The following is a 72,089-nucleotide window of genomic DNA, read 5'->3' on the forward strand; positions in this document are numbered from 1 at the left end:
AATAGTACATTTGAAAAGCACTTGTGCGAAATGAGGCTTCAGCTTTATTGTATCAACTCAGCGGACTAGAAACAGTATTCATGATGGAAGAACATACTGCAGAGACTTAATACTGTAAATCTGAAATTGCAAAGTGTAAATATTGATACTAAAATAGTGCATGAATTATATGAATCACTTGGGGGATTTATTGCATCTGTTCGACTATTATGAAAATAAATCCGTGGAGACTGATATAGACTATGAATGCACCTATAAAATATCACTAAAACTCAAACTTCATGATGACGAAGAAACGGACTCTGAAGAAGATTTTCTGACACGAAGGGAAAAATTTAGAGTCGAAACATTTCTCCCAGTACTCGAAAACTTGTATACCGAATTAGGGAGGAGGAACGAAAGCTATAGAACACTGTTGGAGTCATTCACAGTATTCAGTAACCTCACGAACAGTTCACCTGACGATATTGCTAAACGTGCAGCAAAACTTCAAGCGTCATATGACACAGAGATTAGTGGTATACCAGTCGAAATGAGTAATCTTTACGAAAAGACATTCTACATTCCGTGTTTCCGAACGTTGACATTGCTCTTAGAATATTTCTATGTATGGCACATACAAATTGCTCAGCAGAACGCTCGTTTTCGGCTCTCAAATGACTGAAATCGTACCTACGTTATACGTTGTCTGAGGAGAGACAGAACGCCTTGTTCATTCTTCACACCGAAGCCGTCCTGCATTTTAACTTATAACAGTCTGAATTATGAAGATATGATCAACGAGTTTTCTGCCATCAAAGCCAAACGCAAGCTTTATTTATTCATATTAGTTTTAAAAATTTAAGATTATAATGTGATTTTATTACAACTTATAGCACATTCATTGGATGTACAAGCAATGTGTTAACTGGTTATTTTGCAATTGCCGATGGCAGAACGGAACTAAACCTCGTTTCATGCAGACCTGACCGAAGGCACCCGGCAGTACTAAACAATACCCGAATAACCTAGGTCGCTCGGCGCTGTACAGTCAAGTCATACTGATACTGTAGTATTGTACAACTGATGCGTATTCTTGCCGTCTCCTGAAATGTATAGTCATCGCGGATATATGCGTTATCGGAGAGTACGTTCAGATGAAAAATTGTTAATAAACAACGTAGTTCAGTTCTGTCGACAAATACGTAAAAGCTTTGCTAATACCGTTAGAAAGAGCTACGATGAGAGCCGTAGGTGCGGTACAAAACTGTTCAGCCTCTATATGGATTAATGGTATTGTGTACACTTATTATGCGGCGTCTAGCTACACAGACCATAATGTTTACACGTTAACTATAAGATTACAAAAGAAATTGGACTTTTCCACTGTAGCCTGTAAAATTATACAACAGCAAATCCCGTTATGTGTTTGTTCGTCTGTATTTAGTTATTAGCTCGTGCACCGAAATCTCTATTTCATTTTCATTTCTTACGTTTTCCTGTAGATTCACGTATTAATACCGAACGTGTTTTTTTGTTTGCTACATATTCAAGTTATTAGATCGTGAAAAGACAGTCTAACCTTAATTTTGAACGCTTCTCTGTAAAACTACTTATTAATTTCTAATGTATGACGCGTTCGCTTCAATTTTTAGATCGTAACAAAACTTTTTGTTTTCAATTTCAACGGTTTCGTGTAAAATAACATCTAAAAAGTGAATATATAACAAAATCTATTGTCTCCTACACACTCTGATAAATTTTTAAGGCCATAAAAGAAAAGTTATTTTCTTTGTTTTCGTTTCTGTTGTCTTTCGACGGAAGAATGAGTTAACATAATGTAGTTTTAAGTTTGTTTTTCCCGCTGCCATACACCAAGTACAGTTCAGGAATCATGTTACATTTTGATTGAGCGCGACTAGACCGCTGACGCAGACCAAACCAACCGTACAGTTCAGTATATATAACTGAACCAACGCAGCAATCTTCTGCCACCAATCAGCCCACTAATAATGCATGACTAGAAACTACCGACTCTGTTCAATCGGACAATGTACAATGCCATTCTGCTACTCATCATACCGTTCAGCAAAACGTCATAGCTTTTGACGCCATTAGCGACTCACTATTAAAAGAGAGACACCAAACTTAAAAGAATACTTCTCATCCTATAGTTGAAATTAAAATTGGCTTGTACTTATTTTCTGTAGTGATCGACACCGGTTCACCTGTAACAGTGATAAATGAAACATCATTTGAAAAAGGTAACGCCGATAATATCTGTCCTACCTTTGCACTTGGTAAAACGGAAGTTTGAGGTGCAGTCTCCAACAAGGGAGTAGATGTGAAACTGAAAACCACCTATCTTTTATACTTGCTCATCACACTTTTCATGCTAATGTCTGGATCGTCCCTCTCTTAACAACTGACGTCATCTTTGACATGGATTTCCTTGTCGAACATGACGCTGTTATCAACTTTAAGAAGTCATTGCTTATAATGAAATCCAATACTAGTTGTCACTTTCCACAATACTCCCTCAGCTGACGAAAAAGACATTAACAGAATAGACGTCATTTCAGGATCTAAGAATACTAATTGGCATAAGACATTCTTTACAAATACGTATTTCCATAGTAACTATCTCCCTGATGAATCTGACTACGACGTTGTGCAGGTAAATTAATGTAAAGCCTCGACCGGCAAAGAGCGCCATCCGTTAATGAATATTCTTTTACAGCACTTTGAAGTATTTAACAATGTACCACGAACATTGTCCAGTTTTGTTTACGAGTTCCAAGTAAAACTGCGTGATACAGTTAATGCAAAACATTATTGCATTCCGTTCATCTACAGAGATCAAGTCAAGCGAGAACTTCAGGCTATGTTAGATCAAGGTATCATTGAAGCAGCTGTTAGTCAATATATTAACCCTCTTCACAATGTTAACAAGAAAGATGGCTCACTTCGACCTGTGTTGGATACACGTCAGATCAAAGAAATGATGGTTACTGAATCTGATCGTCTGCAAACGCTGGAAGAGTTCTTGAAAAAATTTCACGGAACGTCAATCCCTCCTACTTTGGACCTAAAATATTGATTCTGGCAAATACAACTGCATCCTAATTGCAAAAAATACACTGTTTTCCTTCATGTCGGTAAGTGCTGCCAATTTTGCAAATTGCCTTTTGGTTTAACAATTAGCTCGTCTGTATTCATCCGTGCGATGAATACTATTCTTCCAAATGAATTAAAAGACAGAATCAGCACGTACATTGACGACGTTCTAATTGTAGAATCTTCTTGGTCAGAACATCATAATTCTGTTCTTCGCACGCTATTACAAACCTTTCTTACAGAAGGTGTTACCGTGAACCTCAGTAAATCTCATTTTCACAAGGCTTCCATTAAATTTGTAGGTCACGTAATTTCGGCTGACGGTATTACGCCTGATCCCGACAAACTACAAGCCATCCGTGAAATTTCAATTCCGTTTACCAAAAAACAACTTCGCACATTCCTCGGTTTGATCTGTTTTTTTCGCCAGTTCATACACCACTTAGCAATCAATACCCCTAGATTGTTTCATTTTACTGGTAAAAATAATATCTGGTCGCGGGACGACCAAGCGCAGTCCGAGTTCCTCAGTCTAAAAAAAGCTTTACTTAAGACTCCACATGTATCACATAATTACCCGACAAAGAAATTTTCGATTGCTGCGGACAGCTCCAGGGCTGCTCTTGGTGTCCACGTATTTCAGGAAATAGAGGAAAATGGTACAACCGTTAAGAAAAACATCGCCTTTGCTCCTCGCATCCTCACATCGGCTGAAAGAAATTATTCCGTCACCGAACTCGAAATATTATATGTTTATCTACAGCAGACACACAACAGTTTACACAGATCACAGAGCTATTCACTTTCTTTTATCAGTCAAATTCACACATGACAGACTTAGTCGTTGGAAACTTTATTTGCAGGAATTTGAGTTTATCATTGTCCACATTCCAGGAACCAAGAATAACAGTAGCTGATGCACTTTCATGCTCACTGTGCAGTAACCAGCAAGAGATTGCCGCTAATTTCTGTCAAACTAATTTCAGTCTTTTCTACATTAAACAGGCATCTTTTAAAAATTTTATTTCAGCGTCATTAAAAGACATCCCCTGAGAGCAAAGACGACGTCTGTACAGAGATCAAACTTCTGTGGCGTGACACGAGCCAGACAATAATCAGAACTTACTACACCGTGCACAATAATATTCTGTTTTGCTGCGCTCGCCCTGGCAGCGATAATTTGACTCTCTGCATATCTGAAGAACTTCTCAATAAATTAATCTGGTATACACACTTCAGTTACGTCCATTATGGTGCTCGTAAACGCTTTTTGATACTACGACAGAACTTCTGTTTCACAAATATGGAAAAGCGTATTCGACGCGTCTTGGTGACCTGCAAAATTTGTCAAAAAGTTAAATCTCCTGTAGTATCTCTCATTGCCCCTCTGAACCCCATTGTAGTCATAAAATTAGGACATATGGCAGCTGTTGATCTATTTGGATCCATTCCAAGAACTAAAAACGGTTTCTGTTGCATATTCGCTGCTGTGGAACTAACTTCGAAATTTGTATATCTCACTCCGTTACAAAAAGCCACTGCTACAACTGTTTCTACAGCTTCTACTAACATTTTTTGCCTCATGTTGGACATGTTCAGAAGGTAATCTCCCAAAATGGACCTCAATTTCGATCTGTGTTACGGAAAAGCATATTGCAGGCTAGATATATTACACCAATTTTTATCTCCAAATACCATGCTTCTTTCCAATCCATCAGAGCGCATCATGAAAGAGATTAGAAAACTTTCTCGTATTTGCTGTCTCAAAAAACATACTGACTGGGCAAACACATTTCAGGTTTTCAGGACGTCATCAGTTCCATACCAAACGACTCCACCATACTTTCGCAGTATCTTGTGTTGAAATTTATAGATCCACCTAACGGAATTCGTGGAATTGTTTCTTTTCCTACTGCAGCATGACTACGTCACCGTGAGATTGTAGAAATCGCACTGAACAATATAAAGTGTGCAGAACAGTGCCGCAAACGTGAACAAAAACAGGTAAGTAACCTCCAGGATTTTCCCATGGGACGCACTCACTACCTATTGAACAGAGGAAAACGTCGTCGCAATAAACTTGAACTTTTATATTATTGATCTTTTAGGATACGTAATCTTCCCCATCCCAATGTGGTTCATATTGAAACTTTGTGGACGAGAAAATCTCAAGGCAATCGTCACATCAGCAACGTCAAGCACTTTATGGAGTAACTTGTGCTTTGGTTCATTTCACGTATCTAGATGAATTTGATGATCGCATACCACAACTATTTATGTTTCCACCTTTCAGCTTTATATAAAATGTTTTTGGTAGTTTCTGGGAACTATGCTAACTGCCAATTTTTTTTTAGAATTGTGCCTGTTTATGTTGTCTGCTTCTATATATGCTTATTCTAATTTACATATGAGTGTACATAATAATATGACACAACCTATTTTTACCTGATGCATTTCCCATGCTTATACAAATTCTATTGGTACCTTGTTTTCACAATTCCTTGATTATTCAGCATTTTATTAGGTGGTGACGTGCCCAGTTGCGAGAATCTTGAAGATCGGTTCTCTCACCATAATTTCAGGCCTTGCACATTTTTCTTTTTTCATACGCATGTGCATGGAAACAACAAACGAAAAAACTACAATGAACGAAACTCGTCTAGCTTGAAGGGGGAAACCAGACGGCGCTATGGTAGGCGCGCTAGATGGCGCTGCCATAGGTCAAACGGATATCAACTGCGTTTTTTTTAAAAGGAACCCCCATTACTTATTCATGTAGACAGAGACTGTCAGAGACAGCAAAGGACCTGGAAGAGCAGCTGAACGGAATGGACAGTGTCTTGAAAGGAGGGTATAAGATGAACATCAACAAAAGCAGAACGAAGATAATGGAATGTAGTCGAATTAAGTCGGGTGATGCTGAGGGAATTAGATTAGGAAATGAGACACTTAAAGTAGTAAAGGAGTTTTGCTATTGGGGTGCAAAATAACTGATGAGGATATAGAGTGTAGACTGGCAATGGCAAGGAAAGAGTTTCAGAAGAAGAGAAATTTCTTAACATCGAGTATAGATTTAAGTGTCAGGAAGTCGTTTCTGAAAGTATTTGTATGGAGTGTAGTCGTGTATGGAAGTTAAACGTGGACGATAAATGGTTTAGACTAGAAGCTTTCGAAATGTGGTGCTACAGAAGAATGCTGAAGATTAGATGTGTAGATCATATAACTGATGAGGAGGTACTGAATAGAATTGGGGAGAAGAGAAATTTGTGGCACAACTTGACTAGAAGAAGGGATCGGTGGATAGGACATATTCTGAGGCATTAAGGGATCACCAATTTTGTATTGGGGGGCAGCACGGAGGATAAAAATCGTAGAGGAAGACCAAGAGATGAATACACTAAATAGATTCAGAAGGATGTAGGTTGCAGTACGTACTGAGAGATGAAGAAGCTTGCACAGGATAGAGTAACATGGAGAGCTGCATCAAACCAGTCTCTGGACTGAAGACCACAACAACGTAGTACGTAAAGAAATATGAATGTTTTAGTTGGACCACATTTTTCGCTTTGTGATAGATGGCGCTGTAATAGTCACAAACGTATAAGTACGTGGTATCACGTAACATTCCGCCAGTGCGGACAATATTTGCTTCGTGATACATTACCCGTGTTGAAATGGACCGCTTACCAACTGCGGAAAAGGTCGATATCGTGTTGATGTATGGCTATTGTGATCCAAATGCCCAACGGGCGTGTGCTATGTTTGCTGCTCGGTATCCTGGATGACATCATACAAGTGTCCAGACCGTTCGCCAGATACTTAAGTTATTTAAGGAAACACGAAGTGTTCAGCCACATGTGGAACGTCAACCACGACCTGCAACAAATGATGATGCCCAAGTAGGTGTTTTAGCTGCTGTGGCGGCTAATCCGCACATCAGTAGCAGACAAATTGCGCGAGAATCGGGAATCTCAAAAACGTCGGTGTTGAGAATGCTACATCAACATTGATGACACCCGTACCATATTTCTATGCACCAGGAATTGCATGGCGACGACTTTGAACGTCGTGTACATTTCTGCAACTGGTCACAAGAGAAATTACGGGACGATGACAAATTTTTTGCACCCGTTCTGTTTAGCGATGAAGCGTCATTCACCAACAGCAGTAATGTAAACCGGCATAATATGCACTATTGGGCAACGGAAAATCCACGATGGCTGCGACAAGTGGAACATCATCGACCTTGGCGGGTTAATGTATGGTGCGGCGTTATGGGAGGAAGGATAATTGGCCCCAATTTCATCGAGGGCAATCTAAATGAGGAAATGTTAGCTACAGCCCCGGACATTTGCACAAGCCCCGTCCATTTATCCTCATCCACACCTACCCCCGCCACGCCAACCAAGATCAATATGATCTTTGGTAGTCCTTGTCGCTGTCGTGTTTTTGTTCGTCGTTTTTTGTTTTACCGCGGTTGTTCATACTAGCAGTGTTGTGCTGTTAGTACTTCTTAGCAGTTTGTGTAATACTGTCAAAATGAAACATAGATGTGCACTCTCAATAAAGTTATCATACACAAGGTACCTAATCTTGACTGTTGTGACCAACTGCTGTCAAAACTGATATCTAACAGACGTTAAAGTACAATAAGATGTGTTGGAATGACACTGACGAAATTATGTACATACGTTTAATATTAGGCAGCTCTAAAGCTCTCAAACACTGAAGAAGAACTCAAAGTAATCTCGTGTCTGCTAAAAGCAAGCAGTAAGTAAAAATTCATCCATTACACAGGCAAATATTAATGAAGAATATCACTGTATAAATATCTGACTGCTTGCATTACGCATTTCTACGTTATCCCACTCTTATATTCTTTAGTCTTAATGAGGTAATCAGAAACAAACCAAGACATCGACTTTGCCTTGTTTATGCACAACATTGACTTTAGACAATCGAGATAATGGACAGCATCCTTGGCGATACTACTAATTAATATTTCCCAACAGAATTTCTTACACTACGCGAGGTGACGGAAATTTGCGCTCACTGCAGTTAACAAATATCAGATGTTTTGATATAGTGCAGATGAAAGCTCATGAAATAAAAAATACAGTGTGGACAACATTTTTATTTTTCATTCTTATTTATGATTTTTTCAACTCGCATATTCAGTGAACATATTTCTAATTTTTTTTCACAATGATACGGGAAAAACTGTATTTCGTACTAACTACTGATTTTCTCCCTTGTTATGACTGGCATATCTATGATACGAACAAGTTTGATGTTGGAACATGCGGCAGACCATGGGCGGAGCTTAGGATATGGATTGGTGTCGAGGGGGGTGATTGGGCGGGACTTGTGCACCGTCCGGTGTTGTCGCTAACGTTACATATGTAAATGGTGCAGTGTATGCTGATTTCCTATGTAACGTTCTACCGATGATACTACAAGATGTTTCACTGCATGACAGACTGGCGATGTACTTCCAACATGATGGATGTCCGGCACATAGCTCGCGTGCTGTTGAAGCGGTATTGAACAGCATATTTCATGACAGGTGGATTGGTCGTCGAAACACCATACCATGGCCCGCACGTTCACCGGATCTGACGTCCTCGGATTTCTTGTTGAAGGATATTTGCTATTGTGATCCACCGACAACACATGACAACATGCGTCACCGCATTGTCAATGCATGTGCAAACATTACGGAAGGCGAACTACTCACTGTTGAGAGGAACGTCCTTACACGTATTGCCAAATGCATTGAGGTTGCCGGACGTCATTTTGAGCATTTATTGCTTTAATGTGGTATTTACAGGTAATTACGCTGTAACAGCATCGTTCTCAGAAATGATATGTTCACAAAGGTACATGTATCACATTGGAACAGCCGAAATAAAATGTTCAAACGTACCTACGTTCTCTATTTTAATTTAAAAAACCTACCTGTTGCCAACTGTTCGTGTAAAATTGTGAGCCATATGTTTGTGACTACTACAACGCCATCTGTCACAAAGTGAAAAAATGGGTCCAACTAGAATAGTCATATTTCTTTACGTACTACACGAATATGTAATAAAAAGTGGGGGTTCCTATTTAAAAGAAAGCAGTTGGTATCCGTTTGACCTATGGCAGCGCCATCTAGCGGGCCAACCATAGCACCATCTGGTTTACCCCATCAAGCTACACGAGTTTCGTTCTTTGTAGTTTTTTCATTTGACGCTTATTTCGTGTGATATTTGGCCCAGTCACGATCAAGAGACCCCCTGTATATCTTATGATCATTGATTTTTTATGCTATTTTGTCTTAACTGATGCCCTGTAATGTGCTATTTTTTTATAATGCTATGCTGAAATTTATGCAATTGCCTGATGAATTATTATTACGTTTTTCATTAGGTTATTCAAAATTGTATTTTATGATGTTGCCATGTTTCATTTATCCGAGTCTTGTGCTCTAATTTCATATTGATGATATCTAGTTCTCTTGCTTTCATCTATGTAGATTTAAGAAATCGATTAAGCCTGTTACTCATGTCCATCACATATACTCATCCATATTGTATATTTGGTAGAACCAACATACTAAAGTCACATTGTATCCAAACTAGCCATTATGCTCATAAATAGAAGCACATGAAAGTGTGAAATGCGCCACCCACAAAGGTGAGTGGGAAACGCATTACATATAAAGCATCACATAAACAACTTACACGGAATACTAAACACCATTGACACTTCTCACACTGTTTCATGGCAGGCCTTTATACACATTACCCTATTAGTGTACTAGGTATATTAGACAGATTGCCTATAAAGATTTAGGATTAAGGAATTTTTCTCTGCATTTTGTGTTAGGTATAAGAGTATTATTAGAATATTTAATGAGGGTTCATGCCCCAAGCTGCACCAATTTTTTCTGGAATAATGATGGAATGTTGATGTTTAATGAGTGTCGATGCCCTGAGCTGCACTTCAATATTGAGGATTATATTGATATATTGATGATTCTTCTATAATGATATTGTATGATGTTTATATGTATTCTGTGTGTGTTGTGTCCCTTCCAAGAAAATGTCTTACCTTGTGACATGATGGAATGTTGATGTAAGCTATATTGCACTTAAGTGTAAACGTAGGCTTCCGCAGCCGTTGCCACAGTCTATAAAATTCTTCTGGGTTTGAGGTCGCATTGTCATCTGTAAGGTTCCGACGTTTCGGCGACTGTTGCAATTCCTCTTCCTCAGGGTGTGAGGAAGGCCTCTTGCAACAGTCACTGAAATGTCGGAATTTTATAGATGACAATGCAGCCTCAAACCCAGAAGAATTTTGTTGACTATGTTGCACTTAGTACCTCTGTCTTTATGCTTACAAGTGCTATACATACATTTTATTCTTTGCTTTGCCGATAGCAGTTCTTGACTCAAGAATGACGATTGACTGTTAATCATGTTCTTTACAGATAAAGTGCACTGCCCATATCAATCATTCCCATATCCTTCCCTGTAGATATGCGCATTGTTAGAGATAAAAGGCATTTAATAGATTGCTTTATGAAGGGATGAGGGTTCTGTACAACATGTAAATATTGTGTCTTTACTCATACATTGCCATACTTATATATATTACTACTATTTATGCACTTTGTTCTTGTAAAAGCCATGTCGAATTACATATTTTCATTATGAATAATACCTAGGCCTCTGAGTGTCATATAGTGTTATACGTAAACGATATTTTATGATAATTTCTAAGCTTTGATGTTGAGGCCACTTGGAGCCTGAATCATTTTTAACCTATTAAGATCAGCATTTATTTCATGTAAAACTAGGCCACTTTTGAGAACCAAAGATGATTTCTGTTACATTTTATAACTACTAAGATCAGCATATATGTATGTAGAAAGGCCACTGATATTTTCTATATGGTGGTTTTAGTTATTAAGATTTGCATGTATTTCAAGTACTTGGTCACCAGGAGTCATTCAGTTCTAGATTTTACTGTTAGATTTTCTTAAGTAATAACGTCTCAGTATTGCATGTAGAAGGTCACTGAGAGCCACAGTATAATACCATGAACCAGTGTTGTTGTCTGTCATGTTAGGCTAATCTAAGTTTAATTGGTAGCCTGATGCCATACTTGTTGATTTTGTCTTATTGAGATATCACTTTCAATTTTGACTAATCACTTTGATGTAAAGCATTGTTGCGTCATTGGGTATGTAATTTCATTAGGATACTGAACTTTTACTGATTAGATAGATTACTCGGTGTTAACAGGTAGAAATGTCATGTTCCACTACCTTGGTTTTGCTACCTTTTCATACCTTCCATTATACGGTCTCCTACCTCTGTCATGGCATTGGAGCAATTAATTATTGGCATTCATACTTCAACGTAAGTGACTATACATTTGTCTTTTGTATCTCAGAAGAGTCTCCACTATGAAGAGCAGTGACGATTATGGTCATCACATTACTGATATTATGATAATCGGCAACAATGGTTGTTGGTAATTTGTTGCCGAGTACCTATTGTATCTCTGCACATGACTGAAGAAATTAATATGAAGTTCAGATCTCTTGGTACACTGATTGCAATGCACATTGGTCACTGCTCATTCGTTGAACCTGCAAAAAGCAAAAGAAATGGACTTCATGGTGCAGTCACTTCAAAATTTTCACAGGCTTCAGCCATGACTTTTCCTTCAGGTTTAACGATGTTATACAGTTAAATTTTTTTGTGCAATCAAGACATGTTATTTTATAATGGTTCTTGCATCTACACTGTAATGGTTCAGTACCACTCAAGATTTCTACTTATCAGTAATGAGATAAATTTATCACAGATTTGTTGTACAAAGTACTTCCAAATATGTGGCAAATCTGTTAAACCCCGATGAAGGGTTTTCAAAGGAGTCTACTAGGGCACACTTGTATGTGGTACCTGAATACTATAATAATATTAACGTAAACTAAAACGAAACTTGTATACTATAAACAATGTATGTCTCTGATAGGTTTTATAAAGCGGATCGCTGACTGTGGACCATCGCAGAGCCAAAGATACTGATACTCGTCTGAGATTGTACTGTTAGAGTAAGAAAGCACTTGGTGCCAAGCGGTAGGTAGCTGACTGTGAACGAAAGACGATAAAGGAGGCAGTTTTTGTGGTGTGCTCTGTGAAGCCACCAAGTGTTAGATTAATACAGGAATTACGAGAACATGGAAGCATAAGTCTTTTCAAAAGCAAGGTAAAGATGATAAGCAATTATGATGTTCAATTTGCCATCGCATTAGTACAGATGAGTTGGCTGATAATCTGTAATTGTTAAGTTACCCCAGAATGTACATAAACTAATTGACAAAAAGGTTAGTTAGATATTTCACTTTTGTAATGTTTCTAAGATTTGTTAACAGAGCTATATGTAATTTGATGATTTGCATTTGTGCTGGTTTAGTGAGGTTAGGTATTACTTGCAGTATAAATCTCAGTGTTTCTGGATAAATTAGTAAATATGCTATATTATTCTAATCAATGTAACTTCAATTGTAGATGTTTTGAAAACACGAACTTAACTGGCAATGTAATTTTGCTAAAGAAATTAAGTGTTAGCAATTAACCACAACAGTACCGCCTCACTGTCCAGGTCATATGTTTTTCAAAGAAGTTGGATTTTCTTAATTGTTTTCATTTATCAGCTAAAAGAATTTCATATGCATGTCAAAGTCATTGCACACTGCTGAGACGGTAGCTAGCATTATATTTTTTTTATGAAAGACCATAACATCGCGTTTCACCATTGTTGCTTTAGAGGTAAGACAATACAAATTTCTGTTGCACTCGCCATACTCAGTGTATTCTATGAACCGCAGAATAATTTTACTAAGTGTCCAAAAGTTTTCTTTTTAAAGAGCGTTACAACGTAAATATGTAAATGACAGCTCACTCTGAATTTACCTACATTACAATTTATATCAGTTGAAAGGTATCTTCTAGTGTTACCTTTGCTATGTGTTAAGTTCCTTACAAGAAGTTGCTGGTTAATTTTTGGTTAATTGTGGCTTTCGAATGTTTCATATAGTCCATCATCGTCTGTTAGGTGGCGCCTTTCTGAGCCGGTTCCTTCATCTCTGATTATGTTTGCAGATTACCTTAACTCACACATAAGCCGCAACTTATTTGGCTCGTTCTTCTGTTCGACATACCACCCCATCATGCACTAAACGATCAGTACTACTGAAACCATTCAGATGTCACACATAGGTTACTATTACATTCAAGAGCAGAATAATAATAAGAATGATTCTTTGATTTCTAATGATTTCTAACAACTAGATTCTAAAATTCTCCTATTCCAGCACTCATGTATAACAAAATTGGCGTTATACATAATGCTTATGCTTGTATGTTATGAACTGAAACCATCATTTATATTATCACGTTCTCAGTTTTATAAAACATATGAAAAAATGCATCTAGGATACCTACTGTCGAGCAAAAACAAGGGAATAGCAGTGTTGTTGGTAACATACTCACCATTTCACCTAACAATATTTATTTTCTTGACTATTATACTGACACCAAACGTAAGCGAAAACTCGTTGTAGCACCTAAGTGACTCAGGATTGAAGGTTTCACTTGAGGTTTTTACCCTGGCTTTCTGTTTGAGACATGTCCAAGTGGGGAAGCAGTTTTTAAGATTCCAGGGAGTGGAGATATCCATCACTGAGGACACAACTGGGCGTAAAGACTGTAGTACAGGTATAAGCACATAACACCAAATAGAATTGTCTCTAACTGAACTGTTAACAACAATAACAAACATATATTAAAAAACGTAAAACTTATTAAGACAATAAATGTTTGACATGCTTTTTTCCGTCAACAAAGTGATTTAATACCAGGGTCATTCAATAATTAAAGATACAAGTTGATATTGAGAGAAAAGCGTTTATTTTTACCACTTTTTGTTTCTACTTTTCAAAATAGTGCCCTTGAATTTTTATGCACTTGTTCCAATGGGCTACAAGCTATTTTTATTCCGGCTGCAAAAAACTGTTTATCTTGATGTTTTAACCAATTTATACTACCTTTTCACGTCTTCATTGTCGTGGAACCTCTTCCCACATGATGCCTCCTTCAGTGCACCAAACAAATGGAAATCACTAGGACTATAAGAGGGTGAGAGTATTTCCCAGCCCAATTTGTCAATGGTCACGTGTTAGTTTAGCAATATGAGGACGTGCGCTGTCTTGGTGGAGAATCACACTTCGCCTCTGAGATCCACGACATCCCTGTCTCATTGCTGGCTTCACCTAGTTTAAGCAAATCTGAATAGTAGTGGCTATTCACGTACGCTGCTCTTCGAGATAATCACGAATACCTGGACCTTCAGTATCCCAGAACACCGTCAGCACGTCTTTTTCTGCAGATTCTTGGGTTTTGAATATTTTCTTGACTGGTGAGTTGGTGTGCTACCACTCAGTGCTTTGTCTTTTTGATTCTAGCTCATGATGGTGAACCCAAGTTTCATCACAAGTTAAAAGTGCTCACCTTCTCCTTCATAACCTTCCTTTACCTCGGTGCACAATCTCAACCTTGCGTCAACTTCTTTGGGACCCATTTTGCACATGTTTTGCGATACTTCAGCTTCTTACAGATAATGTTATGAACTGTACCCGTAGTAACGTGTACCTTATCAATTATCATTTCCACAGTCACACGACGGTCAGCACGAATAATGTCATCAATTCGACTTACAAGTAAGGGACTTGAAACTGCAGCTGGTCGGCCAGAACGGTGTCACGGCTCTACCCACTTGTAAAAATTTGCGCCATTCATACAATCTTCACTATAAACTTTAGACATTCTAGAGTATATATTCACTGGTTTCTCACCTTCACCAAGTGAAAAATGAATAATAGAATGTTGTTCAACTAACGTGGGCGTTTCAGGTGGACTCGCCATCTTGTAATTTTGAGATTATAAAAAAAGCAAAGTTGACACATCAGCTGATAAGGGCTTATCCCAGTGATGCCAGCTTAAAACCATGAAAGTACTAAACTTGGCCCACTAACAGTTTTTTCTCCACACCAATCTGTCTCTTTAATTATTGAATGACTCTCGTATGAATCCTTAAACAATATAAAAGCAAACATTTTTTCAGTGTGTATGCAGATACTTTATTCACTGTACATTCTATATGAACGAAGACAAATTTGATTATGTCTATGTGGAAAACATTGTTTATATGCACATAAGCGACAATCCCAGATTGTTTCCGCATGTAATCAGTTGCTTAATGCCTTTCGAAAAATGAATGTTAGCAAAAGAATTTTGCAATTAAAAGGTACTGCTCCCGTTGAGGGATCAAATAGCATATCATGGTGAATTAAGAGATGTTTTGCTCCCAGTGCATAATGTGCTTGCTGCCATCAGTCTTCCATTTGCTACCGATTTTCTTACAAGGAAATGAAATATTGAGACCCTATATCATTCATGATACAAGTTAAGTGTGCATAAAACTTGACTAAGGGATTGCCATCATTATTATTCAAAACTTACATCGCGATTTCTGGACTATAATCGAAGATACAAATAAATGTTAACACCGGTTTATTGTGAGACTTAACCGTATACTACAGCGTCATTTTAGTTATTTTCGTATTGGAAGGTTAACTATTTTTCATTTCAGGATAAATATCTTTGTGGGATGGTTCGCATTGGCAGCTAATGGTGCTGGAATATCAATAGCCTATTGTCGATGACGAGTTTAAGCGCATTTTTCCTACTGACTGTTTAGAAATTCCATCCGCGCAAACCATTATTTCCACACTCAAGCGTACATTGCACCAGGCTCCGCTATATACCAGCCACTAAAAAAAAATGGCTCTGAGCACTATGCGACTTAACTTCTGAGGTCATCAGTCGCCTACAATTTAGAACTAATGAAACCTAACTAGCCTAAGGACATCACACACATCCATGCCCGAGGCAGGATTCGAACCTGCGACCGTAGCGGTCGCGCGGTTCCAGAATGAAGCGCCTAGAACCACTCGGCCACATCGGCCGGTTGATGACGTTCACCGGGCATTCGCCATACCCACATCTGCCATCGAATCGCCACATTGTGTACCGTGATTCGTCACTCCACACAACTTTTTCCACTGTTCAATCGTCCAATGTTTACACTACTTACACCAATCGTGTAAATTGGCATTTACTGGCGTGAAGTGTGTCTTACGAGCAGCCACCCGACCATGAAATCCAAGTGTCATAGTTCTTGCAGTGGATAGATGTCTGCCTACTACACATTACGATCCTCTTCAACTGTCGGCAGTCTCTGTTAGTCAACAGACGAGGTCGGCCTGTGGAAGATGTCTGCCTATGACACATTACGATCCTCTTCAATTGTCGGCGGTCTGTGTTAGTCAACAGAAGAGGTCAGCCTGTACACATTTTTCAGTACCTGTCCCTTCCCGTTTCCACTTCACTATCACATCGTAAACTGTGGATCTAGGAATGTTTAGGACTGTGGAAATCTCGCATGCAGACGCATAATACCAGTGACACCCAGTCTCCTGACCATGTTCGAAGTACGGGAGCTCCGAGGAGCAACCCATTCTGCTCTCCCACGATGTCTGATGACTACCGAGGTCGCTGATATGGAGTACCTGGCAATGGGTGGCAGCAAAATGCACTTAATATGAAAAAGTATGTTTTGCTGGCCGTGTCCTGATACTTTAGATCACATACTTTATACTGAGCTCTGCATGTTTATTACGGCGAGTGTGGGCTACTCACTAATTAACCGCCATTCCTGTCCATTCTAGGATACCCTACCGTCGGATAGGGTGACTACTGGTGTGTTGTTTATTGTTAAAGATATTCATCAAAAATGGCTCTGAGCACTATGGGACTTAACATCTGAGGTCATCAATTCCCTTGACTTAGAACTACTTAAACCTAACTAACCTAAGGACATCACACACATCCATGCCAGAGGCAGGATTCGAACCTGCGACCGTAACAGCAGCGCGGTTCCTGACTGAAGCGCCTAGTACCACTCGGTCAGGATATTCATCTTAAAAAAGAAAACTGTGTATCGGAATTTAGGCTACAGTCGTAGAGGTGTCGGCAACGGACGAATCGACCGATGAGTTACACTAGTCTGAGGCGACAAATCTTTTGAAACTTGTATCGCGTCTGCTGTTTGAGTCAAATCGGCTTTACTAGTCAACATTTCCAACATAGGACGGCGCTCACAATTCATATGTTTGCCTTCTTAATACTATTCTGCCGGCGTTCCTTATCGGCGGCAGATAGATTACAAAACAATTGTTTCTGCAAAGCCAGACTTAAGCTAATAAGTGCACGATACAAAATTAAATAGTGAAGTCCAGGTTGGAATATCAACAATGTTATGATAAGGACAGACTGCTACTCACTATAAAGATGGCACATGGACTTACAGACAGGCACAACGAGAAGATTACGCTATACTTATTTATGGCGTTAGTGTCGTAATAAATGCTTCAGTTTTCATATTAAAGGAAAGAAACCTATATTTTCCTCCAGTGCCTTACTCAAAACTGCAATAAAACATCGTTTTAAATCTGGTTGGTAAATACGTCACCCAAGTAAATAATTTATTACTATTGTCTACGTGAAATCTTACTATTAATCGATCACATACAGTTGTTTTACGTTAAGCAATTATAGTATAATAAAATTATAGTAACACCAGCCAACGAATTATGTTCGTTACTTTATAGACTTTACATTATTTCGTGCGAAATTTTGTAGACAATATATGCAAAGGACGATGGAAAAGTTTGCGTTTGAGGCCGTTGCTGCAGCGTATATGCAACGAAACGCGTCCCTTATAACCAAATGCGTCCCAACTGGACCAACGTGCCATGATTCTTTTCATGGCTGCCGAAGGACACACACCGGCATACATCGAACGGGGAAGCACGTCAGTTAGAAACCACCGTTGTGGAATGGTGCGCCACAGTCCTGCTGGTCGCGATTAAACTCAAGATGCTGGTCGATCTGGAAGCCCAGACTCATTCGGACACGGACAACTTGGAGACACTCGAGCACACGCCCTATAGTATTGGTCTCTCCACATGCGACTATCTCGCCTTCGGTCCCTTTAAAAAAAGGCTTGAAGGCTAAAATTTTCACTCTGCAGCGGAGTGTGCGCTGATATGAAACTTCCTGGAGGATTAAAACTGTGTGTTGGACCGAGACTCGTACTCGGGAACTTTGCCTTTCGCGGGGAAGTGCTCTGCCATCTGAGCTACCCAAGCACGTCACGAAACTGCTCCTCACAGCTTCAATTCATCTCCTACCTTCCAAACTTCACAGAAGCTCTTCTGCGAATGGGCTTTTCCACAGCAGGACTTATACCATGTGGGTATCTTCAACCTGGTGCTCACAGCGACTTCGCCTCCCTATTCTTCACTGTATGGCCTTCGAATGGAAACTTTTTGATCGCCATTTAAAAAAACTGTCGAATTACAGATGACAATGATATCTACCTGCGATTGTGAGTAAACGTGTTATCACCACACATCACAAATAGGGAATATAACGGTATTTTATTTATTATGATGTATTTCTATAATAAATTTGTTTGTTAGAACTAATTAGAAAGAAAAAATTTTTATCTAAAAATATAAATTTCATTTATATAAATTCGTCCGCGTCACGTTAGAAATTGGTTCCACTGTGACCGGAGCCTTTTACATGAAGCAGGTCGAGATCAAAGCCTACTGCACTGACATGCAGTTATAGTTGCTATGGCAAGACAAGGATTTACAGGGGAAATGACTGGTCCACCAGAAAACTGTGGTGTAACATAAGTACACCGGGAAAGAAAGGTTACTTCCAGGTGATATTACGCTAATATCGTATGTAAAGCAGCGCATGAAGGCAGCATGCTCAATAATCGCATTCCCGAACAACTGTGTTGCACTGAGTTCACAGCGCGCAAATGGTCTGTGTGTGTGTGTGTGTGTGTGTGTGTGTGTGTGTGGGTCTGTGGGTGGATGGGTGGGGGCGGGAGGAGGAGAGGGAATTAGAGGGAATGATGTTGGAGTACTTAACGCTAACATGAAGACGTGTCACATTAATTTTAACAACTGGAAGACCTCGGCTCTCAATCTTTCTTCCTGGAAAATCACTAGTCCTTCGAGGGGTACTTGTACTTGATGGAAACAGCCGACAAGCAGCGAAGTGGAAGGATGGACTCTGTTCCCCTCTCCCACCAACTGCCACAGTGGCCCTTCGGACTCAGACATGACTGGAAGACAAACCCACGCGACTACTTTTATTATGTTGATGTTGGGTGATCGTGACCATGTAACGCTAACTCTAGCCTTCATGGTGTCAGTTCGGCGAGAAAGAGTGTCTCCAAGTTTCTTCATGTGCCCCATATATAGCTGAAGCCACTCATTGACGGTCTCACTCTGTAGAGTAACCAAATTGCGTTGATATTAAATCTTCCGTTCCACTGGATGTTCCGAATAATCTCAGACATTTTATATGGAATTAGGTTGGCTTCTGCTTCTTGGCTTGCGTTGACTGTGTGGTCTGCACGGATTTTTTTGGTTTCATTACTCGAATTTTAATGTTATTCACAGACTGCAAAATCTTCTAAACTTTGCTTGTTAATTGAGGCTATAGAAGTATGGTCTTTTCCGAAATTTCTTTGTGGCAGCCAATGTTGGAGATCTTCGTTACTTATGCCTTTTGAGTTCTTGTGGTAATATTTACATAGAAACTTTCATCACGTAAAACATATTTATTTAGAAGTCAAATACAGATATTGATAGACATAGCTTTGAAAATGTTTTAATATAACTCAATATTTTCACAATAATTTTCGTCCCCTATTTCATCCCCTTACGGATTGGATATCCAAAAACACTGAAACGCACATATTTCTTTCATTACCAACCGAGAAGTCAAATATCAGTTTTCATAAATACAGCTTTAAAGATTCTTTATCAGGACGTTAGTAACGATTCATTTTCAAAAAAAGCTGTCACCGCTATTCTTCCCCTTAGTGATTGAATTTCCAAAAATACTGAAGCACGTTCTTTAATTTGTAGCAGAGACAAAAATCAACTTTGGAGTCAAATACCAATTTTTATAAATAGATGTAGCTTTTAAAATGCTTCCGCAGTTCTTTAATAGTGTTTTTTTAAATTCACCAGCTATTTCGCTCCCATAGGGGCTAAATGTCCAAAAATGGTGATATACGTATTTCTGTATTTTTTACCGAGAAATCAAATGCCAATTGTCGTTGCTGTAGCTTCAAAACAGCATTAATAGCGACGTATTTTCAAAAAACCTTCACGCCATTAGGAATGGAATTTCGTAAAATTCCTTCTTTATCACTCGTACAATATAAGATCAACACCCTATGCACATTTCCTGTTTCCATCCGTAGTGGTGTGGGCTGGGCTGCGCGATGACGAGTCACTAAGTCAGTCAGTCGGGTCGTTGCCTTTTACAGGGTAGATGTACAGCATTTAACGGCGCCGTACTGGTGAAGAAGAGAGCCTCAGTGTTTGTTCAACCTGTAACGAACGCATCCACATCTGTTAACGCGGTTATTGTCATACTGAAAGAGAGTCGTGTCCACAGCACACTCATCATGAAGATATAGCAGAAAGGGCTACATTTGGTGATCAGTATTGTTGAAATAAACATCTTTGTTCATATTTAAGTCGGCAAGCATTCTGGCCATTGTATTGAAGGTATATTTTGAGTCGTTAGGCCGCCTCATATGTCTCTTCAAACTTCTTCAATATCTGACTTTTCGATCCTTCTGCTAGGATCTTGTTCAGGATTCACTGATGTCCAGGGATGGTTAGACACTCAGACTACAATTGATGCAACGGAAGTAGGCTTGAGCCGCAGTGTTGTTCTCAATAGCATATCGTAGTAACACACCACCAGAGGGTGGTGGTTCCGTATCGTAGAGGTTTATTTGTTATTATTTACAAATTTCTTAAAACTTTCACTAAATAAATGAAATAACTATAATCTTCAAACCAGCTTCACTTTTATTTGCTCGCAGATTCGACTGGAGCTGCATAAACACGACGTGTGTCGCTCACTGTGATGTAAGTCTCGTTATAAGAAGTGTAAAAACGAAAAACTCGGAGCTCTTTTGTGAAAAGGTACAGTCACGCAACGATACTTATCATGACAAGGTCACGGACGGCACTTACGAATTGACACAGGTTTTTCAGTGTGACGAGTGCAAGTGCCACTTCCTGCGTTCCCCCTGCTGAGTCACGTGTGCAGACTCACGCCAGGCTCTATAAGAGGAGGTGTCCCCTGTCTACGGCAGGGAGTACTGCTCGCGCCCCAGACTCAGACACAACAGCCATGGCCGGAAAGCTAATCCTGTGCTGCCTCTTGGGACTGTTTGTTCTCTGCATAGAGGCTGCACCGCAGGACAAGCTAGACAGCTTCAACGTGGACGAAGTGCTCAACAACGAACGTCTCTTGAAATCCTACATCCAGTGTATGCTCGATGCGGACGAGGGCAGGTGCACCAACGAGGGGAAAGAAATCAAAAGTGAGTACTGAAGCTCTTTCATATCTCTTTCAGGTAATGCGTAGTAGCTAAACAGCTACAGTGCTGGTACTACAGAGACTGGCAACACTTGTCACTAATTACTAATAGAACTAAATCTTGAGTGCTACACGTGTTTAGTTTACTTGGAGGGAAAATGTTGCAATCTTTTGAAAAATGGTGGAAGTCGTAATTACACTGACTAGCAATTGCTAAGGAATGGAGACATTGTTGGACAGGTACAATCACAGCCAATGACGGACGATACAAAACGCAGTACATAAGGAATAGGTGTTGAGTGGTATATTTATAACGAAGAATGGTACAGATTTCACCACGTATAAAAGCAGGATAACAGACATAAATAATGTTCACGATTCACACGGGTTAGATTCTCAATATGCAGGTCAATATCTGACTCTCAGTTAGGAATATGGCCTCCTGAGACACTGAAAATTTTGTACCTGATATTCATGCTGCCTACCAAACTGTTGAAGAGGCCTTGGAGTACACTGTCCCGTTCCTCTCGCAAGGCGGTTTTCAGTTCTTGCATGGTTTGTGGAGGGGGTGTTCTTTGAGAAACGCGTCTGCCAGGAGCATCCCAGGTATGCCCTATAGGTTTTGGGACCGGAGTTACGAAGACCAGTCCATACGTTCAGCATCTTCTCATTCAGTGTGTCTGACAGCTGTGTCCTGTATGGGCGGGCATTGTCATCCATAAACAGAAAGTCGGGACCTGCCGCAACCGTAAATAGAGGGGCGTAATCCAGAATAATTTCCCTGCAGTACGACTGCAGGGTACCCTGCCAGAAGAGCTGAACACCCTGTAAAGTTCTTAGCAGCGTGTCCATTAATTCAGCCGACGTCTCTGGGCACGCCTGCTTCTCAAGCGTCCCAAACAGTGGAACAGTGTTCTGGACTTGGGGGGCGAGCACCTTGTTTGCATTCCCCTTGACATCCACTACATTGCACTTTGCCAGAATACTTCCAGCAAATATGTCTTCCGCTCGTCTTCCCTATTACTGGTTTTACCTAAGTGTCTGCGTCCTTAGTATTAGGACTAAAACTTGAGCCATGTAGAGCTGAAATTGTTTACCACAAATCTTATAGTAAGATACTATTGGATTCTCTCTTTTGTTTAGTCGTTATACTGCATTTACCTATAATTGAAGAGTACTGCCATTCATTAGACCAAGAAGAAATCTTTCCAAATATTACGAATTTCTTTACGGTTGTCCAGAGAAGATACTTTCCTGTAGGCAACAATAAGATTAGCGAATAACCTAACAGTGTTGCTGACCGTGTCTGATCAGTCGACTAAACATTAGAGCTCCTACAATGCTTCTTTGTGGTACATCCGACTTTCCTTCTGTTCTGTTAAAAAACTGCCGTCTATTACAACATACTGGGTTCCTTACCTCTAATATTCCTCAAATCAATCAAATATCAACGAAGACTTATGATACAATCTCGCTTAGTCATCGACTATGTCGTACAGTGTCGAAAGGCTTTCGGACATCTAGGAAACGTAAACAAGACGTTCGCCTTCATGTCATGTATGAACAAAGCAAGCTTTTCTGAAAACATGTTGATTCCTAGAGAAAAACCTGTCTTCTTCTAGAAACGCCACAGTATTTGAATTAACTATACGCTGTTTGGTTCAAATGACTCTGAGCACTATGGGACTAAACATCTGAGGTCATCAGTCCCCTAGAACTTAGACCTACCTAAACCTAACTAACCTAAGGACAACACACACATCCATGCCCGAGGCAGGAGTCGAACCTGCGACCGTAGCAGTCACGCGTTCCGGACGGAAGCGCCTAGGACCGCTCGGCTACCGCGGCCGGCATACGCTGTTTAATCCCACTACAAAGGCATGGCAGCGACATTGGCTGATAATTCTGAGCTTCCGATCTTTGATACTTTTCTAAACTGGAGTGAGCTATGCTCTTTCCCAGTCACTGCGCAGCAGTTCGCGACAAATATGGGACTATTCCGCAGCGTGCTCGGTGTTCAGTGTAAATCTAACTCGTAGCCTCCACTCTAAGTGGAGAATCGCGATTCTCCTCGCCCCCCCCCCCCCCTCGACTTTCTCACCCCCCCTTTCCACTCTTTCTCTTTTCAGACATCAGTCATTCTGACTGATTTCATGAGGCCCACCAATAATTCCTCTCTTGCGCTAATCTCTTCATCTCAGTGTAGCTCTTGGACTCTACATCCTCAATTATTTGTTGGATACATTAACTTTTCTAACACAGTTATTGACATCTTATGGATCACTTTATGATGAACCTTTTTCATCAAAACTCCTGATTTCTGTGTAGTATCTTAAACAGTGGCTGAACTCAAAACCGTAATTAGCCAATTCCACTTGCAGTAAATTACATTTAATATGTCAAATAACCATTATTCTACCGCCCTACCTATCAAATGACTATAGTCTGCAATCTCATTGAAATTTCTTAGGCGTATACTGCAGTTCATGTATGGTTTTTTATAGAATTCAGAACATCCATGACCTGCGTTGACTCTGTTTGATGGGGACTTTGAATATTTCGGTACGTAATTGCCATCACATTGTTTTCAATCGAGGTTCGTAAACGCATTTTCTTGCCTTCAATACTTGCTTCCGGATCTGTGTCTTTTGTTTTGGAGACAACAATCCTTTTCATTGCCTTCTTTTCTCTTTTTCTAGTTTCTTTCACTTTTACGTTTGACAGATGGAGTGATGTCGTGAATTCTGTACACTAATGTAACTCTGGATACAACTGCTATACACGTGCTCAAACGAAATGAGGCGGTTGGTACTTTTGTACAAGCTAACTGGGAACAGTCAGTTTGTCTTTGTTAGAGATCAGGAGCGTTCAGTAAATTTGTTGGGGGCTCAGAGGTCTTCAAGAGTTTTATGTAAAAATGTTATTGCGTAAGCCTGAGAACAAGGTTACGTGCAGGAATATATGCATCGAGCAAAATGAAAGGAAAAGGCAGATTAAGCCTCGGTGACGGGACAGTACTCATCGGCTTATGCATGTGGGTATAGGCGGTGATGTGTAGAGTTAGCTGCGAGCTGTGCGTAGCAGGTAGAAAGTGGATGCAAACGGAGAGAAGGGCGTCCATTCCTGCTACTAACAGTCTCAAAAACATCCCGAAGTCGGATGACAGACACCGGTAGAGTGAAACCTAATGCCTCTCAAGTGATAGTGCTTCAAGATTTGTAATAGTTACTTTAACCCTCTCACTGCCAGTAATGTCATACGTCTATTCTCCGGTGCAAATTTCCACAGCCATCGTTCACCCCCTATGTCTCGTGTTGCATCACAGTTGCCTCTGATAGTGCCGTTTTGCCACGTATAGTACATTTTACCCACAGCGGCACCCGATCATTTTACAAACTGAGCCACTTCAGAAATTCTTCCACCCTTGACCCAAAAGTCAACGATAATACCCTTTTGCACGTCGATAGATCGATCCGTTTTCGCATTACAACAATGAATGCACAGTTTTCCGCGTCCCTCGAGACGCCTCGCGTACACGACTTATTGCACTTGTCGAACATAGACGTTAGCCACTTTAATGTGACTAGAACGTGTATAATAAGTTCTCACGTTTTCATACTTCTCGCTAGCTCAGAGATATTACAACCACCCTTTGTGAGTACCGTTTCCCTCAGTCTGTACCTTAAATCAATGCAAATATTTCGTATAACCAAGCAACTTTCCACATTTTTTAACTGGGAGCGTATTTATCAACACTGAATGCCCATCATTCATATTATGCGACTGACATATTGTCCAAAGAATGATTTACGTTTCAACTTCTTTTTGCTGCATTTCGTATTTGGAAATGGTCCAACTTACTGATCAACTCTATTGCCCTCCCTCATATTCCGTTACATGTTGTGCAGATACATACCCACAAAACCAGCAGTTTGTGATAAAACGATTTGATCCCACGAATTTTTGTACACAACTCTCTCGATGTTTTCTGAACGGAGTGAGACAAGCGATCTGGATACAGAAGCAGTCACGGCAAGTGCTTCCCAGCTTTACACATACACAGACACACACACACACACACACACACACACACACACACACACACACACAGAGAGAGAGAGAGAGAGAGAGAGAGAGAGAGAGAGAGAGAGAGACATAAAAATCCTCCGTGTGGCTACTATACATACTGAAATTATTTCTCATACTACATCTCGTCGACTTACCTGAACAATCTGGCTAGTCTGTATCAGTAACTATCTATATACGAGACGGGGCCTGAGGCTGTTCCCCAGAATGTGTCGTATATTTTCCAGGAAGTTTCATAGCAATGTGTTTTCCAGAAAATAACCACATTACCCCATCTTGTTCTGATAGTAAGACACTTATTCCATTCTATAATTTCATTCGATGTTTTACTAAAAACCAGTGACAAGTAGGGCCTAATCATTTTGGTAGGAAAGTGGTAACACAGCCGGTTACCAGGTACTGCCCAAAATTTGCTTGATGTGAATTCGGGTAAGATGTTGACGAATTAAATGGGATACGTCCCAGTAATCTGAATACGCAAAATTATCATTGTTAAAATAGTCCATTTAATCACGGGAGTGTAATCTATTGTGACTCACTTCTAAAAGACGCTACTAATTCCGTGATCAACTTCCGGAATTTTAATGCTAGTCAGAAATGTAATCACTCTTCCTTAATTTAGCATGTGACCTTTTAGAAAAATATTTTTTTTTATGCCGCTCTTTCCTATTGATATAGCACAGCAATACAATTACACTATCTCAGAACGAATGTCCGCCGGCCGCGGTGGTCTAGCGGTTCAGGCGCTCAGTCCGGAACCGCGGGACTGCTACGGTCGCAGGTTCGAATCCTGCCTCGGGCATGGATGTGTGTGATGTCCTTAGGTTAGTTAGGTTTAAGTAGTTCTAAGTTCTAGGGGACTGATGACCACAGAAGTTAAATCCCATAGTGCTCAGAGCTATTTGAACCATTTGAACAAATTTCCTTCACGTGTAAAACTCTTTCAAGATGTACACTCTAGTTAAGACGCTGTATTCAAGGTGAGATTGATATGGAACGCAGACTGCGCAATATATTCGAACAGTAGCAGAATTTCACTAGTACAGGTTATAATTACATTGATAATAACGTTGAACACGTATTAAATTAATTTTCAAAAGATGTAACTTTTTGATAGAGATGTAATTAGATTATGTAACGATGCACTGTTCGTGTATCTTTAAACTGCACCTGCCGGACTCTCAGTGTTTACGCTTTCATGGGAAATTATTTGTAGCACTTAGTGAAGCAATTAGCTGTAACAGATGAAATATATACTATATGCTGTGACGTGTTTACTGTCATGCAGTAGGCTTAACAATGGTATTACACAATAGCTGTGGTAGAGCTGCGCAGGATTAGTCGAGCGGTCATGGGGCGCAGCAGGTTCGACTCCTCCCTCGGGCATGGGTGTGTGTGTTTTTCCTTAGGATAATTTAGGTTAAGTAGTGTGTAAGCTTAGGGACTGATGACCTTAGCAGTTAAGTCCCATAAGATTTCACACATTTTTTTGCTGTGGTAGACGTATTTACCAAAATTTCTGAATGTTATTTTTGTAACTTCTACAAGTGCCAGCGACTGGAATACCAGGGATACCATCCACGAGGAGGAATTGCTAGTTCCTAGAATTGTACAACAACGTAGGTAATACTTATGGAAGCGGGAAATTTGATTAGATTTATTCGTTGCGGCCAGAATCTTCGCACTGTTAGCGAAGCGCAGAGCAGGACACGCATTACGAGACATTTCACTACGTAGAGTTACTACCCACATTTATTTGTAGACTTGCATCAGTCCTCTGCACTCCTATACGATTAAATGTCTCAAACTAGGGGTTCCGAGGATGTGTTGCATTTCAGGTACTGGGTAAGAATTGTCACTTCTTCTGTACTAGTCGACATAAAAGTTTTTGGGTATGAGACCGCGTCATATTGTATAAAACTACTGCTGGAAAAAACCAAAGTTTCGGCCACGGTTGCCGCGGGCTTCTTCTGGGTCTACTGGTAAGTTCTAGCTATGCAGTGTCCCTTGTATTTAGTTATTACTGTTCACTGCGCATGTCATTAAGTCATAATTTTAAAAAAACATAGTTCATTTCATTGGTCTGTACTACAAAAAACTTAAGGAAGGAAGTAGCTCTCGGATGATGTGTTAGTGGCAAGTAACACAGCTGGATGAAACTTGGACCATACATGGAAAGAACTGCTACAGTATAGTACAATTCGGTACAGAAGGTAACTAAACGAAATACGCAGTGAGACGAACAGAAATGACTCTTTTATTCAAAGACGATAGTTACACTGAAGTCACCGCGATTGATGACGATCCTCTAGACATAAGAAACGGCGGCGTTCTTCAAACCAATCGTGAACAACTGCGCCTCGGAGGGAGACATGGCGCACCGTAAGACTTCAGAAGTCCATGAATGGCTACAAATGTCTCCAATCAGACAAAGATAAACAATTCCAGTCATTGATCGGTGGAAATGGAAAAAAACAATTAAAGGGAATGATTTGACAACCCAGATCACCCGACAGTAATCCCATCGGAGATTTATGGCACATAGTCGAGAGTTCAGTTCATGCATAAAATCGTACACTGGCATCAGTTTCGTAATTATGAACGGCTGTAGAGACAGCACGTCTTTGTATTTCTGCAGGGGACTTATAACGACTTGCTGAGTCCACGCCACGTTGAGATGCTGCACTACTGCAGGCAAAAGGAGGTGCGACACACTATTAGGAGGTATCCCGTGACTTTTGTCGCTTCGGAGTATGTATTTCCTGGAAAGCACTATACGTAATGTACGAGTGCAGGTTGTGACACATTGTCCACATTCCAGTATGCAGCCGATAGTGGTTCAAATCTGCAGTTGCTAATGCAATTCCTGCTCTTCTATTGTTACTTCAATTTTGCTTCACAATTAACGTTTGGCGAGGTCATTGGTAAATGAAGTATTGAAGCATAGGCTGAGCACGTTCAGTTGTAGGATATGTTTTGGTTGCTGCACGAGTTATTAGCCCATTTCCATTTCCCTCTTTCCTAATTCAGGGACCCTCACACGCTAATGCCTTCTCAGTGTGTAGGAAAGAAGTATCTCCAAATACACTACTGGCCATTAAAATTGCTACACCAAGAAGAATTGCAGATGATAAACGGGTATTCACTGGACAAATATATTATACTACAACTGACATGTGATTACATTTTCACGCAATTTGGTTCCATAGATCCTGAGAAATCAGTACTCATAACAGCCACCTCTGGCCGTAATAACGGCCTTGATACGCCTGGCATTGTGTCAAACAGGCCTTGGATGGCGTGTACAGTTACAGCTGCCCATGCAGCTTCAACACGATACCGCAGTTCATCAAGAGTAGTGACTGGCGTATTGTGACCAGCTAGTTGCTCGGCCACCGTTGACCAGACGTTTTCAAATGGTTCAAATGGTTCAAATGGCTCTGAGCACTATGGGACTTAACATCTGTGGTCATCAGTCCCCTAGAACTTAGAACTACTGAAACCTAACTAACCTAAGGACATTACACACATCCATGCCCGAGGCAGGATTCGAACCTGCGACCGTAGTAGTCCCGCGGTTCCGGACTGAGCACCTAGAACCGCTAGACCACCGCTGCCGGCTTTTCAATTGGTGAGAGATCTGGAGAATGTGCTGGTCAATCAGCAGTCGAACATTTTCTGTATCTAGAAAGGCCCGTACAGGACCTGCAACATGCGGTCGTGCTTTATCCTGGTGAAATGTAGGGTTTCGCAGGTATCGAATGAAGGGTAGAGCCACGCGTCGTAGCACATCTGAAATGTAACGTCCACTGTACGAAGTACCGTCTATGCGAACAAGAAGTGACCGAGAAGTGTAACCAATTGCACCCCATACCATCACGCCAGGTGATACGCCAGTATGGCGATGACGAACATAGGCTTCCAATGTGCGTTCACCGCGATGTCGCCAAACACGGATGCTACCATCATGATGCTGTAAACAGAACCTGAAATAATCTAAAAAAAATTACGATTTGCCATTCGTGCACCCAGGTTCGTCGGTGAGTACACCATCGCAGGCGCTCCTGTCTGTGCTGCAGCGTCAAGGGTAACAGCAGCCATGGTCTCCGAGCTGATAGTCCATGCTGCCGCAAACATCGTCGAACTGTTCGTGCAGAAGGTTGTTGTCTTGCAAACGTCCCCATCTCTTGACTCAGGAATCGAGCCGTGGCTCCACTATCCGTTACAGCCATGCGGGTAAGATGCCTGACATCTCGACTGCTAGTGATACGAGGCCGTTGGGATCCAGCATGGTGTTCCGTATTACCCTCCTGAACCCATCGATTCCATATTCTGCTCACAGTCATTGGATGTCGACCAACGCGAGCAGCAATGTCGCGATACGATAAACGGCAATCGCGATAGGCTACAATTCGACCATTATCAAAGTCGGAAACGTGATGGGTCGCATTTCTCCTCCTTACACGAGGCATCACAACAACGTTTCACCAGGCAACGCCGGTCGACTGCTGTATGTGTATGAGAAATCGGTTGGAAACTTTCCTCAGGTCAGCACGTTGTATGCGTCGCCACCGGCGCCAACCTTGTGTGAATGCTCTGAAAAGCTAATCATTTGCAAATCACAGCATCTTCTTCCTGTCGGTTAAATTTCGCGTCTGTAGCACTTCATCTTAGTGGTGTAGCAATTTTAATGGCCTGTAGTGTAGTTATTTGGCTCATAGTTTTCTCTACGTTTTTAGTTAGCACTCCAACTTCAGGTTATTCAAAGTAAAGACCCTTATTTAACTTCCGTAATTGCATATTGTTTTTCTGCGAATGTCGTCCATGTTTCGGCTACTTTTACTGTCTGCAGTCTTATGAGCGTTTGATCAGTACATTACTCGTTTCTTCTTACATGCTCTACTACTTTACCTAGTAATTAAAAGAGTAGCTTCTATCTTGCAATTCCTAATGACAGCATCCACAGGGAAGATACCGACGGTGCTTTTCATAACACCCAAGCAACGCGGCTGCTCATTTTCAGTGCCCAACATAATAAGTTACTTTTACTCTTCGTTGCTGCTTTCAAGCCAATAGGTAACTCAGTTAGTAGAACTACATTACAAATGGTTTCCTACATCTACATATATGTCTGCCTCTACATATATATTCCGCAAGCCACGTTGTTGTGCATGGCGGAGAGTACCGTGTGCTAGTACTAGTCATTTCCTTTCTTCTACCGCTCACAAATGGAACGAGACAGAACGACTGCCTATATGCCTCCGTAAGTGCCTGAATTTCTGTTGTCTTGTCTTCAGGGCCCTTACACGTAATGGACGCTGACGGCAGTAGAATCGTTCTGCAGTCATCTGTAATTGCTACTTCCTTTGACATTCTTAACACCGTTTCGTGAAATTAAGTCGTCCTCTCGCCAGGGATTCCCATTTCACTTCGCGAATGAGCTCCGTCATACTTGCGTGTCGACCGAACACACCGGTAACAAATCTAGAAACCCGCCCCTTTAATCCGTCTTGGTGGGGATCCCAAGCACTCGAACAGTCGTCAAGAATATACTGCATACGTGTTCTACACAGGGCCTTCTTTATAGATGAGCTACACTTTCAGAAAACTCTCCCAATAAATCAAATCTGGTCATTCGCCTCCCCTGCTACCGTCCTTATGAGCTAATTCCACTTCATATAGCTTTGCTACGCAGCGCCTTGATATTTAATCGATGCAACTTAATCAAACAACACACTACCAATACTGTATTCGAAAATTACATCGTTTTTTGTCTTAGTCATCTGCAGTAAGTTACATTTTTCTACATTAGGATAAGCTGCTATCCATCACATCAAATAAAAGCATTGTCTAAGCAGTGGAAGATAGAGAAAAACTCCAAGGAAGAGCCGCTTAAGATATCTTGAGCTACCTCTGCTTTTACTGTAATAAAAAATAGTGAAGTCACATGTAAAGTTTAAGGAAGTTTTATTTTAACTGATTATACACATATATGCCGGCCAGGGTGGCCTAGCGGTTCTAGGCGCTACAGTCTGGAACCGCGCGACCGCTACGGTCGCAGGTTCGAATCCTGCCTCGGGCATGGACGTGTGTGATGTCCTTAGGTTAGTTAGGTTTAAGTAGTTCTACGTTCTAGGGGACTGATGACCTTATAAGTTGAGTCCCATAGTGCTCAGAGCCATTTGAACCATTTTATACACATATATAAGACAATGCCATCTTATGATATAAAGAAGTTACAATAGGGGTTCTCTTCCTTAAATGATGAATTCTACGCGCCTATTCTTCCTGGAAAATTGGTTAATTATATCATCAATAGGACAATCATCGTCGGTGTGAGTGTTCAACAGAGCTAAGCCATTAAGTCGGTCGTCCTTCATTGTTGACCTCGAAGGTTCTCTGTACAAGAAAACAATTTTGCTATATTGTATGTTAACCGGAGGCCTAGAAACGATGGAGCCGCAGCCACAGAGGTCCACAACCCCACGACGACTACTGCAGTCCACACTTCCGCCGCCGCACACCGAACCACTCTTTCAGGGTTATTGTGCGGTTCGGCCCTCGGTGGACCCCCCCCCCCCCCCTTCCCGGGAACGTCTCACACCAGACGAGTGTAACCCCTATGTTTGAGTGGTAGAGTAATGGTGGTGTACGCGTACGTGTTGAACTTTTCTGCGCAGCAATCGCCGACATACTGTAGCTGAGGCGGAATAAGGGAACCAGCCCGCATTCGCCCTTGCAGATGGAAAACCGCCTAAAAACCATCCACAGACTGGCTGGCTTACCGAACCTTGACACAAGTCCGCCTGGAGGATTCGTGCCGGGGGCCAGGCGCTCCTTCCCGCCTGTAAAGCCGCCCGTAAAGCACGGCTAACCGGGCGGGCACAAAAAAGAATAGAATACTCGTGAATTTTCTGGTACAAATGTCAGACAGAATAACGCATCCAATCACTATAATGGCCGCGACTTTCCTCATGGGTGTGTGTTAGCTATCGATGTGCCAGACAGAAACGTCTAAAATACGGTGACGCGAACGCGCATGCTATATAGGAAAATAAAACTACTCGAAAAATCGATTCATTCGAGTCGATTGACGACAGACACGAACGAATAGCGAGAGGGCTGACTGAAGGGGTCGGCGAGGGTGGTAATGCGGTCGGCCCGGCTAGTGGTGAGGTGTGGGGGAGGAGGTCCGCTCCCGTACGTAACCGCCACTGTGACTAAGTCATCCTGCATCATACTTTCCCGTGCACTCAAGCTTCATAAGCAAACATTCGCAGAATGCTGCTCATCCGATTCTACAGCTCATTTATGTATCTACAAGATGAAGTAGAAATGCCTCTCCTGGGGTTCGGCTTGCGACTTCTCATCACAATTCAGTTATTTAAACAGTAAGAGGTAACATCGACTTCTTATTGACGTGAACGATAACTTTGTTCCGTCCATAAAACAAAGGCAATAGAAAATAATAGCGGCTGCTGTAACGTTCTCTGTATCCGGAAAGGTACAAAAACACGAAAGGTACGCCACACTAAGGTGCACTTGATACTACGCACGATAGTTCCATTCCGCACATTAGAAGTCCAGAATTGTTATCACAGAGCCGGTACGACCACGTATGAGCAAAGTTCACTTCACAGAAGATTTTCTAAGCGACCACCTTGCGTTTGCAAACACTTCACCACTTTCTGTATCATAATTTGCTGTAGGCCACGCAACACACGTGCATCTGCCGCAGTCGAATCGGTATGCCCGCAAGCTGTTAGATAGTGTGCATTGGTGGAGTACTATAAACATGTTTCTTTAAGTGTACCAGAACCGGGAAACGCTTCATTTCAATGGTTACGCACATCCATTCAAAAGTGTGGCGGTACACCATCCTGCTGAAACCATGGCATTTGCCGAACACCGAGTGGACCGTTTTCTAATGTGTCAGGCAAAGTATCACAAAGAAACGCACTATACAGGAGTGGATTCAACTTGTCCGACAGTAGATAAGGATCGAAAAGCGCTCCTCTCACGAATCTAGACACCAGGTTTTTGCCAAAGCGCGTTTGAAAGCACTACACAGGAGTGGATTCAACTTGTCCGACAGTAGATAAGGATCGAAATGCGCTCCTCTCACGAATCTAGACACCAGGTTTTTACCAAAGCGCGTTTGAAAGCCACGCTCATAGGTCATATGAAAACACCTTCACCAGTGAAGTTGGATTCATCAGTCCGTATCGCGTTATTTATCTAATGTTCAATACTTTCCAACTGGTCCAAAAGCAATACACAAAACTGTACTCATTGAAAGACACTTCTGGTAGCTGGTATTAAGTTAACGTGTTATGATATGGATGCAGTTCTTCACCGTGAAACACCGCACCAACTAGTTTTAAAGATATCTGTAAGTGCCTTGCAATATCACGGGTATTTCAACGAGACCGCTGCTGAACTGTTTCAAGAACCGCGTCCTCTGTTTGTGGAATACGTGTAGTCCTTGGACGACCACTGTCCACTACTTTTTGGACGGATATTATCGGTTTTCTGAAGCCGATGCTACAGGCGACGGAAAACTTTCTTATCGGGATGTTACCTATGAGGATACACGCATAAGCAGCAGCAGACCGCCCCACAAGCCTATTGACATTTTCATCGTTTGTGTATTCCACTGGGATGCCACCCTAGATGATCTAGACAGAGCTAGTTATGGTTGCGCACTGCTCAGCTGGTAGGAAAATGCATCCAGTTTAATGGGTCCCATTGTCATGTGATGGGTTGTTGTCGTCTGACCAAATCATGTCCTGCTTATAAACGAGAACTAGGCAATGGATTCCAAAATAATAAGAAAGTAAATAACGAACCTGACGAGGATTTGAACCATAGCTCGGTGGTGGATGTGGGTTTGATGTCGCAGCAGGGTACTCAGTGAGCAACAACGCCTGGTACGGTGGTGCGGAGTGATACACTTTGCTCTATGCGTTTCAATAGGTTGCGCGATATGGATGTCTTGTCCGCTCCTCGTTTTCGTACATATCATCTCAGAATGCCCCCGACCTGATTTTCCTAGCTAAACTTTGCTCTTGAATCTGGATGAGGAACAGCATGCCGACCTCGAAATGCGCCATTTTTTTCTTCACACTGTACCGAAGAAGACCCCTCCTGTCACACTTCCCTGGGAAACTCCAGGAGAAACCACTGTCTCAGATGAACACGGGGAACCTATTCCAGATACTCGGACCTTAGTCTGTAGAGGGACACTGTGTAAAACGATTTCCCGTAATCTAGGAATATGGAATCAGACTGCTGGCTCTTCTTCCATGGTTCTCTGTTTCGATGGTGTTTAGAGACAAAAATTCCGTACATGTGTATGTAGGCTGTTTAGGGTTTTATGTTGGTAACACCACGTAGCGCTCTATATGAAAATCACTGACTGTGCTGTGTGAAGGCTGTTGCTGGTTGGCATTGTTGGAATAGTCGCTATTGTAGTGTTGGGCAGTTGGATGTTAACAGCGCGTAGCGTTGCGCAGTTGGAGGTGAGCCGCCAGCAGTGGTGGATGTGGGGAGAGAAATGGCAGAATTTTGAGAGCGGACGATCTGGACGTGTGTCCATCAGAAAGAGTAAATTTGTAATATTGGATATCATGAACTGATGTATATATTACGACTTTTGAACACTATTAAGGTAGATACATTGTTTGTTGTCTATCAAAATCTTTCATTTTCTAGCTATGCCTATCAGTAGTTAGTGACGTCAGTAGTTAGAATCTTTTATTTAGCTGGGAGTATTGGCGCTCGCTGTATTGAAGTAGTTCAAGTAACGAAGATTTTTGTGAGGTAAGTGATTCATGAAAGGTATAGGTTATTGTTAGTCAGGGCCATTCTTTTGTAGGGATTGTTGAATGTCAGATTGCGTTGCGCTAAAAATATTGTGTGTCAGTTTATTGATGATCAGAATAAGTAAAGAGAGAAATGTCTGAGTACATTCAGTTTTGCTCAGCTGTTTGAAAATCAAATAATGTAAGAGGTTTATCAGCAGTCATTCACAAATTTTTCTAAGGGGACGTTTCACATGTAACTCTGAAATGTGTAGCCGTTACCACAACTAACGCAGGATGCATTTAAATCATACATTTTCGTAATAGTGAAGCAACCTCACAACCTCAGCTGATTGCCAGTCGCTTTAATGCGTTTGTTCTTCTTGCAGAGAGACTGCCAAAATTTGTGGCGAACGGGTGCCTGGACTGCACGCCCAGCCAGTTGGAGAGAGCTACCAAGACCCTGAAGCACGTCACGGAGAAGTACCCTGAAGAGTGGGCCAAGCTGAAGGCCAAGTTCGACCCCACTGGGGAGTACGCCAAGAAACACGCAGACACCTGGAAGCAGCGCGGCATCACCTTCTGAGCCGACCCAGGCGCTGCACACACCATTCAGCTGACACGAAGTAGTCAGCCATGATACGTCGCCCACATGAATACTGTCCCAGAGATTCATAATCAGAAAATTTATAATTTTAACTACAATGATTTTTCTCCATCCACACTGTGTCTTTAAGTGATGCGAAATCACTCTTACTCTGTTAACAAGTGAAACTGCAAATAAACTTCTTCAACTCTTCATTTGTTCTGATTATCGCTGAGTGAGTAAAAATTTTCCCCACACTTTCTTCTTTTCTTACAGATGCATGCACACACACACACACACACACACACACACACACACACACACACACACTTTTGAACAGAACCATTCGAACTAGCTGGAGTAGTTCATTATCGTAACTATAATTATATTGTGCTCCAGAAGTTTTGTTCTACTATGAACAGCTCAGAGCATATTCTTCAGTTACGCCATATTTTCCAGATCTCCGGTGCTAGAAATTTTGTTCCTTTTTCCAAATAGTACGACCAGCCACCATTGACAAACATAAGGAAAGAATGCATTTGACTGATAAGAGAAACGTATGACAAGGCTCTAACTTCGTGCGTCACTAAACCTTATGGCTTCTGCACGAAATCGTTTTAAGTATTTAGTTGTATGTCATTCAGTTAACTAAATAAAAGCTGATTGGGATGATCTGATAGTATCATGTATCTCATTAATTGTAGTAAAAAGCAAACAGTAACGTGTAGTAGAGTCCTTTTTGCATTTATCGTGCCTGTAAATGGACGCCTACAGAGCGATATGTTACTTATAGGCAGTGAGCAGAGAGTTGCAGTCCAACATACGAAAGAATGCGACCCGAACAGGTAGCTGACTTATTACGTACTACCAGTACTCGGCATGTGTTCAATGCCCCCTTTTCTTCATAAGTACAAAGCAGACACATTCACACCTGAAACGTAAGTGAAAGACAATACCTTTTTGGGTATTAAATAAAATTTCCGACTGCTTTGGGTTGCGCATTATTTTTGGTCTTGCTGTTGTTACAAAAACATACGAATTTGTGTTGATAATTATTATTTTACATACTGCTATCCGTGTGCGTGTGTGTGAGTCTTTCGGTATTGTTAAGTGATTATACAAGCTTTCTTTATTATGATTTTTAACGACGTAATTTTTAAACATATAAAGAATACATCAGGTGTTGGAAATATGAAACAAATCATTCCGCATTTGCAGAATATTTGAAACACCATCTTACCAGTACAGGGCACGATATGGAAATCATTAGCACCAAGAGCCACAACGAAGACCTTACAACAGTTCAGGCACAACATAACATCCAGAGAGCCATAGCAGAGAACAAACGTGTGATAAACGAACAGATATACTGTAACCTCCCCACAAAATTATATAAAATAATATGAATACGAGTCTAATTTAGTGTAACCTCAGAACAAAATTTCTTTCCCATTTAACGTGCCCACAAAATTCCTTCACATTTGATCTAAGCTCACAAAATTCTTTCACATTTAGCGTAACCTCACAACAGAAAAATTTCTAAATCTCTAGAGTAAAAAATTATAATTATGTCGTTCACATTCAGTGTAACGTCCCAACAAAAAAAAAAAAAAAAAAAAAAAAAAAAAAAATCAGTAACCTGGTAATAATACAATGTAACTAACCTCTCAAATAAATTGTCGCTCACTTATGACTTTTCAATAACTGACTGTGAATTTAACCTTGTAAATTTTGGACGTCACCACTGCTGCGTCATGGCCCTGAAAGATCATTCTGAATAAAAAAGTACCTCAATGAAGTCGCCGGATAACGCACATATATTTGCTCTTAAAATAATGTTTCCTGGCACAGCCCTGTGCAATGCTGACCGATAGATTTGTCGTTTATGAAAGGAAGCAACTGAGTTTTCTTTTGGAACAATCAGGATGATCATGGATGGCAGAAATTAGTAAATTCTTTAAATTGAAATGAATGGTTGTTAAAAGTTACTTTTTATGAGAAAGATTATTATTACGAGAATTTTAAAACATTTACATGGGACTTGAGATGACATTACTATATATGCGCGAGGCTGCTTTTTACGTTATACTATAATACTCAGTCTCCGGCATCGCTGCACCGCGACCGGCCCAGCCAACACGATACACCAGACCAGACCACAGCAGACTGCAGACTAGCAACAACTTACTGCAGTCAACACTGCTCTCTGGTCAGAGATTCTCTTATACCTTGCATATCGCAGGCAGCGCATGAGGAATACATCGAAATTACATCTGCTCGGACCTCTTACATAACCCTCCACTGGGGGGGGGGGGGGGGGGAATTTGGCAGCGATGATGAGTCAATTGGACTTGCCATGAGCAACAAATTTTCCTATAATCTACTTAATTAACTAAGTTTACAGTCACAGAGTATATACATATATATAAGTGCAGAACATGAAACGAAATATAGTGCACATGCACTGAGTACAGAACATATGAAGAAATGACAAAATGTATACGCAATGAGTTCAAAACATATTAACAAATGACATAAAGTGCACACGCACTGTATATATTTTTTACCATTTTATAAGAACTACGAAAGGAAAGGGAAGGATTGCATCATGGTTGTAGCACAGTAGGTTGCACGTAGCTGCACTGAAAGTCCATATCTTTCTACAGAAGCACAACACCAAGTGAGACAATCTGAAGTTCTCCTCTCTGAAGTATTAATCAGTGTAGCCAAGACACTGAAATGTCGTATTAATATTCAATGTTATCATTTTGGTAGTACATCAGGTACACCAAACAGTGGGACCATAATAACATCTCCATCGTTCAAGGTGGTGGACAGCATGATGTGTCAACACCACACTCTTGTAGAATCCATACTCTTTCACCAACGTAAAATTAGTGCAAAAACCAAATATAGTGCTCCATGATCATGAGGAAGGACAGGACAAACGGATATTGCAGTAATTTCTGGTAATTAGGTCAGAGGGTGAAGGACATTAAGTCTTATGCTAGTCATCATTCAGAATTACACTTGTCTATCAACCGATTTGAGTAACTGTTGGCACTAATTGCCTAGTTCCTAAACATTTATGTACTATGTATGGGGTACTACAGAACATTATTCATAAGTCATCTAATTACAGTAAACATTGGCACTCATTGGCCAGTTACAAACCATTTTTTGCATTGTTCAGAAGTGATCATTCAAAACAGGAGCTAAAGAGTGTAGCATCAAGCTACTGGTATTCATATATGATATCATGTGGGTGACATAAGACAAATTTAAAATATAAGAAACAGTGGCATTCATTGGCCAGTTACTAAACATATAGTAAGAACTGAATATTACAAAACATTTTTCATCATTCAAGTGACATATGACGTATTTAAAATCATTATTGGCACTCATTGCCAGTTACAAAGTATTCATATCGTTTTATAAAACATTATTCAGTATTATCCAGAAGTCATCAATCAAGTGACATAACAAAATATTATTTACAGAAATTATTGGCATAGCATTTATGCATTATTCCAAAACATCATTCAGTATTACTCAGAACTCATCATTCAAGTGACATAGGACATATTTAAAAAGTAACACACTGTAACTATGACTCAAGGTCTGTGGTTAGAAAACATCTGAGAAATTTGCATTATATTTAGAACTAGAAATATCTCTTAAACTGGTAGCATTATTTGGGACTGGTAATACAATTTTTTTGTGCTAGCAATGCATTGCGTTGGGATCGATAATTAATTGCTGGGGGATGAAAATATTTGCTTTTGTCTTATTGCTGCAAATAAGGATTAGTAACGTCATTCGTCATGAGTCAGCTATAGCAAGGTTATGAAACAAGTAGAGTATATGTGATCACATTCATGAATGACACACACAAATGGGTAAAAACAAATGCAAGTACTAGAACAGGTTTAATGACTAACTGCATCGTCATTCAGGAGTTTTAAGGCTCTTCTCTCACCCAGAGTTTTGCACCGGGATTCGAACCACCACCCACAACAGAAGCGGGGTGTTATCAAGACGTTAGCGGACAGAGCTAGAAACCTGTGAACCTGAGTTGCTCGACGATGAGACGGAACATCTCCACAATGCACTAATGGAGAACGGATATTCGTCCGCCGAAATAAAACGTGCGTTGCGGCAGCCACGCAGAAATCATACTGACGTATAGGTTACTGAAAAATTTAAGGTTTTCCTGCCGTTTGTTAAAAATGTAACGGAAAGAATAGGGAGGACCTTGACGAAGCGGAATATTACCGTAATTTACAAGCCTACCAGGAAGATACAGGAATAACTTAAGCCTGCCAAGGACGCTCGCAAACCACTGGAAAAAGCTGGAGTGTATAGGATCCCATGCAGCTGTGGTGATGTTTATGTGGGTACCACTAAAAGAACTGTTTCTAAACGTTTGGAAGAGCATAAGGGAAATTGCAGAAGAGGAGAAACGGAACGATCAACTGTTGCGGAGCATGCTTTCCAGCCAGGGAACCACAATATTCGTTTCGAGTAGACGCAAGTACTAGCGGCCACAAGCGGATATTATGAAAGGCTCTACAGGGAGGCAATCGAAATCGCTAAACATCCAAATAATTTCAGCCGTAAGGAGGAGGGTGTGAAATTAAACGGCATATGGATGCCGGTGTTAAAGAAGATGTGTACCACCCGCCCACTACTGGGTGATGGCAACGGCGATCGACGGCGACGGACAGCGGCCAATTGCACTGACGTTTTCAAAACACGTGACGTCACGCCGCGGCGTGGGAGCGCGCGGACACGGAATTTAGCGGCAGTCAGTAGCGAGCCAGTGGGTGTGTTGGACCTTCCATTGAGCTACGGACCCCCTTGAAGATGTCTCCGCAGTCGGAGACGGAACGTTGGGAATCGACACAGAAGTCATCAATCGACCACGGCATAACAGTCTGGATAATTATAATGGACACTCAGTCATTATACCATGCGACATAAGACATACTGTCAAAACGAACTGCAACAAATACTTAAATAACTACACAACATTTCTTAACTAACAGTAAATATATAAACTTCATCATTATCCTCATCTGCAAAGAAAAACTTCATTATTCATATTACCATAACTTCATTACTGTCATCACCTGCAAAGAAAAACTTCATTATTCATATTAGCATATTCTTCATATAATTATTTGTCATCATTTATTATCATCTGCAAAAAAGACACTTCATTATTCATTATTCAAATTACCATTTACTTCATACAACTATTCATAGTATAGAGTTTCTTATTTCTAGCATATTTCATCACTAAAACTAAGATGTGTAGTTCTGACAGCCTGCATCAATCGCCTCGTATTCTGAAAGAAAAATAATTAGTTAAGACTGCTATCATACGATGTGTATAGTATATTCTTGTTAATGCTTGTTAATTCTGATCCATTTACTCTTCATGACTTGGTATTACATCTTCTTTCGTTCATTCCGAAGGTGAAATTCCCATTTCATAGTAATTCACTGTGGTTTGTTCAAGTTATTTCCTTTGCACGTTATTGCTTTCTGAAAATGATGAATAGCGATTAATATCTTGCATTTAAATCGTATACTCATTAAATTAAAACTTGTTTCTAGTGATATAATTAAGCATACAGCATAGCATGACAGAAAACGTATTATGTCAAAAACATAGAGAGTTCATGTGCAAAAATGTACACACAGTCTCATAATGCAGTAGCCAAAAGTGTAGAATAGTCAAGATATTGATATATCATAAGCAAAAATGTCAAAGTCAACTGGTGTTTGTTACATCTTAAACATTTCATAAAGCATACAGGAAAACAATCATACATACACGAAAAATGGAAAATGTTCACGGTCTGATATATAACGACAAGAAAAGCGATCTGCTAACCTTACCTTTCCAGGCACTTGCCAAGAAAATATACGATCATTATCAGTAAGTACTCACATAAATATCATTGCTCAAGTGGTCATAAAATATGTAAGTTTATCTGGAAAAATGTGCACAGTCTGATGTGTAACGACAAGAAAAGCGAACTGCTAACGTTACCTTGCCAGGCACTTGCCAAGAAAAAATACGATAATCATCAGTAAGTGTTCATGTAAATATAATTGCATAAGTGGTCATATAAAAATCAGGAAATGGCATTACAGTGTGATAAATCATAAAGTTTGTTCATTCGATAAAGGGTTTAATATTGGAGATATGGTGGTTGCCCTTGCTTTTTCTGGTTCTTAAAGTTTCGACATGTACTACAATGGGGTGAGGAATGCTACGAATTCCATATGGACCTGCGTATAGAAGCTCAAATTTACTACATCTTCTCTTTCCTCTGTTGGATAAATAATGTGTGCGTACTAATATCTTCTGTCCAATGTGAAAGTCACGGCGTGTACAAACCTGTTTTTGCTGTCTTCTCCAGCGCTCTGCGGCAGGTATGAAGTTGTTGAGTGCAGTGTCAATTATTTCATGGTGTCGTAGTCGACAAGAGGTAGAAAAGGATGCTAATTCTTTAATTTTGTTAGGTGGTTCAACATTTTTCAGTATAACAGTCGGAGATAGCATAGTAGATTCATTTGGTATGGAATTAATTACATCCTGGAATGAGAGTATGTGTGTGTCCCAATCAATATGTTTTTTATGGCAGTATATTCTACATAGTTTACCAATTTCTTTCATTAGACGTTCACAAGGGTTCGAAGAAGCGTGATACTTACATATATAGATCGGAGAAGAGTTTCTTGCTCGTAACATACGTGTCCATATAGCAGATCGAGACTGTGGTCCATTGTCGGAAATTACTTTCAATACATGTCCTACATGAAATAGAAAATGTTTTACAAATGCTTTCGAAACAGTTTTAGCAGTAGCTTTGCGTAACAGAGTGAAGGTTACAAATTTTGAAGTGAGTTCAACAGCGACAAAGATGTAGCAAAAACCTCTATTAGTGCTGGGAATCGGACCAAAAATGTCTACAGCGGCTATGTGTGTAGCATCACAATGTCTATGATACACCGAATACTAAAATTACCGCTAGAAGCTAATGAGATCAAAAAGGAAATGACCATCTTAAAACAAATTGCAGAAACCAACTCTTTTGACACACGACAGGTAGATATTTTTAATGAAGTGCAACAATCACAAAGTACTCCACTAATAGGTAATCCAAAATATATGAAGATAACATATATGGGAAACATATCAGATAGAATTACTAATTTATTCAAAAATTCTGGAATAACAATAGCATTTACAACTGACAATACTTTACAACAAAAATTAAGACATACCGTAAGTAAAGATAATGGAAAATTTACAGATCAGGAGTGTACAAGATCCAATGTTGAGACTGTGAGAAAATATACATCGGCCAAATAGGTCGAAATTTTGCAGTAAGGTACAAAGAACATACGTCAGGTACCTCACGAACAAAGTCTGTATTCGGCCATCATATAGCATTCAATAATCATGCTAAGGGGACAGTAGAGCAGAATTTAGAAGTTCTTCATTATGCAAATAAAGGATTACTTATAAATCGAGATATATGCTCATTTGAAAACCAAATCATCAATGCTGATCAATGAACAATTAGATTTTCGCGAAAAATATTATCACGAACTTTTTGACGAAATTTTTATAATAAAAGCACCTACTCTTTTGTTTTAAAATATAAGACTAGTTATACTCATGGCAAAAGCTATGTATGTAAAATATGCTGTACAACATATAAAAATTTTATGAAATTGACATTGATTATTATAAAAACTATTAGATCGATGAGTTCTAAAAATTTAATCAGTGGTCTAATCAGTTATTCAGACATACATAATGCGGAACGTACTCTTGGCTGCTACCCTCCTGCTATAAAGAATATTACTATGAAAACTACAGTTAAAAAGAATGGTTCAAATGGTTCTGAGCACTATGCAACTTAACTTCTGAGGTTATCAGTCGCCTAGAACTTAGAACTAATTAAACCTAACTAACCTAAGGACATCACACACATCCATGCCCGACGCAGGATTCGAACCTGTGACCGTAGCGGTCACGCGGTTCCAGACTGAAGCGTCTAAACCGCACGGCCACACCGGCCGGCCAACTACAGTTAAAGTAAGACGATTCTGCAACATCCAACAAAGATGTAATTGTGATGTAGGCGACTCGGTGTAATCGATATGTACCACAGCTCCAAGGACTTTCACATCTTTGATGTAACTAACACTCTAATAGTATTAAGGTTGCCCATAGAGGGCTCAACTATTACACATCGTAGTTTACCGTTTTTATCTAAAATATAAATAAGCTGTACACGTACTAACTATCTGTTAATCAGACATTTTAAATGAATCGATTTTATGTTATTAGTGTATTTCCTTCTTTTATACTTTAACGATGGCGTCATATTATGAACGCTGATTGGCAGTTGTGAAGTAGTGTGACAGGAAGTAGGCGGAGCCTCTGCATATTTAAGCTCGTGCTCAGTACTCATAACCATCAGTTGACTTCGTAGCAGCTGAGGAGAGGTCCGCCTACCATCCTAAGGGAGCCATGGGTATAATTAATTTTATTTTATCTTGTTAAATTTTGACGTCATTAGACACTTTCATTTTATTTAAAGATTGGTTTCTAGTATTTCCTAAAATTAATCCACAGGTCTGATGATGGTTACGTAAAAATAACCGGTTACCTATGTCATTGAAACATAAATGGTGTGATCAAGACTGAACTTTACTCAAAATATAAGAATGTTATTGCGTACAGTGTAATGGTTTCTGATGGTAACATTATTCCTATATTGCCAAAGGTGTTAATTTCTTTCCATACGTTGTCTTTGCTCTGCTCCTGTGCTATGTCTCGTAATGACGCCGAAATGAAATTTTCGAATGCAACTTGTTGAATATACATGACGCTAGAATTTGCTTGGCAGAAGTTGGTTGCGATGTCTTGCTGATTGTTGCTGAGAGAACGGGATAGCGCATCTGCTACAATATTTTGTGTACCGGGAATGTGAACAATTGTAAAATTAAATTCCTGTAAATAAGGTTTCTATCTGCTTAATCTGTCGTGTGTAAATTTAGCGGAAAGTAAAAACTGGATAGCTCTGATCTGTGTAAACGGTCGTATGTCTTCCATAAAGAAAATGCCTAAATCTCGTAAATGCCCATACAACACATAATGTTTCAAGTTCTGTAACAGAATAATTACGTTCAGCAGGTGACAGAATGCGACTCGCAAAGGCAATGTTTTTAATTACTGTAGTACCATCTTCTTCAATTTCCTGAAAAATGTATACGCCTAAAGCGGTGTTAGAACTGTCGGAGGCAATGGAAAAATTACTAGTAAGATCTGGATGTGATAAAAGTGATGCATTCAACAAAGCTCGTTTCAGACTGACGAATTCAGAATGTGCTTGGCTATCCCAGGACCAAATAGTGTTTTTACCCGTCAATTGACATGATCTAGGGGTGTCTAAAGCAGAGTAATGAATAAATTTACGAAAAAAGTTAATTAATCCCAGAAAGCTGCGTAATTGTTTCTTCGTCGTAGGAACAGTAATGTCACGTAAAGCTTGAAGTTTCTCCGGGTCAGGCGCAATGCCTTCTGCTGAAATTACATGTCCAAAAAATTTTATAGAGGTTTTGCCAAAGTGTGATTTGCTAAGATTAACCGTGTGTCCTTGTGAACGCAAAGTTTGTAACAGTTGTTCAAGAATCAGTTTGTGTTCAGACCAGTTAGCTTCTGCAATAAGAATGTCGTCTACATACGTTGTGATTCTGTCTTTAATGCACAAGTGTGTATCGAATGTCGTCAAAAGTAATAACATTTTCGTGAACAAGATTCTCTGTGTCAAAAGTAGTACTTGCGTTGTTGGAAGAGGTCACCTGTACTGTATCTAGTCAAATTCTTTCTGACGTGCTGTTATTTTCGGGAGGATGCTGTGGCATTTCGTCTATTTGTACTGTTCTGTTATTTCTTCCTGACGTATTACGTTCGGGATGATATCTACTGTCTGGTGCACTCATGATGATCTGTTGTTGTGGTTGATTATGCTGCTAGTAAGACCGACTGTTATTAAACGTACGCTGAAAATTGTGCTCATTACTTTTACGTCTGTCATGGTAGTCATTGATATACGGCGCATTGCGATATGAGTTGTAATGGTGTGTTTTCTGTACGTACTGATTTCCTTGTTGCTGTCCGTTACTATTTAGCGGAGCCGACGCTATACGTGTAGGCGGCGAAATATTAAAGCTTGACCTTGTATATTCCATTGTTGGTTAGGTATGCTAACGGGCTGGTTTTGTTGTTGTTGTGGGGAAAAACCTCTATTGTTACCAAAATTTGTTTCCAGTTGCTGATAATTTTGTCGATACTGATAATTAAAAATTTGTCTGTTATTAAAGTTCTGGTGGTTATCATTCCTGGAGCGTATAATGATAACTGTCACTTTCAGGAAAAACTTGTATCAGGTTTCTTTACTAATTCATAATCCTAGATAGATCGATAGTTGAAGAGCTGTTTTGATAGATATAAAGGATAGTAAAAGAAAAGGCAGCAGCGCAGAAAACTAAAGATGAAATAGCACTACTACGGCTTGGTGCCCTGTGCACGCTACGGCACCTATTCATCCAAGTGTAATGAATCCCCTGAGGTCACTTACGCGCTGCAAAAAAATTTTAGTTTCTGCATTACAGACAATGCTGGTGAAAATTCAAAAGCAAATTGTTGTATCCAGTCCAAAAAGTGTATCTGTGTTCTGTCATATTTAAATACTTTAAATTTTCTCACTGATAGAAAGTGCTTGTGATCAAAATTTTCGTCTCTGAATGTCAGAAAAGGTTCAGGATTGTATGCTAGTCTGTTTGTCTGTGACTGTTCGGAATATAAGTCACGTACTCACTGTAAATTACCTAAATTATACTGACTGTGTGAGTCTGACAAATGTTCGGAGAGTGGCGTATGCTGTGATGTGTTAAAGGCTGAAATATTTTTCATCTCAGTCACTTCTTGCTGTATAGTTGACAATTTTCTACGTAATGTATTATTGGACGAACCTATCTCACTGATCGTCTGCTGTAAATTTTGGAATCCGGGTGTTTGATTGAGCGAAACTACTGACGTATCGTCTGATTTGGTGTCATTATTATATTCGATAACATCAATACGACTGGCCAATTCACCATATTTTTCAGTCAGTACTTTTACCTGATCATCGTTTTTAGTATCACAAGCATTAATTGGCTTTTGTATTTTACGTGTGGTTTTGTTCAATTTTTTTAACGTCTGCTTTAACGGCATCGGGATCCTGTATTAGTTCCAACTTTTCAAGTCTGTTCGTCATTGCGTGAAAGTCGTGTGTGTGTGTGTGCGTGTGTGCGTGTGTGTGTGTGTGTGTTTTGTTTTAAGATCGGAGATTTCATCATGCAATTCGGTGTTCAACTGTCTGATAGTATTAATTTCGTCTGATACTGTAGCAATATTGTTGTCTACGTATGTTTTTGCTTTCGTAAACAATTTACGCTTATCTTCCTGTCTCTGTGCAGTAATTGTTTATAAATTTACGGTAACCCGTTTCACTGTTTTGTAGGTGGTGATTAAAACGTTCGTCAAATTCGCTGGTCTATTGGTCAAATTTCGTGCCTACTTTCGCATCCAGTGTACGTGAGAGTTCTGCTGACATTAATTTAAACTCGTCGCGTAGCTGTGTTGCGTTTTCAGAGCATTGTTTAGCGACTGCACTGATTTCATCTCTAATTTAGTTGTTGCTGCATGTGTATTACTTAATTCTTGTGCCATAGATCTAATTTCTTCACTACTGTTCCTACCACAAGCCTTAATTTCCTCACGTAATTGTTCTTTAGCATCATGACATTGCGCGGCAACGGCTGTAATCTGTTCACTAACTTGTTTGTTCTGTTCATTAAGTTGTCTGTAATTGTCTTGTTTCTCATTCGACTGTCTGGAATTGCTGTCTAGTTTTTCATTAATTTGTTTGTTCGATTCATTAATTTGTTGTTTGAAATTTTCATTAAGTTGTAGTAATAATGCCATAAATTGATCCATGCCAATATTACCTACTCTATTCTCTGTGCTGTTTGATGGCATACCTGCAATTGTCACTTTTTGTGTAATCATTTGGTCATTCTGTGATTCTCGAAAAGGTTTGCCAATCGGATGTGCACTGTGGGCCACTACCTCGGAATCAAATAAATCTGACATTTTCACTACATTGCTCATCTTCGTGACAAAAATTTATCTGTTCACTATGCAAATTTTGCAAATCGGGTGTGTCAAACTGGGCAGCGTTCATTGTAACGGAACGTGCCACGTCATCAATTGTTACATAATTGCATTTGTTTGCTCATCATTAGGATCAAAATCAATACTAGTGATCGGCTGGCACTGATTATCTGTAATTAGGGGATTATCATTATTACACTGAGTGTCGCAAGTATTATTGGTCAAAATATTTGAGTCGGCTATTTCACTCATTGCACATCGTGATGTACTGTTAACAGTTTTTCGCGGCATTTTTCACAAATCAAAATTAAGCAAAAAATAAAACAAAGACAAAGCGAATGGAACAAACACAATTACAACAAAGAGCAATAAATTGCCGATGATCTGTGAAAGAAAAAGTGACAAATTAGTAAATGCGTTGCGCCAGATGCAAACTACATTGAAGTAAATAAGAGCAGATATATGACTACTTCTCAGAAATTCACAGAGAAATACGATCCTGGCCGGTTGTCGCCAATGTAACCTCCCCACATTATTTTATAAAATAATAGGAGTGATTCTAATTTAGTGTAACCTCAGAACAAAATTTCTTTCCCATTTAACGTGCCCACAAAATTCCTTCACATTTAATCTAAACTCACAAAATTCTTTCACATTTAGCGTAACCTCAAAACAGGAAAATTTCTAAGTGTCTCAACAGTAAAAAAAATTGTGATTATGTTGTTCACGTTCAGTGTAACGCCCGACAAAAAAAGATCAGTAACCTGGTAATAGCACAATGTAACTAACCTCACAATGTAACTAACCTCTCAATTAAATTGTCGCTCACTTATAACTTTTCAATAATTGACTGTGAATTGACCTGGTAAATTTTGGACATCACCAGTGCTGCGTCATGGCCCTGAAAGATCATTCTGAATAAAAAAGAGAAAAATTGTTACCTAAATGAAGTCGCCGGATAACGCACATATATCTGCTCTTAAAATAATGTTTTCTGGCACAGCCTTGGGCAATGCTGGCCGATAGAGTCGTCATTTATGAAAGGAAGCAACTGATTTTTCTTTTGCAACAATCGGGATGATCATGGATGCGAGAAATTAGTAAATTCTTTAAATTTAAATGAATGGTTGTTAAAAGTTACTTTTTATGAGAGATTATTATTACGAGAATTTTAAAACATTTACAAGGGACTTGAGATGACATTACTACATATGCGCGAGGCTGATTTTTACCTTATACAATAATACTCAGGCTCCGGCATCGCTGCACCGCGACCGGCCCAGCGAACAGGATACACCTTACCAAAGCAGACTGCAGACTAGCAACAACTTAACTGCTACAGCTACACAGTTCGTACTGCAGTCAACACTGCTCTCTGGTCAGAGATTCTATTTTACCCTGCATATCGCAGGCAGTGCATGAGCAATACATCGAAATTACATCCGCACGGACCTCTTACACAAAATTACATCTGCTCGGACCTCTTACAATACATCAGGAAAAACTCTCTCTGCCTAAGTTAATAAAAGAAATGAAAAAGTAAGAAATACAGACACACAAAGGGGGGAGGGGGGCGGGGAAGTGCGGAAGGTTTTCATAATCAACCAAACACACACACACACACACACACACACACACACACACACACACACACACAAACACGCGAAGAAAAAGAGAAAAAAATGAAGTAAAATACACTAAAATAGTGGAAGGAAAGTAGAGGCTACCATGATGAATGATAGGATAGTAATTAACACCACTAGAGGCTGCCCAAATGGAGGAGTTTTGTCCCCTCTATTGTGGAATCTAGTGGTGAACGAACTCATTGAGGAATTAAATTCCAGACAATGCTTCTGCGAAGGATATGCAGATGATCTTGTCATAGTAGTACTTGGCCAATTTACTGACACAGTTAGAAATATGGCAAAAGGAAGTTAGGACATTGTGCAAAATTGGTGCATCAAATATTATCTGAGAGTTAATCGTAAGAACACTGTAGTCATGCCATCTACGAAGAGACATATTCAGCACTCAAGTTGGAATCTAAAGCTCTTCGGTGAAACTCTACCTGTGAAGTGGATAGTGAAATATCTAGGGGTAACCTTAGATGAGGAAGGTAATATGGGCCCCCTCACATTATGAGTATCTGCTCCAAGGCAAAAAGTACTCTAGTGAGTACCAGAAGGGCTTGTGGCAAAACTGGGGCCTAACCCCAGGGGTATGCACTGGATATACAACACAGTGGTCAGACCTAGGACTTCCTACAGGGCCACAGTGTTGTGGAAGTAGGTAGAACAGCGAGTTGCAGCTAAGGTGCAGAGACTGGTCTGCGTAGCCATAACAGGTGAATTAGCAGCATATCAACCGCTGGAATGGAAGCCATGCTGGACATGCCTCCACTTCACCTTTGGGTCAAGATGGAGGCAGCAGCTGGGACACACAGACTTAAAGCTGGCTAAAACTGGGTCTCATTCGGTTATACAGAATCACACACTAACATAGTGAGTGTGGTAAGTATAGGAATTTCTGGGGAAATGTCTGCCGACTATATAATAACACCGAACTGCTTCTACAAGCCTAACAATAAAATAATTGGAACCAGGGAGCAGTGGGGCAAAACCAGTTCGACACTGTATGGGGGTCATTGTTCGGTTCACTGAAGGCCCAAAACCACATCAAAACAAAAACGGCTGAAGACCTGGCTTAGAAATCAAAAGCGATTAAAAATAGAAGGTAAAATTTTTTAAGAAAAACATGCAGTTGAAAACAATTAGCGGCTGAAGGCCTACACTACACGTCTAAAGGACAACTATAATTAAAAGATTAATAAACAATTTCTTCTGTAACCGAGAAATGTTTTTTAACCTTACAGCAGAACGGCCAAAGCCTAATTAATGAAATATTAACTTACTGCACGGCTGAAGGCCACAAACAAATTTGAAACAATGGCTGAAGAGCTGAACACCAAGTCAGAATGGATTTATTTTAAATTGTTTGTCTATCTTATAAAATAATTCTCCTTTAAAGAATACACAGGGCTGAAGGCCTTTTAAAACGGGTTCACGTAAATCCTTGGCTGAAGGCCCACATAACAGATCGAAAAACTACCGGCTTAGGGCCTGGATTACAAACAATTTCAGATAGAACAAATTCAAGGAAAAAAATATTTTTTAAAAATAAAATGTCTTCAAAATTTTTTAATGCAACACAGCTAAAGGCCTTTATGTAAAATTTAAAAGAACTGAATTAATACAAGGTCAAAGGTCTCGCACCATACTTCAAACTAAAATTAAAATCACAATCTAAAACAAACAGAACAAGTGGTGCTGAGAAGTGTTCCATACGTCGACCTGAGGAGGCAGCTCAAACGTAAGGTGAGGTAAGACAGGCAGCCAAGAACTGAAGATTGTAATCAGATGACAACCCAAACTAGGGACGACCCAAGGACCGACCAACAATTTAACCAATCCCCTTCCGTCCGACCAACAGCATAGTAACGGAAAATATCGGCCGAGGGCGAGGATACGAACACCACGTCTTCAGAAATTGGCGTCTGAAAACGGCCAAGGCAATAATAACCACTCTAAGCAAAGTATGAACCAAACAAAATGCTGTAGAACTATACGCAATGCCAGACAGCATCAACACGACGAGGAAAGGCATACTACCGGAAGACTACACTAATGATCAGGGCAGGTAACTAGGGCGTTAACGGCCAGAGGGCAGAAAATACCGCTGGTTGACATCACTGCAAATAATAGTCAATTTAATAATTAATCACAATAAAGGAAGATGGATGCAAGGTTTCGCCGACTCCAATACATCATACGTTGCTGCTAGCTCGAACGGCCCAGGGAGCAACTACCCACAAATGAACGAAGAGATGTCAGAATAGTTGAGGTTTCCTAACAGGTTAACTGATCACTCAACTAAGCGCCCAGGTTCGGTGGGCTACAAACTTTGTCGCTCTCGCAGCTAGCGCCTCACGATCCGACAGCGCATGCACGCCGCCAGCGGTCCCGACTGGCCTTGTGCCATGGAGACCTCCTCGCTGCTACGTCCAAACCGACTGACTACCACACACACCACCATCACCCGGAAATACTAGCAGTAACACCAAAGATAGTACGACAGTACTAGTATCGATAAGCACTGCCACTTCCACTCAAGGAGGCAAGCCAGCAACTTCGTTACACCAGTAAGTAAGGAAGAAGGAAGACGCCACTCCATGTGACAAAATGCTAAACAACAAACGGCATGAACGCGAGCCGCACACAGCTCAACCTCCCACCCTCAAACGCCAACCCGGGGTTAACTCAGCAATTGGGCTAACCATATTTAACTTTGCTAAGGAGGACCCGGTACTGCTTACCGGTGCTGTTATCTTTAACCAGGGCTCGCCAATGATACTGAGCTTGCTTGTTATGGGCCCTGAGAATATTACGTCTGCCACGGTTCCAGTTCTTCTTGATGACCTGAGGGGTAATATCCGCCGGAATTAGGTCCTGAATTCCCCATAAGTTCGAAAGGGGGGAATTAACAGGATAGGCAAGGATTAAGGAGGCCGGAGTAGCTTTCGAAGCCTCATGATTGGCGGTATTGAAAGCCAAGGTAAGCCAAGGAAGACTAGAATCATACTAGGCTTCTTCCAATGGAAAATAATCAAAGCGGATTTAAGATTTCGATTGACCTTCTCCGCAAAAGAGCCCTGCGCATAATATGGTGTAGTAGTCACATGTTTGATTGCGTTTTGGAAACAGAACGCCTTGAAGAGAGCCGAAAGGAAGGCCGACGCGTTATCACTAACTATATGTTTGTGTGTGTGTGTGTGTGTGTGTGTGTGTTTGGGGGGGGGGGTTGGGTCCAAAAACACTGAAAACATTAGTTAAATGAGAATTAGTGGTTGTGTCAGTTACGTTACGACTCGGAAGGAGCCAGTTAAATCTCGAAAACGCACCAACAATAACCAATATTTACCAATAACCTCTCTTAGTACGAGGTAAGGGCCCCACATAATCGATACAGGGTTTGTACATAGGACAGGATTCACGCTCAGAACTCAACAGACCCTGTTGAAGAGCGTTCTTAGGTTTGGCCACAATACACAACCGACAATGATATACCATCTTTCTCATGACATGGAAAGCCAAGTCAAATGCTCCTAATTTTTTCAAGGTCTTATAGGTTCCAAAGTGCCCACCAACCAACGAACCATGAAAGTAATGAAAAACTGGGCGCACTAGAGCTACTGGTAAACAGATCTTGAATTGCTTAACACGTCCCACCCTCTTTCTTGATAATGTACACATCCAATAGTTCCCCAGCCAACAGGCGTTGCATAATGGGTGCCCAAGTAGGGTCCTGATCCTGATCCTGAGCAACATCATCAAATAAATGAGGAATCTTGCCTAACACGATACAACTAAGACTGCCTCCCTCTGTTTCCCAGGTGCTCTCACTAGATGTATGTCCAGCGAACATTTTCAGTCCCATTTATGTGTGTAACGTCAAACTTAAATTTATAAATGCGTACTGCCCATCTGGCTAACAAAAAAAAAAAAAAAATGAGTTCAACTGGCTCTGAGCGCTGTGCGACTTAACTTCTGAGGTCATCAGTCCCCTAGAACTTAAAACTAATTAAACCTAACTAACCTAAGGACATCACACACATCCATGCCCGAGGCTGGATTCGAACCTGCGAACGTAGCGGTCGCTCGGCTCCAGACTGTAGCGCCTAGAAGCGCACGGCCACTACGGCCGGCCATCTGGCTAACACCCAGCTTAATGCTTTATTGTCGTTTTTTAGCTGAAAAACCCGATGCCCAGGGTAAAAGCGGTAAATCTCAAGCTCGAACGAAACGACCAATTACTCACACTCGTAGAGAGAATATTTAAGTTCGGCACTGGTTAACCGACGAGACGCGTACGCTAATGGCTGCCTCTGCCCTTCGAACTTCGGAAGGAGGCCAGCCGAAATACCCGCATTACAAGCGTCAGTATGGACCAAGTTTATTAAAATCCGGCACTCCGAGAACGGGAGGTTGGCTATAACTGCTTTAATGTGCTCAAACGCGGCCTCTTGGACAGGTCCCGATTCAAAATGCAATCCTTTACGGAGCAATTCATTTAAGGGAGCCGCCAACTGAGCAAAATTAGGGACAAAACACAGAAAATAATTCGCCATGCCTATGAACCTGGCAACTCAAAAATTATCAGTATGCGGAGGCAGAGTTCTTAATGCCTTAGTTCGTTCCTGGTCGATGGGAATACTCTGACCTGATACTAAAGCACTCCGTCTTCAGGCCACAAGTGGCCCATCGGGACCATCCGACCGCCGTATCATCCTCTATTGAGGATGCGGATATGAGGGGCGTGTGGTCAGCACACCGCTCTCCCGGTCGTTATGATGGTTTTCTGTGACCGGGGCCGCTACTATTCGGCCCGAAAAATGCAACAGCGCATGGCGGCTGGATGGTCACCCATCCAAGCGCCGACCACGCCCGACAGCGCTTAACTTCGGTGATCTCAAGGGAACCGGTGTATCCACTGCGGCAAGGCCGTTGCCTTGACCTGATACTAGGTGACCTAAAAAGGACACCTGCTGCCCGGCTAACGTCAATTTACTGGGTTTCACAGGTAACCCGGCTCCCTGCAATTTCGCAAAAACTTGCTGGATATGATCCAAATTCTCCTGAAACGAACGGCTATAAATCACCAAGTCGTCCAAATAATTATAAACACAGATTAATTTCAAGGATATTATCCAGAAACCGATTTAAGAACGGCGGCAAAGGGAACCTTGTTAAACTCAAACAGATTCCAATCAGTACAAAATGCTGCAACAAGTTTACATTCTTCAGCGAAGGGAATCTGATAATAGGCTTGATTCAAATCAAGCGCAGTAACCAATTAGCACCGGCAAACCCAGTAAAGGGTTTATGAAGGTCAGGCAGAGGAACACATTCAAGGACAACCTCCGAGTTCAGGCGCCGATAGTCAACAACAGTCCTAAAATTCCGCCACTGATCCTTAGGGACAAGGAATATGGGGGAAGCATAGGCAGATGTAGAAGGCGTAATAACACCTTGCGCAAGTATTTTGGATATTTTAGCTCTTAGTGTCTTCAGCTTAGGAAGTGAAAGACGATATGGGGTCTGCCTGACAGGAATATCATCAGACAGAAGGATGTGGTAGTTAAGAACATTAGTAACGCCCTACCTATCACAAAGTAGCTCAGGGAACCTCTGTGACAAATTCTGTTATTGAGAAGCCTGATGTGACGAGAGATGGGTAAGATCGAGCTCATTAGGCACAGCCTCAACTGCCAGGGTGCCGGCATTTCGATGCACAGTACGTTTAGCACACTCGCAGAAACCAATCTGCAGGAGCGAACTTGAAGGAAAAGGTGTGCCCGGAATAATCTAAGACTAAATCAGTTTTATTGATGAAACCACTTCCCAAAATGAAATCGACCGGCAGCTCCTTGACCAAGGACAAGGGCCAGGAGAAATCCCCAAGCGATATACTCCCTCGGATCCAACCATGCTGAGGCAACACCAGGCCATTGGGTACCCGACATCTCTGCACCAGAGAAGGGACCGACTGAAGTTTCGTGAGATGACAAAATTCAAAAAACCATTCGAAGCTCAATAGCGAAAAGGAGCTACCAGAATCCAAAAGAGCACAAATAGGTTGGCCACCTACTCGAGAACAAATATAAGGCAAGAGCGGTAATGAGGGAGCGACAACACAGGTACGCCGAGGTCCAAAGGCTCGATCCCGAGGTCTATGCCCAGCCCAGCGTCGTTTATTGGCACTGGGCGAACGAGGCTGAACGCAAGAGCGCACCAAATGAGCCGTGCTACCGCACCTGAAGCAACGCCGGGGTTCCCTTTTAATGACAAAAAAGAAAGTACGACTTACCCGCCGCTCGCATCCCTGTGAGAATAATAGACACCAACTCCCGTTCTGGCAAATCGATCAACAAGACCAAGCAGGCCGTCTGAGCTCTGTCCACATACTGATATAACTCCTCTTTGTCCTGCTGCATCTCCCAAATGTAAAGACACTCAAGCTATTTCCGAACTGCGGTGGTCAATCTCTGGCCAATGACAAGTTTCCTCAATTGCTGCAAGAACAACCCTTCTGTCATGGCTCGGGATACGAGGTTCCTCAACTCACCTCTAGCTAACGGGTACGATAGTGACAAAACTACTTGGTGCGGCACGCGAAAGGCAGTAGCGTGTAGTTCAAGACGAACCAACAACCATAATAAGTTTTCAATCCGCTCAAGTCGATCTACAGCTGATTCAGTTACATTCCTAAAGAAATACGCCAGGGGCTTAGGCAAATTAGCAAACGCTGCGTCTAACTTCTCAGAGGATATAACACCAGTGCCGGGCTGGCTCCCGGTTCCTCCTCGATATAGCAAGTCCCGCTCTTCAGTCCTCTTCCCATCCAGTTCGAAACATGTAAGCTTAAACTGCAATGCATTTACCAAAGACCCCAATTAGGCGGTTAATTTTTTATGATGATCCTCCAAGCTTAACATGCCTAAATCCGCTATCCGATTGGTTAGATGCACTAACTGTGCCAACCCTGCCTAACTGACAGCCACTAGAATGAGATTTTCACTCTGCAGCGGAGTGTGCGCTGATATGAAACATCCTGGCAGATTAGAACTGTGTGCCAGACCGAGACTTGAACTCGAGACCTTTGCCGTTCGCGGGCAAGGTCACCCATTCTGTGACAAAGCCATGACCCCGCAATATGCTTTCTTTCAGGAGTGCTAGTTCTGGAAGGTTCGCAGGACAGCTTCTGTAAAGTTTGGAAGGTATGAGACGAGGAACTCGTAGAAGTTAAACTGTGAGGCGAGGCTTGAGTCGTGCTTGGGTAGCTCAGTTGGTAGAGCACTAGTCCATGAAAGGCAAAGATCCCGAGTTCGAGTCTCGGTCCGGCACACAGTTTTAATCCGTCAGGAAGTTTGACTGCCACTAGGTTGACTGTTTACAAAAACACAAATGGTGTCCTCAAGGCCCCTAATAGCCTTACACCAAAATTCATGGGCGGCTTGTGTCTCACACATCACATCCGGCTTGACATCAACTGGGTGAAGAACGGTAACACGCAAACGGGTCGGAGCACTGCCCTCAATCGACCGACGCCTTATCGCCAGCTCATAAACAAGGTGGTCCTTCCTCAACAGGCCCATCCCTGGGCACTGCCTGACCGCCATTAAAAAAGGTTACCCGAAACAATCAACAACCAAGACAATATGGTACAACACTAACAGAAATACAATTCAAACCAACAATATCTGTAATGGCAATATCACAATCGTAACCACGCTCTGCTACCATTTGAAACCTGGTTGGTAGGTACTACCCTTTCCAGAGGAAGAGGTAGCTGCTCTGATCGAAGCACTAAAGAAGGGGAAAGCTCCTGGGTCGGACGACATTCTCACGGAGGTGGTGCAGTTCCTCTCACCCAGTTAGTGACAACATTAACAAAGCTATAAAATGGGTGCCTAAGGGACATCCAAAAATATGGAAAAAGGCAAGCACGACCATTACCAAAAAGGGACCAGAGAAATTCCCGACAGAGTCAAAAACGTATAGAACTATTTGTTTACTGGATCTTCTGGGAAAGTCTTTGAGAAAGTACTGGCTGAGACTGGCAGCACACTGGGTGCTGTGCGGGATGAGTGACAGGCAGTTCAGCTTTAGGCATGCGTGGTCGGAGTCTGACGCAATCACCCTGGTGGCCTAGGTCTGTGGCTCAGCCCCATACAAGTACATCATTGGCATCTCTGTGGTGGACTTCGATCTTCTCCTGCCTGCGGGAGAAAGAGTGTCCAGAGCCGCTATATGGTTGTCCTATTGTGAGGATTGTGACGTCTGGCTGTCATCCTGTAGCGGGAAAGTCAGGAAAATAATAACTAAATGGTGTCCTCAGGGCTCCGTATTGGGGCCACTATTTTGGGACATCCAATTGAACCCATTTCTAGATAGTAAGAAGGAGAGTGAGGATGTGCTAGAGGTGATAGCCTGCATGGACGACCTCCTCCTGCTGGTCGGCGGCCGTAGCCGGGCGGAATTAGATCCAAAGATCGAAAGAGCTTTGCAATTCTTGCAGGAATGGTGCTTTAAGATGAAAATGGAGGTTGCTCCCTCCGAATCCACATATCTTCTCCTAAAAGGACAACTGATAAGAAACCAGACAGTATGAATTGAGGGCTCGCCAGATCTTCAGTGTAGAGAAGCACAATACCTAGGACTCATCAACTTCAAAAGACACATTGAGACTGTGACCCAAAAGCCTTAGAAGCACTCAATAACCTCATAGGTGTTGGGTAAAAAAGATTCCATTTAGCAGCGAAGTTAATAAAATTTTACCTTAATAATATGGTTCGGAAGGTTCGGAAGTCTGGGCACACAGGCTCACGAGGGTCGTCCCCGCCATGGCCGTGAGAAGGGAGCAAAGGAACATGTTGCTACGTTTGGTAGGGGTAACTGGGACATCACCATGAGGAGCTTTGTTGATTATACTGGGACTCTGTCCCCTAGACATCAAAATTAGGGAGCAAGCCACATGGTTCTGGGTCAAATAAGAGGAGAATGGAAGAACAAGGGAAATTTTGGGTGTTGAAGTTTGAGATAGGATATCAATCAAAAGACGAGGAATAGAATTATGGCAGGAATCATGGGAGGCAGAAAATACTGGGAGAAGAACGTTCCAACTCCTGCCTGACGTTAGGGAAAGGATGACTAGGGGGTATTTTAAGCCAATGAGGTGTTTATTGAACTTTCTCGCTGGCCATGGACAATATCCGGCATATTTATGGTGGTTTGGGAGAAGTGCTTCACCTGCGTGTGACTTTGGAGCACAGGAGAGAAGCCCCGAGCATGTGCTTTCGAATGCCCATGATTTTCGGGTGCCCCTTGCAAAATGATGTTGCTGCTACGTTACGGCAGTAAACACCAAATCATGACACATTTAACCTGTTGCTACAAGGGGTTACATTTCAAGTCTTAAATAGCCTGGTTAACGAGGTATCGCTCAATGTACTTTAGGGATATTTGAGGGAGAATCGTGAAATTTAGAAAATGATGAGACGTACACCTGGTCACACCAATCCCATACCGCCTGGGCGTGGACTGGCCGACCGCCGTTATGATCGGGATCCGCCAGGCTCAGCACTAGGGGGAGGGAGGGGTGTACCAAACACCGGATTTGACTAGGGCACTGAATCGGACGTAGGACAGGTTAGTACAGTAGAATTTAATTGTAGGGTAGTACCAGATAATTAAAACTGCATCGAAAATTAAAGACTCTGGGCCAGTCCAGTGTCAGGGGCACACCCACTGCGATTAGCTCGGTCGGCATGGCCATTTCATAGTAGGTTTGTATTAACTGGCACAAAATGTCAATCGTAAAGGAAATGGCTGGTCTGCAGAGACAGGTCGAGGATATAGAATCAGTGCGTAGTGGGAATGTCCGTGTTACTGTTAAGTCGCATATATGTACAGTATTTAATAATCACTTTCTGAATATAGCAGGTGAACTAAATAGAAAGCTAGTCCCAACAGGGAATCATATAGTGCTCTTAGAAAAAAGTGTTCCGAGACTGTTGCCTGAAATGCTCCTCCATGATACTGACAAGAGGGAGCTTGAGTTAATAATTAAATCACTAAGGACCAAGAACTCTCATGGATATGACGGAGTATCTAGCAGAATACTGAAGTATTGTTCTATGTATGTTAGCCCAGTACTTAGCCATATCTGTAACTTTTCCTTTAGGAGTGGTCGGTTTCCTGACCGATTAAAGTACTCACTAGGAAAGCCACATTATAAAAAGGGAGACAGGGATAATATTGACAATTATAGACCTATTTCTATGCCATCGGTGTTTGCTAAAGTTATCGAGAAGGTTGTATATACAAGGTTACTGGAGCATTTAAATTCACTTAATTTGCAGTCAAATGTTCATTTTTGTTTTAGAAATGTTTTAACAACTGAAAATGCTATATTCTCTTTTCTCTGTGAGGTTTTGGACGTATTAAATAAAAGGTTGCGAACGCTAGGTGTTTTCTTTGATTTAACGAAGGCTTTTGACTGTGTTGACCACAAAATATTACTGTAGAAGTTGGACCATTATGGAGTAAGGGGAGTAGCTTACAGTTGGTTCGCCTCTTACTTTAAGAACAGAAATCTGAAGGTAATTCTCCGCAATACTGAGAGTAGTAGTAATGTTCAGTCCCAATGGAGCTCTGTTAAGTGGGGCGTTCCCCAAGGGTCGGTGCTGGGGTCACTGCTGTTTCTTATTTATATAAATGATATGCCTTCTAGTATTACAGGTGATTCAAAAATATTTCTGTTTGCTGATAACACCAGCTTGGTAGTGAAGGATCTTGTGTGTAATATTGAAACAGTATCAAATAATGTAGTTCATGAAATAAGTTCATGGCTTGTGGAGAATAATTTGATGGTAAATCACAGTAAGACACAGCTTTTACAGTTTCTAACTCACAATTCAACAAGAACCGATATTTTGATCAGACAGAATGGGCATATTATAAGCGAGACGGAACAGTTCAAGTTCCTAGGCGTTCGGATAGATAGTAAGCTGTTGTGGAAAGCCCATGTCGAGGATCTTGTTCAGAAATTAAATGCTGCTTTATTTACCATTAGAACAGTATCTGAAATAAGTGACACTTCAACACGAAAAGTAGTCTACTTCGCATATTTTCATACACTTATGTCGTATGGTATTATTTTTTGGGGAAATTCTGCTGATTCAAAAAGGGTATTTTTTGGCTCAAAAACGGGCTGTTCGAGCTATATGTGGTGTAAGTTCGAGAACGTCTTGTAGACCCATATTCAATAGTCTGGGAATTCTGACATTGCCCTCACAGTATATATTTTCTTTAATGTCGTTTGTTGTTAGCAATATTAGCCTATTCCCAAGAGTTAGCAGCTTTCACTCAGTTAATACTAGGCAGAAATCCAATCTGCATGTGGAATGCACTTCCTTGACTCTTGTGCAGAAAGGAGTGCAGTATTCTTCTGCATCCATTTTCAATAGGATACCACAAGAACTCAAAAATCTTAGCAGTAGCCCAAACTCTTTTAAGTCTAAACTGAAGAGTTTCCTCACGGCTCACTCCATCTATTCTGTCGAGGAGCTCCTGCAAGAGCTAAAAAATTAAGCAAAGTCCAGTGTTACATTGTTGATTTTCTTTATTTAAACTGACTTGTCACCTGAATATGTTTTTTTATATTTCATTTTGTCTCTTTCTAATATCGTGTTATAATTTCATGTACTGACTTGTTCCATGACCATGGAGACTTCTCCTTAATTTGGTCCCACGGAACCATAAATAAATAAATAAATGTAATGTTGCAGGTAGTGTAGCAGATGGTTAGTGTAGAATACAGTTAATGCGTAGTCAGTAACCAAAAGCAAAATGTAGATTGCCTATAGGAAATAATCACATAAACACTACTTGTAGGTCGTAGAATAGCTGCATTAATTAATAAATCACTGTAACAGCAATAAGAACCACTAATTAGATAAGGTAGTTGTTTATTTTGTATTATAACAAAGATTGAATAAAGATTTTGTTTTAAAACAAGAAAGGCAAACCATCATTTTACTGTCAAATTCGATTTTCTGCAATAAAATATTGCCCTCCATCTGGTATCCCACCTATAGTTCGTTGATGCTCTAGAGACATTCATAGTTTACTGCCGAAGTCATACTGCCTAAATGACCAGTGAGCGCACTGGTCCATAATTCAGTACCGTGCATGCATCTTCAATCATCCTGATTAATCTGCCCAGACCTTGCTGTAATTGTCATTGTTCTTATCTCCGGCTCTCCACTAGCACGCATTCACGTCTTATATACACAGCTTCACCAAAATTCCATACGTTGTTTGAAGTATTAGCCCATCTACGCCTTAACTCTCCCAAACTTCTTCAGTTATGGCTTGGCTACCTCTACGCACATCGACGAATTCGATAGTCTGTATTTCCGAGCCTACCTCGTCTAATTGACCCAACGTCTTGGGACAAAATACCGTTATCTGTCTACTGCCTGTGATTAGTACACCTAAACTATGACGTACTATCTGTTCTTCAGTATACGTGAGTTCCAATACCACAAGGTTCCTTTTAACTCGCTCAGCATAATTTATTAATAATTTGTGAGTACCTGTTTCACGACCATATTCGTGACAGGTTAAAACCTGGAGAGCTCTGGGAGGAATTTTTCTGCAAATTCTAGCGAGAAATTGTTTCCAAGTGTTCTCATCTCGCATAACCTGCAATACCTCTCCATGCAAGATTTCTTTCACCTTTACAAAAATTAACCTTAATTCGTACAGATTGCTTATTTCCACCATAAAATACCAAAATTCCACTATATGGTCAACAAAATGCAAAGATAAATAAGAAAATTTTTTCAAAAAATCTTGTAACGCATTCTGCAACTTTGCGAACGAGTTGTCAGAGATTATCCGCCTAGCCTCACTACTACGATCTTTCTGATTAACTTCGCTACCAACAGCAATCAATTTTCTACTATTGGTCTGTAACCATCCCTTAATGATAATCCTATAGGCCGCTATATGCCAGTTAACCTGAAGTTCAGCTGGCCCTGTAAGATTGATTCCACAGTCCCTGGCAGTAGGTCGATTTCATTATCAGACCACTGGGCTGACATCGTCGAAAATACGGCTTCAAAAAACATACTTGCATAATTTTAGCAGTTGGTCCTTACGTTTAAGTTATTTGGCTTCCTTAAGAAAGCAAATCTACCTTTCTCCCATTCTCCATTCCTTAGTCTAGCTTCGTTTCTAAAAAGCTCTTCATACGCATATATTCTTGGAAACAATTTATATATTTATTTCAATTACCTGAACTTTATTCCACTCCACACCTTTTACAGAGCCACGTTTGACTGCAGAAACGTCAAGTAAATTTCAGTGGTCAGACTACTAAAAAATCTGAAATTATTTTAAGTGGCTTGTCTTCGGCGTCAAAAAAATTGTCTAATGGAATTCGGAGCTTAACAATTCTCAAGTGCGGGCATTAACAACAGCCATCATCGTATAAGCATAATTCTTTTAGCTTCTCTGTCGTTGTATGTATATTGAAAAATAATTAAATATTTTCATGAGTTACGGAGAAGAAACAGCTACGCGTCTACGCATACTGACCCGTACTTCCTTTCTTGACAATAGATCACTTTTTGTGCAATCATCCGAAAAGTGGGACTTTCTCTTTTCCATCCTTAGGCATTTTCGTAAGCTATGACAGGTTTATTAGACGATAAACAGGCAACAACAACATTTCAATATTCAAAGTACACTTCACTACACACTTCACGTCCTGTACACCGGCAGGAAACATTAACCTATTCCCGCTGTTGGTATTACGTTTAGAAAGTATAGTCTTATCAGATTGCTGTTCAACAGGGAACAGACCGATTGGCGCTGCTTCAGTAGTTCCACCAGCCGTACTACTGGAGAAGTCTGGTATATTCTAAAACGATGGCGCTAGATCTAGAAGGTGTATCGTCTACACATACAACGCCATCTATGAGACGGCCTTGTCGACATAAGCTCGTTGACCTAATTAAAACTGACTCAGGCTGCATTTACATGTTGTGCTAACAGACTGCGTTTCTTCAATACTTGAGCCAAGCTCGTAACAGTATTTTGTAAAGTCGGGACAAAATTGGGCTTTGTCGGGATATGGGGACAAGAGGGTCCATAACGATGACGGTCCCGATATATCTGGACGGATGTCAACCATAGCTCTAGATTGTATATCAGTTTTGACCGACGGTGGCTCTAACTGGTTCGCCGTCATTATTGGCTTGAATTGTGAATGAAACCTTATGGGGCTGTTCAATAGAGACAGTCACACTGTGCATGCTAAGCCATTAATAAAAAACCTAATCTTGAATGACGGAACTCGTTTATATCCAACGGAGACAATACAAAACAGCGAAGTGATGCTCTAACCATGAAAAATTCAAATGTTTCCTACACTAAACGCGGTTTCGTTTGATGGAATATATAAATGTGTACATACAGATTGAGAATTATTGAACTATATGAAAACAGTAAATTAGTTAAAACTACAGCGTGCAAACACTTTATTCAACATGTAAAAGTCACTACAGATATTTGGATTTTGTTTATGACATGTTCGATACGCCTATTGGTAATGATGTGGCGCAGACGAAAAGCGAAATTCTATATAATCTGCTAAAGCGTCGGGATACCGATGCTGTCGATGACCTCCTGAATGGTTTTCAGATCAGCAATGGTTTTGGGGTTGTTGCTGTACATCTTGTCTTTAAAATATCCTCACAAAACGGAGTCGCATGAACTCAGATTCGGAGAATATGGCAGCCAATCGAGGCCCAAACCCAGTGATTTCTGTGTACCTCATAGCCAGAAGGCTGTCCCCAAAGTGCTCCTCCAGGACATCACTCTCCTACTTCGATGGGGCGGGGTTCCGTCTTGCATGAATCACATATTTCCGAAATAAGGGTATCCTTAGATAATGGGAATGAAATCCTCTTCCAAATCCTTCACGTAGTGTTCGGTAGTCACCGTGCCATCAAGGAATATCACACGATTATTCCGTGAAAGGACACTGCGCACCACACAGCCACACTTCGAGCGCAAAGAGACTTCTCGATTGCGAAATTGGTATCTAAGTCCCCCAAATGCGCCAATTTTGTTTATTGACGAACCCATCCAAATGAAAGTTGGCGTCGTCACTTAACCAAACCATAAAGGCGCATAATAATTCCCATCACGTCCCGCGGCCAACCGTGCAGTTTGAACGTCCTAACGCAATCCGTTCAGACGTTACTACGATTTCATTACATGTAGTTCAGTAATTGTCGCCGGACGCTGTGGACGAGCGGTTCTACGCGCTTCAGTCCGGAACCACGCTGCTGCTGCGGTCGCAGGTTCGAATCCTGCATCGGGCATGGATGTGTGTGATGCCCTTAGGTTAGTTAGTTTTAAGTAGTACTAAGTCTAGGGGACTGATGACCTCAGATGTTAAGTACCACAGTACTTAGAACCATTCTGAACTACTTTTCAAGAATTGTCACTCTGCATGTATCAATTATTCCAGCTATGTAAAGCGTTATTTGTGCATGTAGACTGCTTCTTTCTGTATATCTTGCGTGGGTCATGCACTGCTTATTAGTAATTGTGTCGTACAATTCCGTCATGCACTTGTAAACCAAAGAACTGAGGTAACTTTGGGAAGTCGAGTAAACCTCAGTGATGTTTTCTGTCTATCGCTCCACCTGATGACCTTCATTCAAGAGGCTGAGAACAAATATGAGTCCTAATCCAGGCGGAAGGCGTCGCCTGTGCCGTTCCTTTGGTTCCAACACTTCAGGCACGAAATATGACAAGTTCTGAAATTCTACACGTCATGAACTAGAAAACTTATTGTCCATACCATAGGAAGATATTAATCAGTTAGGCCTTGTAACCACTTCTGTGTCAAGTGAGCATATCTTTAAAACAGAAATCCATGTCATAGCCATTCAAGGACCGATGTAATAGTTTACTTTTTGTCATTTAATTAAGTACGTAGCAGAATTCGTTTCTCCTTGCTCCCCATACACTAAAATCAGTGGGTTAATTTTGATTTTCTTTTATATGAAACTTACGAAGTAAGTCGTACTTCTTTCTACTCCCTCTCCCGTCTAACTACACTTAAGAACGCCATATTTATGTACTTAAAGTAACTATGAATAATTTTTTTTGAGTTAATGTGAATATGCACATGAAGTATCACTAATTGTCTGTAAAAGTTTGTTATATGTTCCGGCACTTTAATGCCGTTAGGCTGCCAATTTTCGATGATGTGACAATTACGCGCCATCGGCGCAGTATCGTAAGCTTGTTTGCATCCTCTTTCTTAGAACCTGCAGTCTAAATTGTTTACTATTCGGAGTCCAATTTTTCTTTCTATGCTTTGCGACATGCTTCGTCACCTTGTAATACATTTCAACGCGGTCAACCACCATCCAGTTCATCCTTAGTCTTCAGCGATCTCTACATCTGGTTCCATGAGAAAGGAAAGGATGACAGCAACAGGGGCAGAGTGAGCTACATAGGAGCTTGTTGAAATCATGTCTTAAGTTAAAATTGAATTGAATCATTTTGCTCCCGATGCAGGCCTTTGGGTTTTCCCAACCTCACAGCAATAGTATTCTGAGGCACAATGCAATGTAGTATTCTATTTTTGTTCCGCTAACACAATAATATTTTCATGGGGAAATACCACAATATGTAACTGGTTCAATGTTTCATTACTGTAATCACGAATGGCACAGTTGCAGGTGTTCTAAACGCATAGATTATGAAGAAAACATTAAGCTACTACAACCTGTTCACTTGAATAAGACTGTTTCTAGAAAATCTGTTACAGCTGTTTACCACCAGTGTAACGTATGGCCAGTCGCCAGATATCCTGGAAACTGAGCCTTTAACTGTTTGGAGGTCAGCAAAGATAGTCCGGTCTGTGGCAGTACGTGCACACGAACCTACCCAACTGCTTCGGCAGGAAGTGCGCAGTAGTGACAGCTGTCCACCTTGATGTCGCCTGGCTAATTCCAGCTATACCAGCGCCAGAGACAGCCGTGCCCTCACTGAGAACTGAGGAGAAAATATTGTATCAGCCACTGCAAACGGAAGCCTTCCACTGCAGTCTTACGCCATATTGCAAGGCGGAGTTTATTTTGTCCGATACCATTAAATCGGCCGGCCGAGGTGGCCGAGCGGTTCTAGGCGCTGCAGTCTGGATCCGCGCGAACGCTACGGTCGCAGGTTCGAATCCTGCCTCGGGCATGGATGTGTGTGATGTTCTTAGGTTAGTTAAGTTTAAGTAGTTCTAAGCTCTAGGAGACTGATGACCTCAGAAGTTAACTCTCATAGTGCTCAGAGCCAACTATTAAATCCCACGGTAAAAACACAAAGTATAAAAGGGCAGTGCACTGGACGTGGATTTGTGCCCACGTGATTCTTGTGAAAAGGTTTCCGACGTCGTTATGGGCGCACGACGCAAATGGACAGACTTTGAACGCGGAGTACTACGTGCAGCTAGGCTCACAGGACATTCCATTTCCAAAACCGTTAGGGGATTCAGCATTCTGAGATTCCCAGCGTCAAGAGTGCGTTGAGAATACCAAATGTTAGGTATTACACAGCAGTTAATGACAGAGAGCAACTGCGTTGCTTAGAGTTGTCATTGCTAACACCCAAGTGTCACTGTTTGAAATAACTGTAGAAATAAATATCAGACAAATGAGGAACATATGCGTTATGATAGTTCGGCGAAATTTTGCATTAATAGGCTATGGCGCCAGACGACCAAAGCGAGTGCCTTTGCTATCAGCATGACCTCGCCTGCAGCGCTTCTCTTGTGCTGTGACCACATCGATTGTACCCCTACGCGACTGGAAAATCGTGGGACGATCAGACGAGTCCAGATTCCAGTTAATAGCAGATGGTATGATTAGTGTGTGGCCCAGACCCCACGAAACCATGGCCGCTAGTTGTCAACAAGGCACTGTGAAAGCTGGTGGTGGTCCCATAATGCTGTGGGTTGTGTCTGCATAGAATGGAGTTGGTCCTCTGATCCAACTGAACTGATTGCTGGCTGGAAACGGATATGTTCAGACTTCAAGTTACCATACAATGATAGAATTTTTACGAATGACAGTGCGCCATGCCACCGACTCAGAGTATTTCGCGGTTGGTTTGAAGAACATTCTGGACAATTCGAGCACATGATCTGGTCACTCACATCGCTTGACAAGTATTGCATCGAATATTTATGGGACATAATCGATAGGTCAGTTAGCGCACAAAATACGTTCGGAACTAACCATCTCAGGTAACGGAGTGCTGTCACACAGTATCGTCTAAACGGTGCGGTTATGATAACAGTTCAACATCCCACCAAACCTCAAATTACGCTTGCTCGGTTGTAGGTCTTTGGCAATCATAGCGACCTGAATAGTTTTTAAACACCGTTGTACCCATATACGAGGGCTGTTCAGAAAGTAAGCTCCGATTGATCGCGAAATGAGAACCACAGTGAAAATTAGAAATGTTTTATTTTTAACAGTTAGCTACACCATCCAGCTACTTCTCTACGTAGTTGCCGTTCTGACTAAGACATTTGTCGTAGCGTTGTACCAACTTTCCAATACCCTCATCTTAAAAGACAGCCGCCAGTGCTTTCCGCCAATTCTCTACGCTGGCCTACAGCTCGTTATCTGTGCCAAAATGTTGTATTCATAGCCAGCGGTTCATGTGAGCAGAAATGAAACGCAGGGGGAGTCAATTACGGGCTGTATTGTGGGTAGTCAAACATTTCCAATTGAAAACGATGCAGGAGCATCTTCATTGCCCCTTCAGAATGCGGCTGAGAATATTGCCTTGTAGAAGAAACTGCACGACAGTTATGTAATGTTGGCTGTATAGCTTCAGGCGAAATTTCTCACCAGGTCCTCGTACTTGGCGGGAGACACTATTCTCTAGCCAACTTTACGCGATCACTGTGAGCTCAGAAATGAGAGGAGTGACGCTATCTAGGGTCATACTAGAGACACTGCCCAACACATCTGTGCAAAGCTTTATCGGATTATCATAGTCGTTTCCATTTCGCGATCAATCGGAGCTTACTTTCTGAACAGCCCTCGTATACGTAGTTTGTTTCCACAGCAATGTTCCCTGGTTCGATTCCCGGCGGAGTCAGGGATTTTCTCTGCCTCGTGATGACTGGGTGTTGTGTGATGACCTTAGGTTAGTTAGGTTTAAGTAGTTCTAAGTTCTAGGGGACTTGAAAAAGAGACAGCATTGGTCGTATATTTTTTACTATAGCAAAATCGATTTTCTGTCACTGAGTGACCATCTTCAGTGCTACATTGTATAACCTAAATTGGGATGCACTGTTGTCACTAAGCTTACGGCATTCACATAGACTATGTGAATGTCGTAAGCTTAGTGACAACAGTGCATCCCAATTTAGGTTATACAATGTAGCACTGAAGATGGTCACTCAGTGACAGAAAATCGATTTTGCTATAGTAAAAAATATACGACCAATGCTGTCTCTTTTTTCAAGTATACCTGTTATCTGGTCGTAGTGCACAAGACAACATGGAGTCGCCAATCAATTCTAGGGGACTGATGACCATTGTTGTTAAGTCCCATAGTGCTCAGAGCCATTTACACAGTATACCGAGCTGTTGCTACGGTCGCAGGTTCGAATCCTGCCTCGGGCGTGGATGTGTGTGATGTCCTTAGGTTAGTTAGGTTTATGTAGTTCTAAGGTTAGGGGACTGATGACCTCAGATGTTAAGTCCCATTGTGCTCAGATCCATTTGAACCATTTGAATTTTCAGGCTAAACACTATGTAGCAATGAAAAAGGAATTTTGAAAGCTGCTAATTAGCTCGCAAAATAGGTGAAATAAGTATTCTTTGGAGAATACATGAGCACATCAGTTTCCCTGATAAACTATAACACTTGCTTCGGTCACCAGATTGTTTTCCCACAACTGTTGAGTCGCAACCTATAAAGAACAGTTATTTCCCCTAAATAAAAGTAAACTTCGTCTGAACAGGCCATGGAAGGCCCAAAGATGCCGACCGGCCGCCGTGTCATCCTCTCAGCCCAGGGGCCACACTGGATGCAGATACGGAGGGGCTTGTGGTCAGCACAGCGCTCTCCTGGTCGTTGTCAGTTTTCGTAACCGGAGCCCCTATTTCAGTCATGTAGCCCCTCAATTCGACTAACAAGGTCTGAGTGCACCCCGCTTGCCAACAGCGCTCGGCAGACCGGACGGTCACCCATCCAAGTGCTACCCCAGCCCGACAGCTCTTAACTTCGATGACCTGACGGGAACCGGTGTTACCACTGCACCAAGCCGCTGGCACATTTCCCACCAATGGGAAGCTGTTTTATCTGAAGCACTAACCAGGCGCCATTAAACACGACCAATTTGTCCACCGTGAGTTCATGAATGACAGCACTATAACTCCCTCTCCGCCCCTCCCAACGCTTGGTGACGGAAGAAAGTGTTCAAGGGCTACCTGAATCGAACCTGAATCGATTGCGTGTGGCTCTGCTTAGCGAAAAGTGCCGGATTTATCCTTCGTCTGATGATAGACGTAGAATATGCAGATATCGGGGTGTTGTTGTTGTTGTGGTCTTCAGTCCTGACACTGGTTTGATGCAGCTCTCCATGCTACTCTATCCTGTGCAAGCTTCTTCATCTCCCAGTATTTGCTGCAACCTACATCCTTCTGAATCTGCTTAGTGTATTCATCTCTTGGTCTCCCCCCACGATTTTTACCCTCCACGCTGCCCTCCAATACTAAATTGGTGATCGATTGATGCCTCAGAACATGTCCTACAAACCGATCCCTTCTTCTGGTCAAGTTGTGCCACAAACTTCGCTTGTCCCCAATCCTATTCAATACTTCCTCATTAGTTATGTGGTCTACCCATCTAATCTTCAGCATTCTTCTGTAGCACCACATTTCGAAAGCTTCTATTTTCTTCTTGTCCAAACTATTTACCGTCCATGTTTCACTTCCATACATGGCCACACTCCATACAAATACTTTCAGAAATGACTTCCTGACACTTAAATCTATACTCGATGTAAAGAAATTTCTCTTCTTCAGAAACGCTTTCCTTGCCATTGCCAGTCTACATTTTATATCCTCTCTACTTCGACCATCATCAGTTAATTTGCTCCCCAAATAGCAAAACTCCTTTACTACTTTAAGTGTCTCATTTCCTAATCTAATACCCTCAACATCACCCGACTTAATTCGACTACATTCCATTATCCTCGTTTTGCTTTTGTTGATGTTCATCTTATATCCTCCCTTCAAGACACCATCCATTCCGTTCAACTGCTCTTCCAAGTCCTTTGCTGTCTCTGACAGAATTACAATGTCATCGGCGAACCTGAAAGTTTTTATTTCTTCTCCATGGATTTTAATACCTCCTCCGAATTTTTCTTTTGTTTCCTTTATTGCTTGCTCAATATACAGATTGAATAACATCAGGGAGAGACTACAACCCTGTCTCACTCCCTTCCCAACCACTGCTGCCCTTTCATGTCCCTCGACTCTTATAACTGCCATCTGGTTTCTTTACAAATTGTAAATAGCCTTTCGCTCCCTGTATTTTACCCCTGCCACCTTTAGAATTTGAAAGAGATTATTCCAGTCAACATTGTCAAAAGCTTTCTCTAAGTCTACAAATGCTAGAAACGTAGGTTTGCCTTTCCTTAATCTTCCTTCTAAGATAAGTCGTAAGGTCAGTATTGCACATCTCAGGCATTTAGTTCCAAGCGTGTCTCGGGGAAAAAAAATCGCGTCAGATGTCTTACACTGAGAGCGGTTCTGCAATTAACGTGCCGTCCACCACACCACATCATATCATGTGACGCGAAACCGTGGTCTCCCGGGTTGTATAAAAGAGCAGAGCAGGACCACAGACGGCCGATTCCACTGTGCCACGTCCTTAAATTCTCATATGAAATCCTATCCATCTTTTTAATGACAGTTCTCGCATGTG

General features: G+C 41.2%; 1 protein-coding gene and 1 long non-coding RNA gene across 2 annotated transcripts; one reads left to right on the forward strand and one right to left on the reverse strand.

The window, feature by feature from the left end:
* Positions 1-21,466: 21,466 nt before the first annotated feature.
* LOC126191259 (ejaculatory bulb-specific protein 3-like) lies at positions 21,467-36,397 on the forward strand. The gene is made up of 2 exons (XM_049932070.1): positions 21,467-21,711; positions 35,986-36,397. The coding sequence occupies exons 1-2, from the start codon at positions 21,519-21,521 to the stop codon at positions 36,180-36,182; spliced, it is 390 nt and encodes a 129-aa protein (XP_049788027.1). The 5' UTR covers positions 21,467-21,518; the 3' UTR covers positions 36,183-36,397.
* A 947-nt stretch (positions 36,398-37,344) lies between these two features.
* LOC126191260 (uncharacterized) lies at positions 37,345-49,126 on the reverse strand. The gene is made up of 2 exons (XR_007538334.1): positions 49,013-49,126; positions 37,345-37,611 (listed from the first exon to the last, which is right to left on the reverse strand). It is a non-coding gene; the product is annotated as an uncharacterized LOC126191260 (long non-coding RNA).
* Between the last annotated feature and the right edge of the window lie 22,963 nt (positions 49,127-72,089).

This window comes from Schistocerca cancellata, chromosome 6 (genome assembly GCF_023864275.1).
Source record: "Schistocerca cancellata isolate TAMUIC-IGC-003103 chromosome 6, iqSchCanc2.1, whole genome shotgun sequence".
Lineage (NCBI taxonomy): Eukaryota > Metazoa > Arthropoda > Insecta > Orthoptera > Acrididae > Schistocerca > Schistocerca cancellata.

Coding starts and splice junctions, on each gene's coding strand:
- LOC126191259 (XM_049932070.1), top strand. CDS start 21,519: ATGGCCGGAAAGCTAATCCTGTGCTGCCTCTTGGGACTGTTTGTTCTC. Junction 21,712..35,985: donor CGAGGGGAAAGAAATCAAAA/GTGAGTACTGAA, acceptor TTCTTCTTGCAG/AGAGACTGCCAAAATTTGTG.